Below are 72,089 nucleotides of genomic sequence, written 5' to 3'. Positions count from 1 at the left end.
GCTAGCGGCCACTTTCTTCCCCCGAGCCCAAAGCCGCTACCGCCCGCACTGGCCAGCCATCTTGGTGCACCCAAGTGAAGCCACAGGGAGTACACCTGCTGGAGGCTCCTACTAAGGCTGCGGAACAAGTTGAAACTCCCTATCTCTACAATGGTGGATTCGTGAGGTAATACGGTAACTTTCTCATTTACCTAAACCCCAAAAGCACCTACTCTGGAACTAAAGCTATTTAATAAAACAAACCCAAGTCTAAATTCACCCCCTACCCTGAGTTATGCCTTCCCGAAAATTCCCCATAGAGAATAGCAGAAAAGTGGTCCTAATTAAGAGTTTTAAAAAAAAACTGACATTTGGGAATTTAGGTCACTTCAAAATCCCTATTTTTATGTTTTTGCCCTGAAATTTTGAATGCAGCACCGAGCGACAGTTCTACCCACCCATGCCAAATTTCAGCACAGTACCTCCAATAGCTTTTGAGGTGTAGCCCCTTAAACACCATGCCCTCCCTCGGTTCCATTTTTTGAAATTCAGCCTTAATATAAGGGCATGACTGTGCCCTTATAATATACATAGTGACATAGAAACTTATACACAGACAGATATATACAGTTACAAAGACATATATAGGTACATAGAACATATATAGTTAAACAGACACATGTATGCAGTTACAGACAGATATAGTTACAGTGATACATACAGTATATACAGACACATTTATATATATGCAGTAACTCAGACATATATTGTTACAGACACATAACTACAGTTACACAGATACATATAAACAGTTACATAGATACATATATATAAATACACCAGTTTGTGGAGGGTAGCCTCCACTCTTCTGATTCTGCTGCCCTCAGCCAGACTGCTGCTGCATAATCACACTCAGGTGAAGGTTTAGCATGTGTTCCTGGCATACCTTTACTCAGTCTGTCTCAGTCTCTGGTCTATGACTACCTGTACAATTACCTGCCTCAGGTTACTATACTGCCCGTTGCTACTCCAGCTTAACTCTCTGCGGCCACCTTGTTTCTTACTTAAGCTCCTACTATCTTGAGTTTAAGTCTTGGGGGGCATCTAAGTACTTGTGAGAATATAAATCTCTATGGGAATGGCAGCTGCTATAGGTGAAGACCTCTAGCTTGATTCTAGGAGTTCATGTGGTTTCCTAGGTGAGCCCTAACAGTATGAATGTATAGCAGTAACATATTATCACACCTCTGCAGGTCTAGAACAAGGGTCCAGCCTGGGAGTTACCAGTAATTAATAAAAATTAATTACCTGTCCTGTGTCTTCTACTCTTGTGCTTCTCATTCAGGTCCAAGCTTTGCTCCTGTGGTGTCAGCAGAGGCAGGTGACTCAACTTGTTTCTTTAGTATATGTTTTGTTGTAAAGATGACCTCACAGCTGTCCCAAGTAGACGTTTGGACTGAAGGTGACCTTCTAATAGTCCAGCAATGTAGTATGCTTGGCTGTTGACCTCACATTTTGTTTCATGGAGAAGGCCCACCTGGAAAAAGTTAGAGGTGTGATAATATGTTCCTGCTATACACTATACATGCACATATACAGGTAGTTTTGCCTAAGTAAAAATGTCCATACCTAACATAAATATTTTACTTCACCCTATCTTGAGTAACCATTTTGTGGTAAAGACAACTTCACAGTTGTCCTAAAGTGAAATTATGGGTGAATAATCCATAAATGAATATTGCTGGGCTGTTGACCTCACATATTAATGGATGGAATGGTCCCACTTGGAGAAACCTAGAGTTTTAATAATGTTCCTGCGATGCAGTAAAATGCATATATATCACATTACACCTCTCTCTGTTTGCAGGTTGATTTAATACCGATACTGGAAGTAGACAAAATAGATTTTGTACTATAAGATTGGGGACAAACCGCCAAATTACAAATAGCCACATTTCCCACCTCAATCCACAAGTGTCTTTAAACACCCACAGGTCTCATGGTTGGGAAATGTGAGTGCAATGCTGTTTAGTACTTTGACACCCAAGCCCAATATCTACATAAAAACAGGGAGAGTGAACCCATTAAATATCCTGCACAGAAAAAAAGAGACAGAAAGGAACTAATGACACTAAAAAATAAAGGCAAATCACTGCTGCCCACTAGAAAAAAACATGGTATTTCAAAAAAAGAAAGTTACACACACATATGGAATTATACAGACATATACACAGACACAAATATACAGTTACAGAAACCTATATACACATACACATTTGTACAGTTACACAGAAACAAATATATGTACACAGACATACAGTATATACAGTTACATAAAAACATGTACAAACACATATACAGTTACACAAAAACATATACAGACAGATATTTACAGTTACACAGACACATATAAACTGTAGGTACACAGAAACATTTATCCAGTGACAGGCACATACAAAGATATATATATACTGTATATATATATAATCCTTAGACAAAAAACCTTACTGTTTCACATGTCCCATTAAGGCTTCCTAGATATGATCTGAAATTTCACAAAACCTACTGAATTTGTGCCACTCAAACTAAAAAAATGGAATGACATTCCGATCACCTTAATAGAAGTGTTCCTTGCACAAAAAAAACATGGTATGCCATCACACTCTGTGGTTAACTGCAGATTCAGCACTCTCACAGAGTGAAATTGCTGTCACTCACAAAATGGTGGAGCTGCTAATTCACAAAATTGTGTGCTCATTGGAATACACACATGCAGTCTATGCAGCGAATTTAGACTTGGGGTTTGTTTTATTAGGTAGCTATTGTTCAGGGTATGCCCCCCCCCAAAAAAAACAACAACTAGCACTGGGCTTTGGAGACCCAGTACTGGTTGTGCTAAATACAGGGGACAAACGACTTAAGGGTCCCCCATATTAAGCACAACCAGCACCAGGCTTTTCAGAACCAGTCCTGGTTGCCAAAATACAGGGGACAATTGATGTAGGGGTCCCCATGTTGAGCGTAACCAGCACTGGGCTTTGAGCCGGTCCTGGAAATACAGGGGAAAAACATGCGCAGGGTGCCCTAGTATTTACCAGAACCAGCACTGGAATTTTTGTAGTGGGGGGTTAATGCCACAGCCAGGAAAGCCCTTTCACTGGGCTCCCCGGCCAAAGGATCAACCCTGACCGCTAGTCAGCCCAGGCTGGGTATTCCTGTGGACTCCCCCCAATAAAGCGGTCCCCCTCTCCAGAGCACCCCAAGCCCAGGCTGGTGGGTGCCGAGTTGATTATGTAATGTTTAGTGCATAATAAAGACCTAATTTATTGTCTTTTGCAGAAGCACTACAGGCCCCAGCAAGCCTTCCCCACATGCTGGTACTTGGAGAACCACAAGTACCAACAAGCAAGGCATAAAGTGCTCTGCTGATAGCTATAGTACTTCTGTAAAAGAAATTTATAGAAAAAACACAGACACTGATTGTTTTAAAATTTAATTTTTCAGTACCATCACCAGTGGGACAGCAGCCTTTAAGCTCTTTTTCATGGCTGCAGCTTCCCCCAGGACTTCTCCGGCATCATCACCTGGAGGGTGGCGGCTGTAAAGCTCTTTTTCATGGCCGCCACCCATCCAGGACTTCCCTGGCATCTTCTTTCTTTGGCAGGTCTTCTCTGCTGCCAAAGGGCTCCCCTGGCTATGGCATTAGCCCCCTCTAGAAAGGGTCCAGTGCTAGTTCTTGTAAATAAAGCAGGACCCTACGCATTTTCCACCCCCAGTATTTACAGAACCAGAACCGACTCAGGACCCTGTGCTGGTTACTGGTTACGCTGAATATGAGGGACCCCTTCATCATTTGTCCCCTGTACTTTGGCAACCAGGACTGGTTCTGGAAAAGCATGGTGCTGGTTGTGCTTAATATGGAGGACCCCTACATTGTTTGTCCCCTGTATTGATTAGCACAACCAGTAGTGGGTTTCCAAAGACTGGTGCTGGTTGTTTTTGTTTTTTTGGAGGGGGGGAAGGGGGCATGCCATATTTTTTTTTACATAGGTTTTCTTTTTTCTTTTTAAACAAAGAAAAACAGACAAGTCTCACGGATCCCGTCTGTGCTTCTGTGTTTGTTTATTTATACACAAATGCAGGTATCATGGATCTTTCAGATCCGAGCCTGCATCTGTCTGCTGCTAGCTCCCCCAGGTCCTGCCGCATGCACCACCGCAGCCCGCACTGCCGCTGCACTTCTGCCACTAATACCCGCTACCGTCCCTGGGTCCCAACCGCAGCTAACGACTGCTACTCCGCCTTCCCCAAATCCAGGCTGCAGCTAGCGGCCACTTTCTTCCCCCGAGCCCAAAGCCGCTACCGCCCGCACTGGCCAGCCATCTTGGTGCACCCAAGTGAAGCCACAGGGAGTACACCTGCTGGAGGCTCCTACTAAGGCTGCGGAACAAGTTGAAACTCCCTATCTCTACAATGGTGGATTCGTGAGGTAATACGGTAACTTTCTCATTTACCTAAACCCCAAAAGCACCTACTCTGGAACTAAAGCTATTTAATAAAACAAACCCAAGTCTAAATTCACCCCCTACCCTGAGTTATGCCTTCCCGAAAATTCCCCATAGAGAATAGCAGAAAAGTGGTCCTAATTAAGAGTGTCAGATAAAACTGACAATTGGGAATTTAGGTCACTTCAAAATCCCTATTTTTATGTTTTTACCCTGAAATTTTGAATGCAGCACCGAGCGACAGTTCTACCCGCCCATGCCAAATTTCAGCACAGTACCTCCAATAGCTTTTGAGGTGTAGCCCCTTAAACACCATGCCCTCCCTCGGTTCCATTTTTTGAAATTCAGCCTTAATATAAGGGCATGACTGTGCCCTTATAATATACATAGTGACATAGAAACTTATACACAGACAGATATATACAGTTACAAAGACATATATAGGTACATAGAACATATATAGTTAAACAGACACATGTATGCAGTTACAGACAGATATAGTTACAGTGATACATACAGTATATACAGACATATTTATATATATGCAGTAACTCAGACATATATTGTTACAGACACATAACTACAGTTACACAGATACATATAAACAGTTACATAGATACATATATATAAATACACCAGTTTGTGGAGGGTAGCCTCCACTCTTCTGATTCTGCTGCCCTCAGCCAGACTGCTGCTGCATAATCACACTCAGGTGAAGGTTTAGCATGTGTTCCTGGCATACCTTTACTCAGTCTGTCTCAGTCTCTGGTCTATGACTACCTGTACAATTACCTGCCTCAGGTTACTATACTGCCCGTTGCTACTCCAGCTTAACTCTCTGCGGCCACCTTGTTTCTTACTTAAGCTCCTACTATCTTGAGTTTAAGTCTTGGGGGGCATCTAAGTACTTGAGAGAATATAAATATCTATGGGAATGGCAGCTGCTATAGGTGAAGACCTCTAGCTTGATTCTAAGAGTTCATGTGGTTTCCTAGGTGAGCCCTAACAGTATGAATGTATAGCAGTAACATATTATCACACCTCTGCAGGTCTAGAACAAGGGTCCAGCCTGGGAGTTACCAGTAATTAATAAAAATTAATTACCTGTCCTGTGTCTTCTACTCTTGTGCTTCTCATTCAGGTCCAAGCTTTGCTCCTGTGGTGTCAGCAGAGGCAGGTGACTCAACTTGTTTCTTTAGTATATGTTTTGTTGTAAAGATGACCTCACAGCTGTCCCAAGTAGACGTTTGGACTGAAGGTGACCTTCTAATAGTCCAGCAATGTAGTATGCTTGGCTGTTGACCTCACATTTTGTTTCATGGAGAAGGCCCACCTGGAAAAAGTTAGAGGTGTGATAATATGTTCCTGCTATACACTATACATGCACATATACAGGTAGTTTTGCCTAAGTAAAAATGTCCATACCTAACATAAATATTTTACTTCACCCTATCTTGAGTAACCATTTTGTGGTAAAGACAACTTCACAGTTGTCCTAAAGTGAAATTATGGGTGAATAATCCATAAATGAATATTGCTGGGCTGTTGACCTCACATATTAATGGATGGAATGGTCCCACTTGGAGAAACCTAGAGTTTTAATAATGTTCCTGCGATGCAGTAAAATGCATATATATCACATTACACCTCTCTCTGTTTGCAGGTTGATTTAATACCGATACTGGAAGTAGACAAAATAGATTTTGTACTATAAGATTGGGGACAAACCGCCAAATTACAAATAGCCACATTTCCCACCTCAATCCACAAGTGTCTTTAAACACCCACAGGTCTCATGGTTGGGAAATGTGAGTGCAATGCTGTTTAGTACTTTGACACCCAAGCCCAATATCTACATAAAAACAGGGAGAGTGAACAAATTAAATATCCTGCACAGAAAAAAAGAGACAGAAAGGAACTAATGACACTAAAAAATAAAGGCAAATCACTGCTGCCCACTAGAAAAAAACATGGTATTTCAAAAAAAGAAAGTTACACACACATATGTAATTATACAGACATATACACAGACACATATATACAGTTACAGAAACCTATATACACAAACACATTTGTACAGTTACACAGAAACAAATATAGGTACACAGATATACAGTATATACAGTTACATAAAAACATGTACAAACACATATACAGTTACACAAAAACATATACAGACAGATATTTACAGTTACACAGACACATATAAACTGTAGGTACACAGAAACATTTATCCAGTGACAGGCACATACACAGATATATATATACTGTATATATATATAATCCTTAGACAAAAAACCTTACTGTTTCACATGTCCCATTAAGGCTTCCTAGATATGATCTGAAATTTCACAAAACCTACTGAATTTGTGCCACTCAAACTAAAAAAATGGAATGACATTCCGATCACCTTAATAGAAGTGTTCCTTGCACAAAAAAAACATGGTATGCCATCACACCCTGTGGTTAACTGCAGATTCAGCACTCTCACAGAGTGAAATTGCTGTCACTCACAAAATGGTGGAGCTGCTAATTCACAAAATTGTGTGCTCATTGGAATACACACATGCAGTCTATGCAGTGAATTTAGACTTGGGGTTTGTTTTATTAGGTAGCTATTGTTCAGGGTATGCCCCCCCAAAAAAAAACAACAACTAGCACTGGGCTTTGGAGACCCAGTACTGGTTGTGCTAAATACAGGGGACAAACGACTTAAGGGTCCCCCATATTAAGCACAACCAGCACCAGGCTTTTCAGAACCAGTCCTGGTTGCCAAAATACAGGGGACAATTGATGTAGGGGTCCCCATGTTGAGCGTAACCAGCACTGGGCTTTGAGCCGGTCCTGGAAATACAGGGGAAAAACATGCGCAGGGTGCCCTAATATTTACCAGAACCAGCACTGGAATTTTTGTAGCGGGGGGTTAATGCCACAGCCAGGAAAGCCCTTTCACTGGGCTCCCCGGCCAAAGCATCAACCCTGACCGCTAGTCAGCCCAGGCTGGGTATTCCTGGGGACTCCCCCCAATAAAGCGGTCCCCCTCTCCAGAGCACCCCAAGCCCAGGCTGGTGGGTGCCGAGTTGATTATGTAATGTTTAGTGCATAATAAAGACCTAATTTATTGTCTTTTGCAGAAGCACTACAGGCCCCAGCAAGCCTTCCCCACATGCTGGTACTTGGAGAACCACAAGTACCAACAAGCAAGGCATAAAGTGCTCTGCTGATAGCTATAGTACTTCTGTAAAAGAAATTTATAGAAAAAACACAGACACTGATTGTTTTAAAATTTAATTTTTCAGTACCATCACCAGTGGGACAGCAACCTTTAAGCTCTTTTTCATGGCTGCAGCTTCCCCCAGGACTTCTCCGGCATCATCACCTGGAGGGTGGCGGCTGTAAAGCTCTTTTTCATGGCCGCCACCCATCCAGGACTTCCCTGGCATCTTCTTTCTTTGGCAGGTCTTCTCTGCTGCCAAAGGGCTCCCCTGGCTATGGCATTAGCCCCCTCTAGAAAGGGTCCAGTGCTAGTTCTGGTAAATAAAGCAGGACCCTACGCATTTTCCACCCCCAGTATTTACAGAACCAGAACCGACTCAGGACCCTGTGCTGGTTACTGGTTACGCTGAATATGAGGGACCCCTTCATCATTTGTCCCCTGTACTTTGGCAACCAGGACTGGTTCTGGAAAAGCATGGTGCTGGTTGTGCTTAATATGGAGGACCCCTACATTGTTTGTCCCCTGTATTGATTAGCACAACCAGTAGTGGGTTTCCAAAGACTGGTGCTGGTTGTTTTTGTTTTTTTGGAGGGGGGGAAGGGGGCATGCCATATTTTTTTTTACATAGGTTTTCTTTTTTCTTTTTAAACAAAGAAGCACAGACAGGTCTCACGGATCCCGTCTGTGCTTCTGTGTTTGTTTATTTATACACAAATGCAGGTATCATGGATCTTTCAGATCCGAGCCTGCATCTGTCTGCTGCTAGCTCCCCCAGGTCCTGCCGCATGCACCACCGCAGCCCGCACTGCCGCTGCACTTCTGCCACTAATACCCGCTACCGTCCCTGGGTCCCAACCGCAGCTAACGACTGCTACTCCGCCTTCCCCAAATCCAGGCTGCAGCTAGCGGCCACTTTCTTCCCCCGAGCCCAAAGCCGCTACCGCCCGCACTGGCCAGCCATCTTGGTGCACCCAAGTGAAGCCACAGGGAGTACACCTGCTGGAGGCTCCTACTAAGGCTGCGGAACAAGTTGAAACTCCCTATATCTACAATGGTGGATTCGTGAGGTAATACATTAACTTTCTCATTTACCTAAACCCCAAAAGCACCTACTCTGGAACTAAAGCTATTTAATAAAACAAACCCAAGCCTAAATTCACCCCCTACCCTGAGTTATGCCTTCCCGAAAATTCCCCATAGAGAATATAAGAAAAGTGGTCCTAATTAAGAGTGTCAGAAAAAAACTGACATTTGGGAATTTAGGTCACTTCAAAATCCCTATTTTTATGTTTTTGCCCTGAAATTTTGAATGCAGCACCGAGCGACAGTTCTACCCGCCCATGCCAAATTTCAGCACAGTACCTCCAATAGCTTTTGAGGTGTAGCCCCTTAAACACCATGCCCTCCCTCGGTTCCATTTTTTGAAATTCAGCCTTAATATAAGGGCATGACTGTGCCCTTATAATATACATAGTGACATAGAAACTTATACACAGACAGATATATACAGTTACAAAGACATATATAGGTACATAGAACATATATAGTTAAACAGACACATGTATGCAGTTACAGACAGATATAGTTACAGTGATACATACAGTATATACAGACACATTTATATATATGCAGTAACTCAGACATATATTGTTACAGACACATAACTACAGTTACACAGATACATATAAACAGTTACATAGATACATATATATAAATACACCAGTTTGTGGAGGGTAGCCTCCACTCTTCTGATTCTGCTGCCCTCAGCCAGACTGCTGCTGCATAATCACACTCAGGTGAAGGTTTAGCATGTGTTCCTGGCATACCTTTACTCAGTCTGTCTCAGTCTCTGGTCTATGACTACCTGTACAATTACCTGCCTCAGGTTACTATACTGCCCGTTGCTACTCCAGCTTAACTCTCTGCGGCCACCTTGTTTCTTACTTAAGCTCCTACTATCTTGAGTTTAAGTCTTGGGGGGCATCTAAGTACTTGTGAGAATATAAATCTCTATGGGAATGGCAGCTGCTATAGGTGAAGACCTCTAGCTTGATTCTAGGAGTTCATGTGGTTTCCTAGGTGAGCCCTAACAGTATGAATGTATAGCAGTAACATATTATCACACCTCTGCAGGTCTAGAACAAGGGTCCAGCCTGGGAGTTACCAGTAATTAATAAAAATTAATTACCTGTCCTGTGTCTTCTACTCTTGTGCTTCTCATTCAGGTCCAAGCTTTGCTCCTGTGGTGTCAGCAGAGGCAGGTGACTCAACTTGTTTCTTTAGTATATGTTTTGTTGTAAAGATGACCTCACAGCTGTCCCAAGTAGACGTTTGGACTGAAGGTGACCTTCTAATAGTCCAGCAATGTAGTATGCTTGGCTGTTGACCTCACATTTTGTTTCATGGAGAAGGCCCACCTGGAAAAAGTTAGAGGTGTGATAATATGTTCCTGCTATACACTATACATGCACATATACAGGTAGTTTTGCCTAAGTAAAAATGTCCATACCTAACATAAATATTTTACTTCACCCTATCTTGAGTAACCATTTTGTGGTAAAGACAACTTCACAGTTGTCCTAAAGTGAAATTATGGGTGAATAATCCATAAATGAATATTGCTGGGCTGTTGACCTCACATATTAATGGATGGAATGGTCCCACTTGGAGAAACCTAGAGTTTTAATAATGTTCCTGCGATGCAGTAAAATGCATATATATCACATTACACCTCTCTCTGTTTGCAGGTTGATTTAATACCGATACTGGAAGTAGACAAAATAGATTTTGTACTATAAGATTGGGGACAAACCGCCAAATTACAAATAGCCACATTTCCCACCTCAATCCACAAGTGTCTTTAAACACCCACAGGTCTCATGGTTGGGAAATGTGAGTGCAATGCTGTTTAGTACTTTGACACCCAAGCCCAATATCTACATAAAAACAGGGAGAGTGAACCCATTAAATATCCTGCACAGAAAAAAAGAGACAGAAAGGAACTAATGACACTAAAAAATAAAGGCAAATCACTGCTGCCCACTAGAAAAAAACATGGTATTTCAAAAAAAGAAAGTTACACACACATATGGAATTATACAGACATATACACAGACACAAATATACAGTTACAGAAACCTATATACACATACACATTTGTACAGTTACACAGAAACAAATATAGGTACACAGACATACAGTATATACAGTTACATAAAAACATGTACAAACACATATACAGTTACACAAAAACATATACAGACAGATATTTACAGTTACACAGACACATATAAACTGTAGGTACACAGAAACATTTATCCAGTGACAGGCACATACAAAGATATATATATACTGTATATATATATATATAATCCTTAGACAAAAAACCTTACTGTTTCACATGTCCCATTAAGGCTTCCTAGATATGATCTGAAATTTCACAAAACCTACTGAATTTGTGCCACTCAAACTAAAAAAATGGAATGACATTCCGATCACCTTAATAGAAGTGTTCCTTGCACAAAAAAAACATGGTATGCCATCACACCCTGTGGTTAACTGCAGATTCAGCACTCTCACAGAGTGAAATTGCTGTCACTCACAAAATGGTGGAGCTGCTAATTCACAAAATTGTGTGCTCATTGGAATACACACATGCAGTCTATGCAGCGAATTTAGACTTGGGGTTTGTTTTATTAGGTAGCTATTGTTCAGGGTATGCCCCCCCCAAAAAAAACAACAACTAGCACTGGGCTTTGGAGACCCAGTACTGGTTGTGCTAAATACAGGGGACAAACGACTTAAGGGTCCCCCATATTAAGCACAACCAGCACCAGGCTTTTCAGAACCAGTCCTGGTTGCCAAAATACAGGGGACAATTGATGTAGGGGTCCCCATGTTGAGCGTAACCAGCACTGGGCTTTGAGCCGGTCCTGGAAATACAGGGGAAAAACATGCGCAGGGTGCCCTAGTATTTACCAGAACCAGCACTGGAATTTTTGTAGCGGGGGGTTAATGCCACAGCCAGGAAAGCCCTTTCACTGGGCTCCCCGGCCAAAGCATCAACCTTGACCGCTAGTCAGCCCAGGCTGGGTATTCCTGGGGACTCCCCCCAATAAAGCGGTCCCCCTCTCCAGAGCACCCCAAGCCCAGGCTGGTGGGTGCCGAGTTGATTATGTAATGTTTAGTGCATAATAAAGACCTAATTTATTGTCTTTTGCAGAAGCACTACAGGCCCCAGCAAGCCTTCCCCACATGCTGGTACTTGGAGAACCACAAGTACCAACAAGCAAGGCATAAAGTGCTCTGCTGATAGCTATAGTACTTCTGTAAAAGAAATTTATAGAAAAAACACAGACACTGATTGTTTTAAAATTTAATTTTTCAGTACCATCACCAGTGGGACAGCAGCCTTTAAGCTCTTTTTCATGGCTGCAGCTTCCCCCAGGACTTCTCCGGCATCATCACCTGGAGGGTGGCGGCTGTAAAGCTCTTTTTCATGGCCGCCACCCATCCAGGACTTCCCTGGCATCTTCTTTCTTTGGCAGGTCTTCTCTGCTGCCAAAGGGCTCCCCTGGCTATGGCATTAGCCCCCTCTAGAAAGGGTCCAGTGCTAGTTCTGGTAAATAAAGCAGGACCCTACGCATTTTCCACCCCCAGTATTTACAGAACCAGAACCGACTCAGGACCCTGTGCTGGTTACTGGTTACGCTGAATATGAGGGACCCCTTCATCATTTGTCCCCTGTACTTTGGCAACCAGGACTGGTTCTGGAAAAGCATGGTGCTGGTTGTGCTTAATATGGAGGACCCCTACATTGTTTGTCCCCTGTATTGATTAGCACAACCAGTAGTGGGTTTCCAAAGACTGGTGCTGGTTGTTTTTGTTTTTTTGGAGGGCGGGAAGGGGGCATGCCATATTTTTTTTACATAGGTTTTCTTTTTTCTTTTTAAACAAAGAAGCACAGACAGGTCTCACGGATCCCGTCTGTGCTTCTGTGTTTGTTTATTTATACACAAATGCAGGTATCATGGATCTTTCAGATCCGAGTCTGCATCTGTCTGCTGCTAGCTCCCCCAGGTCCTGCCGCATGCACCACTGCAGCCCACACTGCCGCTGCACTTCTGCCACTAATACCCGCTACCGTCCCTGGGTCCCAACCGCAGCTAACGACTGCTACTCCGCCTTCCCCAAATCCAGGCTGCAGCTAGCGGCCACTTTCTTCCCCCGAGCCCAAAGCCGCTACCGCCCGCACTGGCCAGCCATCTTGGTGCACCCAAGTGAAGCCACAGGGAGTACACCTGCTGGAGGCTCCTACTAAGGCTGCGGAACAAGTTGAAACTCCCTATCTCTACAATGGTGGATTCGTGAGGTAATACGGTAACTTTCTCATTTACCTAAACCCCATAAGCACCTACTCTGGAACTAAAGCTATTTAATAAAACAAACCCAAGTCTAAATTCACCCCCTACACTGAGTTATGCCTTCCCGAAAATTCCCCATAGAGAATAGCAGAAAAGTGGTCCTAATTAAGAGTGTCAGAAAAAACTGACAATTGGGAATTTAGGTCACTTCAAAATCCCTATTTTTATGTTTTTGCCCTGAAATTTTGAATGCAGCACCGAGCGACAGTTCTACCCGCCCATGCCAAATTTCAGCACAGTACCTCCAATAGCTTTTGAGGTGTAGCCCCTTAAACACCATGCCCTCCCTCGGTTCCATTTTTTGAAATTCAGCCTTAATATAAGGGCATGACTGTGCCCTTATAATATACATAGTGACATAGAAACTTATACACAGACAGATATATACAGTTACAAAGACATATATAGGTACATAGAACATATATAGTTAAACAGACACATGTATGCAGTTACAGACAGATATAGTTACAGTGATACATACAGTATATACAGACACATTTATATATATGCAGTAACTCAGACATATATTGTTACAGACACATAACTACAGTTACACAGATACATATAAACAGTTACATAGATACATATATATAAATACACCAGTTTGTGGAGGGTAGCCTCCACTCTTCTGATTCTGCTGCCCTCAGCCAGACTGCTGCTGCATAATCACACTTAGGTGAAGGTTTAGCATGTGTTCCTGGCATACCTTTACTCAGTCTGTCTCAGTCTCTGGTCTATGACTACCTGTACAATTACCTGCCTCAGGTTACTATACTGCCCGTTGCTACTCCAGCTTAACTCTCTGCGGCCACCTTGTTTCTTACTTAAGCTCCTACTATCTTGAGTTTAAGTCTTGGGGGGCATCTAAGTACTTGTGAGAATATAAATATCTATGGGAATGGCAGCTGCTATAGGTGAAGACCTCTAGCTTGATTCTAAGAGTTCATGTGGTTTCCTAGGTGAGCCCTAACAGTATGAATGTATAGCAGTAACATATTATCACACCTCTGCAGGTCTAGAACAAGGGTCCAGCCTGGGAGTTACCAGTAATTAATAAAAATTAATTACCTGTCCTGTGTCTTCTACTCTTGTGCTTCTCATTCAGGTCCAAGCTTTGCTCCTGTGGTGTCAGCAGAGGCAGGTGACTCAACTTGTTTCTTTAGTATATGTTTTGTTGTAAAGATGACCTCACAGCTGTCCCAAGTAGACGTTTGGACTGAAGGTGACCTTCTAATAGTCCAGCAATGTAGTATGCTTGGCTGTTGACCTCACATTTTGTTTCATGGAGAAGGCCCACCTGGAAAAAGTTAGAGGTGTGATAATATGTTCCTGCTATACACTATACATGCACATATACAGGTAGTTTTGCCTAAGTAAAAATGTCCATACCTAACATAAATATTTTACTTCACCCTATCTTGAGTAACCATTTTGTGGTAAAGACAACTTCACAGTTGTCCTAAAGTGAAATTATGGGTGAATAATCCATAAATGAATATTGCTGGGCTATTGACCTCACATATTAATGGATGGAATGGTCCCACTTGGAGAAACCTAGAGTTTTAATAATGTTCCTGCGATGCAGTAAAATGCATATATATCACATTACACCTCTCTCTGTTTGCAGGTTGATTTAATACCGATACTGGAAGTAGACAAAATAGATTTTGTACTATAAGATTGGGGACAAACCGCCAAATTACAAATAGCCACATTTCCCACCTCAATCCACAAGTGTCTTTAAACACCCACAGGTCTCATGGTTGGGAAATGTGAGTGCAATGCTGTTTAGTACTTTGACACCCAAGCCCAATATCTACATAAAAACAGGGAGAGTGAACCCATTAAATATCCTGCACAGAAAAAAAGAGACAGAAAGGAACTAATGACACTAAAAAATAAAGGCAAATCACTGCTGCCCACTAGAAAAAAACATGGTATTTCAAAAAAAGAAAGTTACACACACATATGTAATTATACAGACATATACACAGACACAAATATACAGTTACAGAAACCTATATACACATACACATTTGTACAGTTACACAGAAACAAATATAGGTACACAGACATACAGTATATACAGTTACATAAAAACATGTACAAACACATATACAGTTACACAAAAACATATACAGACAGATATTTATAGTTACACAGACACATATAAACTGTAGGTACACAGAAACATTTATCCAGTGACAGGCACATACACAGATATATATATACTGTATATATATATAATCCTTAGACAAAAAACCTTACTGTTTCACATGTCCCATTAAGGCTTCCTAGATATGATCTGAAATTTCACAAAACCTACTGAATTTGTGCCACTCAAACTAAAAAAATGGAATGACATTCCGATCACCTTAATAGAAGTGTTCCTTGCACAAAAAAAACATGGTATGCCATCACACCCTGTGGTTAACTGCAGATTCAGCACTCTCACAGAGTGAAATTGCTGTCACTCACAAAATGGTGGAGCTGCTAATTCACAAAATTGTGTGCTCACTGGAATACACACATGCAGTCTATGCAGTGAATTTAGACTTGGGGTTTGTTTTATTAGGTAGCTATTGTTCAGGGTATGCAACCCCCCCAAAAAAACAACAACTAGCACTGGGCTTTGGAGACCCAGTACTGGTTGTGCTAAATACAGGGGACAAACGACTTAAGGGTCCCCCATATTAAGTACAACCAGCACCAGGCTTTTCAGAACCAGTCCTGGTTGCCAAAATACAGGGGACAATTGATGTAGGGGTCCCCATGTTGAGCGTAACCAGCACTGGGCTTTGAGCCGGTCCTGGAAATACAGGGGAAAAACATGCGCAGGGTGCCCTAGTATTTACCAGAACCAGCACTGGAATTTTTGTAGTGGGGGGTCAATGCCACAGCCAGGAAAGCCCTTTCACTGGGCTCCCTGGCCAAAGCATCAACCCTGACCGCTAGTCAGCCCAGGCTGGGTATTCCTGGGGACTCCCCCCAATAAAGCGGTCCCCCTCTCCAGAGCACCCCAAGCCCAGGCTGGTGGGTGCCGAGTTGATTATGTAATGTTTAGTGCATAATAAAGACCTAATTTATTGTCTTTTGCAGAAGCACTACAGGCCCCAGCAAGCCTTCCCCACATGCTGGTACTTGGAGAACCACAAGTACCAACAAGCAAGGCATAAAGTGCTCTGCTGATAGCTATAGTACTTCTGTAAAAGAAATTTATAGAAAAAACACAGACACTGATTGTTTTAAAATTTAATTTTTCAGTACCATCACCAGTGGGACAGCAGCCTTTAAGCTCTTTTTCATGGCTGCAGCTTCCCCCAGGACTTCTCCGGCATCATCACCTGGAGGGTGGCGGCTGTAAAGCTCTTTTTCATGGCCGCCACCCATCCAGGACTTCCCTGGCATCTTCTTTCTTTGACAGGTCTTCTCTGCTGCCAAAGGGCTCCCCTGGCTATGGCATTAGCCCCCTCTAGAAAGGGTCCAGTGCTAGTTCTGGTAAATAAAGCAGGACCCTACGCATTTTCCACCCCCAGTATTTACAGAACCAGAACCGACTCAGGACCCTGTGCTGGTTACTGGTTACGCTGAATATGAGGGACCCCTTCATCATTTGTCCCCTGTACTTTGGCAACCAGGACTGGTTCTGGAAAAGCATGGTGCTGGTTGTGCTTAATATGGAGGACCCCTACATTGTTTGTCCCCTGTATTGATTAGCACAACCAGTAGTGGGTTTCCAAAGACTGGTGCTGGTTGTTTTTGTTTTTTTGGAGGGGGGGAAGGGGGCATGCCATATTTTTTTTTACATAGATTTTCTTTTTTCTTTTTAAACAAAGAAGCACAGACAGGTCTCACGGATCCCGTCTGTGCTTCTGTGTTTGTTTATTTATACACAAATGCAGGTATCATGGATCTTTCAGATCCGAGCCTGCATCTGTCTGCTGCTAGCTCCCCCAGGTCCTGCCGCATGCACCACCGCAGCCCGCACTGCCGCTGCACTTCTGCCACTAATACCCACTACCGTCCCTGGGTCCCAACCGCAGCTAACGACTGCTACTCCGCCTTCCCCAAATCCAGGCTGCAGCTAGCGGCCACTTTCTTCCCCCGAGCCCAAAGCCGCTACCGCCCGCACTGGCCAGCCATCTTGGTGCACCCAAGTGAAGCCACAGGGAGTACACCTGCTGGAGGCTCCTACTAAGGCTGCAGAACAAGTTGAAACTCCCTATCTCTACAATGGTGGATTCGTGAGGTAATACGGTAACTTTTTCATTTACCTAAACCCCAAAAGCACCTACTCTGGAACTAAAGCTATTTAATAAAACAAACCCAAGTCTAAATTCACCCCCTACCCTGAGTTATGCCTTCCCGAAAATTCCCCATAGAGAATAGCAGAAAAGTGGTCCAAATTAAGAGTTTTAAAAAAAAACTGACATTTGGGAATTTAGGTCACTTCAAAATCCCTATTTTTATGTTTTTGCCCTGAAATTTTGAATGCAGCACCGAGCGACAGTTCTACCCGCCCATGCCAAATTTCAGCACAGTACCTCCAATAGCTTTTGAGGTGTAGCCCCTTAAACACCATGCCCTCCCTCGGTTCCATTTTTTGAAATTCAGCCTTAATATAAGGGCATGACTGTGCCCTTATAATATACATAGTGACATAGAAACTTATACACAGACAGATATATACAGTTACAAAGACATATATAGGTACATAGAACATATATAGTTACACAGACACATGTATGCAGTTACAGACAGATATAGTTACAGTGATACATACAGTATATACAGACACATTTATATATATGCAGTAACTCAGACATATATTGTTACAGACACATAACTACAGTTACACAGATACATATAAACAGTTACATAGATACATATATATAAATACACCAGTTTGTGGAGGGTAGCCTCCACTCTTCTGATTCTGCTGCCCTCAGCCAGACTGCTGCTGCATAATCACACTCAGGTGAAGGTTTAGCATGTGTTCCTGGCATACCTTTACTCAGTCTGTCTCAGTCTCTGGTCTATGACTACCTGTACAATTACCTGCCTCAGGTTACTATACTGCCCGTTGCTACTCCAGCTTAACTCTCTGCGGCCACCTTGTTTCTTACTTAAGCTCCTACTATCTTGAGTTTAAGTCTTGGGGGGCATCTAAGTACTTGTGAGAATATAAATCTCTATGGGAATGGCAGCTGCTATAGGTGAAGACCTCTAGCTTGATTCTAGGAGTTCATGTGGTTTCCTAGGTGAGCCCTAACAGTATGAATGTATAGCAGTAACATATTGTCACACCTCTGCAGGTCTAGAACAAGGGTCCAGCCTGGGAGTTACCAGTAATTAATAAAAATTAATTACCTGTCCTGTGTCTTCTACTCTTGTGCTTCTCATTCAGGTCCAAGCTTTGCTCCTGTGGTGTCAGCAGAGGCAGGTGACTCAACTTGTTTCTTTAGTATATGTTTTGTTGTAAAGATGACCTCACAGCTGTCCCAAGTAGACATTTGGACTGAAGGTGACCTTCTAATAGTCCAGCAATGTAGTATGCTTGGCTGTTGACCTCACATTTTGTTTCATGGAGAAGGCCCACCTGGAAAAAGTTAGAGGTGTGATAATATGTTCCTGCTATACACTATACATGCACATATACAGGTAGTTTTGCCTAAGTAAAAATGTCCATACCTAACATAAATATTTTACTTCACCCTATCTTGAGTAACCATTTTGTGGTAAAGACAACTTCACAGTTGTCCTAAAGTGAAATTATGGGTGAATAATCCATAAATGAATATTGCTGGGCTGTTGACCTCACATATTAATGGATGGAATGGTCCCACTTGGAGAAACCTAGAGTTTTAATAATGTTCCTGCGATGCAGTAAAATGCATATATATCACATTACACCTCTCTCTGTTTGCAGGTTGATTTAATACCGATACTGGAAGTAGACAAAATAGATTTTGTACTATAAGATTGGGGACAAACCGCCAAATTACAAATAGCCACATTTCCCACCTCAATCCACAAGTGTCTTTAAACACCCACAGGTCTCATGGTTGGGAAATGTGAGTGCAATGCTGTTTAGTACTTTGACACCCAAGCCCAATATCTACATAAAAACAGGGAGAGTGAACCCATTAAATATCCTGCACAGAAAAAAAGAGACAGAAAGGAACTAATGACACTAAAAAATAAAGGCAAATCACTGCTGCCCACTAGAAAAAAACATGGTATTTCAAAAAAAGAAAGTTACACACACATATGGAATTATACAGACATATACACAGACACAAATATACAGTTACAGAAACCTATATACACATACACATTTGTACAGTTACACAGAAACAAATATAGGTACACAGACATACAGTATATACAGTTACATAAAAACATGTACAAACACATATACAGTTACACAAAAACATATACAGACAGATATTTACAGTTACACAGACACATATAAACTGTAGGTACACAGAAACATTTATCCAGTGACAGGCACATACATAGATATATATATACTGTATATATATATAATCCTTAGACAAAAAACCTTACTGTTTCACATGTCCCATTAAGGCTTCCTAGATATGATCTGAAATTTCACAAAACCTACTGAATTTGTGCCACTCAAACTAAAAAAATGGAATGACATTCCGATCACCTTAATAGAAGTGTTCCTTGCACAAAAAAAACATGGTATGCCATCACACCCTGTGGTTAACTGCAGATTCAGCACTCTCACAGAGTGAAATTGCTGTCACTCACAAAATGGTGGAGCTGCTAATTCACAAAATTGTGTGCTCATTGGAATACACACATGCAGTCTATGCAGCGAATTTAGACTTGGGGTTTGTTTTATTAGGTAGCTATTGTTCAGGGTATGCCCCCCCCCAAAAAAACAACAACTAGCACTGGGCTTTGGAGACCCAGTACTGGTTGTGCTAAATACAGGGGACAAACGACTTAAGGGTCCCCCATATTAAGCACAACCAGCACCAGGCTTTTCAGAACCAGTCCTGGTTGCCAAAATACAGGGGACAATTGATGTAGGGGTCCCCATGTTGAGCGTAACCAGCACTGGGCTTTGAGCCGGTCCTGGAAATACAGGGGAAAAACATGCGCAGGGTGCCCTAGTATTTACCAGAACCAGCACTGGAATTTTTGTAGCGGGGGGTTAATGCCACAGCCAGGAAAGCCCTTTCACTGGGCTCCCCGGCCAAAGCATCAACCCTGACCGCTAGTCAGCCCAGGCTGGGTATTCCTGGGGACTCCCCCCAATAAAGCGGTCCCCCTCTCCAGAGCACCCCAAGCCCAGGCTGGTGGGTGCCGAGTTGATTATGTAATGTTTAGTGCATAATAAAGACCTAATTTATTGTCTTTTGCAGAAGCACTACAGGCCCCAGCAAGCCTTCCCCACATGCTGGTACTTGGAGAACCACAAGTACCAACAAGCAAGGCATAAAGTGCTCTGCTGATAGCTATAGTACTTCTGTAAAAGAAATTTATAGAAAAAACACAGACACTGATTGTTTTAAAATTTAATTTTTCAGTACCATCACCAGTGGGACAGCAGCCTTTAAGCTCTTTTTCATGGCTGCAGCTTCCCCCAGGACTTCTCCGGCATCATCACCTGGAGGGTGGCGGCTGTAAAGCTCTTTTTCATGGCCGCCACCCATCCAGGACTTCCCTGGCATCTTCTTTCTTTGGCAGGTCTTCTCTGCTGCCAAAGGGCTCCCCTGGCTATGGCATTAGCCCCCTCTAGAAAGGGTCCAGTGCTAGTTCTTGTAAATAAAGCAGGACCCTACGCATTTTCCACCCCCAGTATTTACAGAACCAGAACCGACTCAGGACCCTGTGCTGGTTACTGGTTACGCTGAATATGAGGGACCCCTTCATCATTTGTCCCCTGTACTTTGCCAACCAGGACTGGTTCTGGAAAAGCATGGTGCTGGTTGTGCTTAATATGGAGGACCCCTACATTGTTTGTCCCCTGTATTGATTAGCACAACCAGTAGTGGGTTTCCAAAGACTGGTGCTGGTTGTTTTTGTTTTTTTGGAGGGGGGGAAGGGGGCATGCCATATTTTTTTTTACATAGGTTTTCTTTTTTCTTTTTAAACAAAGAAGCACAGACAGGTCTCACGGATCCCGTCTGTGCTTCTGTGTTTGTTTATTTATACACAAATGCAGGTATCATGGATCTTTCAGATCCGAGCCTGCATCTGTCTGCTGCTAGCTCCCCCAGGTCCTGCCGCATGCACCACCGCAGCCCGCACTGCCGCTGCACTTCTGCCACTAATACCCGCTACCGTCCCTGGGTCCCAACTGCAGCTAACGACTGCTACTCCGCCTTCCCCAAATCCAGGCTGCAGCTAGCGGCCACTTTCTTCCCCCGAGCCCAAAGCCGCTACCGCCTGCACTGGCCAGCCATCTTGGTGCACCCAAGTGAAGCCACAGGGAGTACACCTGCTGGAGGCTCCTACTAAGGCTGCGGAACAAGTTGAAACTCCCTATCTCTACAATGGTGTATTCGTGAGGTAATACGGTAACTTTCTCATTTACCTAAACCCCAAAAGCACCTACTCTGGAACTAAAGCTATTTAATAAAACAAACCCAAGTCTAAATTCACCCCCTACCCTGAGTTATGCCTTCCCGAAAATTCCCCATAGAGAATAGCAGAAAAGTGGTCCTAACTAAGAGTGTCAGAAAAAACTGACAATTGGGAATTTAGGTCACTTCAAAATCCCTATTTTTATGTTTTTGCCCTGAAATTTTGAATGCATCACCGAGCGACAGTTCTACCCGCCCATGCCAAATTTCAGCACAGTACCTCCAATAGCTTTTGAGGTGTAGCCCCTTAAACACCATGCCCTCCCTCGGTTCCATTTTTTGAAATTCAGCCTTAATATAAGGGCATGACTGTGCCCTTATAATATACATAGTGACATAGAAACTTATACACAGACAGATATATACAGTTACAAAGACATATATAGGTACATAGAACATATATAGTTAAACAGACACATGTATGCAGTTACAGACAGATATAGTTACAGTGATACATACAGTATATACAGACACATTTATATATATGCAGTAACTCAGACATATATTGTTACAGACACATAACTACAGTTACACAGATACATATAAACAGTTACATAGATACATATATATAAATACACCAGTTTGTGGAGGGTAGCCTCCACTCTTCTGATTCTGCTGCCCTCAGCCAGACTGCTGCTGCATAATCACACTCAGGTGAAGGTTTAGCATGTGTTCCTGGCATACCTTTACTCAGTCTGTCTCAGTCTCTGGTCTATGACTACCTGTACAATTACCTGCCTCAGGTTACTATACTGCCTGTTGCTACTCCAGCTTAACTCTCTGTGGCCACCTTGTTTCTTACTTAAGCTCCTACTATCTTGAGTTTAAGTCTTGGGGGGCATCTAAGTACTTGTGAGAATATAAATCTCTATGGGAATGGCAGCTGCTATAGGTGAAGACCTCTAGCTTGATTCTAAGAGTTCATGTGGTTTCCTAGGTGAGCCCTAACAGTATGAATGTATAGCAGTAACATATTATCACACCTCTGCAGGTCTAGAACAAGGGTCCAGCCTGGGAGTTACCAGTAATTAATAAAAATTAATTACCTGTCCTGTGTCTTCTACTCTTGTGCTTCTCATTCAGGTCCAAGCTTTGCTCCTGTGGTGTCAGCAGAGGCAGGTGACTCAACTTGTTTCTTTAGTATATGTTTTGTTGTAAAGATGACCTCACAGCTGTCCCAAGTAGACGTTTGGACTGAAGGTGACCTTCTAATAGTCCAGCAATGTAGTATGCTTGGCTGTTGACCTCACATTTTGTTTCATGGAGAAGGCCCACCTGGAAAAAGTTAGAGGTGTGATAATATGTTCCTGCTATACACTATACATGCACATATACAGGTAGTTTTGCCTAAGTAAAAATGTCCATACCTAACATAAATATTTTACTTCACCCTATCTTGAGTAACCATTTTGTGGTAAAGACAACTTCACAGTTGTCCTAAAGTGAAATTATGGGTGAATAATCCATAAATGAATATTGCTGGGCTGTTGACCTCACATATTAATGGATGGAATGGTCCCACTTGGAGAAACCTAGAGTTTTAATAATGTTCCTGCGATGCAGTAAAATGCATATATATCACATTACACCTCTCTCTGTTTGCAGGTTGATTTAATACCGATACTGGAAGTAGACAAAATAGATTTTGTACTATAAGATTGGGGACAAACCGCCAAATTACAAATAGCCACATTTCCCACCTCAATCCACAAGTGTCTTTAAACACCCACAGGTCTCATGGTTGGGAAATGTGAGTGCAATGCTGTTTAGTACTTTGACACCCAAGCCCAATATCTACATAAAAACAGGGAGAGTGAACCCATTAAATATCCTGCACAGAAAAAAAGAGACAGAAAGGAACTAATGACACTAAAAAATAAAGGCAAATCACTGCTGCCCACTAGAAAAAAACATGGTATTTCAAAAAAAGAAAGTTACACACACATATGGAATTATACAGACATATACACAGACACAAATATACAGTTACAGAAACCTATATACACATACACATTTGTACAGTTACACAGAAACAAATATAGGTACACAGACATACAGTATATACAGTTACATAAAAACATGTACAAACACATATACAGTTACACAAAAACATATACAGACAGATATTTACAGTTACACAGACACATATAAACTGTAGGTACACAGAAACATTTATCCAGTGACAGGCACATACACAGATATATATATACTGTATATATATATAATCCTTAGACAAAAAACCTTACTGTTTCACATGTCCCATTAAGGCTTCCTAGATATGATCTGAAATTTCACAAAACCTACTGAATTTGTGCCACTCAAACTAAAAAAATGGAATGACATTCCGATCACCTTAATAGAAGTGTTCCTTGCACAAAAAAAACATGGTATGCCATCACACCCTGTGGTTAACTGCAGATTCAGCACTCTCACAGAGTGAAATTGCTGTCACTCACAAAATGGTGGAGCTGCTAATTCACAAAATTGTGTGCTCATTGGAATACACACATGCAGTCTATGCAGTGAATTTAGACTTGGGGTTTGTTTTATTAGGTAGCTATTGTTCAGGGTATGCCCCCCCCAAAAAAAAAACAACAACTAGCACTGGGCTTTGGAGACCCAGTACTGGTTGTGCTAAATACAGGGGACAAACGACTTAAGGGTCCCCCATATTAAGCACAACCAGCACCAGGCTTTTCAGAACCAGTCCTGGTTGCCAAAATACAGGGGACAATTGATGTAGGGGTCCCCATGTTGAGCGTAACCAGCACTGGGCTTTGAGCCGGTCCTGGAAATACAGGGGAAAAACATGCGCAGGGTGCCCAAGTATTTACCAGAACCAGCACCAGAATTTTTGTAGCTGGGGGTTAATGCCACAGCCAGGAAAGCCCTTTCACTGGGCTCCCCGGCCAAAGCATCAACCCTGACCGCTAGTCAGCCCAGGCTGGGTATTCCTGGGGACTCCCCCCAATAAAGCGGTCCCCCTCTCCAGAGCACCCCAAGCCCAGGCTGGTGGGTGCCGAGTTGATTATGTAATGTTTAGTGCATAATAAAGACCTAATTTATTGTCTTTTGCAGAAGCACTACAGGCCCCAGCAAGCCTTCCCAAAATGCTGGTACTTGGAGAACCACAAGTACCAACAAGCAAGGCATAAAGTGCTCTGCTGATAGCTATAGTACTTCTGTAAAAGAAATTTATAGAAAAAACACAGACACTGATTGTTTTAAAATTTAATTTTTCAGTACCTTCACCAGTGGGACAGCTGCCTTTAAGCTCTTTTTCATGGCTGCAGCTTCCCCCAGGACTTCTCCGGCGTCATCAACTGGAGGGCGGTTGCTGTAAAGCTCTTTTTCATGGCCGCCGCCCATCCAGGACTTCCCTGGCATCTTCTTTCTTTGGCAGGTCTTCTCTGCTGCCAAAGGGCTCCCATGGCTATGGCATTAGCCCCCTCTAGAAAGGGTCCAGTGCTAGTTCTGGTAAATAAAGCAGGACCCTACGCATTTTCCACCCCCAGTATTTACAGAACCAGAACCGACTCAGGACCCTGTGCTGGTTACGCTGAATATGAGGGACCCCTTCATCATTTGTCCCCTGTACTTTGGCAACCAGTACTGGTTCTGGAAAAGCATGGTGCTGGTTGTGCTTAATATGGAGGACCCCTACATTGTTTGTCCCCTGTATTGATTAGCACAACCAGTAGTGCGTTTCCAAAGCCTGGTGCTGGTTGTTGTTTTTTTTGGAGGGGGGGAAGGGGGCATGCCATATTTTTTTTTACATAGGTTTTCTTTTTTCTTTTTAAACAAAGAAGCACAGACAGGTCTCACGGATCCCGTCTGTGCTTCTGTGTTTGTTTATTTATACACAAAAGCAGGTATCATGGATCTTTCAGTTCCGAGCCTGCATCTGTCTGCTGCTAGCTCCCCCAGGTCCTGCCGCATGCACCACCGCAGCCCGCACTGCCGCTGCACTTCTGCCACTAATACCCGCTACCGTCCCTGGGTCCCAACCGCAGCTAACGACTGCTACTCCGCCTCCCCCAAGTCCAGGCTGCAGCTAGCGGCCACTTTCTTCCCCCGAGCCCACAGCCGCTACCGCCCTCACTGGCCAGCCATCTTGGTGCACCCAAGTGAAGCCACAGGGAGTACACCTGCTGGAGGCTCCTTCTAAGGCTGCGGAACAAGTTGAAACTCCCTATCTCTACAATGGCGGATTCGTGAGGTAATACGGTAACTTTCTCATTTACCTAAACCCCAAAAGCACCTACTCTGGAACTAAAGCTATTTAATAAAACAAACCCAAGTCTAAATTCACCCCCTACCCTGAGTTATTCCTTCCCGAAAATTCCCCATAGAGAATAGCAGAAAAGTGGTCCTAATTAAGAGTGTCAGAAAAAACTGAAATTTGGGAATTTAGGTCACTTCAAAATCCCTATTTTTATGTTTTTGCCCTGAAATTTTGAATGCAGCACCGAGCAACAGTTCTACCCGCCCATGCCAAATTTCAGCACAGTACCTCCAATAGCTTTTGAGGTGTAGCCCCTTAAACACCATGCCCTCCCTCGGTTCCATTTTTTGAAATTCAGCCTTAATATAAGGGCATGACTGTGCCCTTATAATATACATAGTGACATGGAAACTTATACACAGACAGATATATACAGTTACAAAGACATATATAGGTACATAAAACATATATAGTTACACAGACACATGTATGCAGTTACAGACAGATATAGTTACAGTGATACATACAGTATATACAGACACATTTATATATATACAGTAACTCAGACATATATTGTTACAGACACATAACTACAGTTACACAGATACATATAAACAGTTACATAGATACATATATATAAATACACCAGTTTGTGGAGGGTAGCCTCCACTCTTCTGATTCTGCTGCCCTCAGCCAGACTGCTGCTGCATAATCACACTCAGGTGAAGGTTTAGCATGTGTTCCTAGCATACCTTTACTCAGTCTGTCTCAGTCTCTGGTCTATGACTACCTGTACAATTACCTGCCTCAGGTTCTATACTGCCCATTGCTACTCCAGCTTAACTCTCTGCGGCCACCTTGTTTCTTACTTAAGCTCCTACTATCTTGAGTTTAAGTCTTGGGGGGCATCTAAGTACTTGTGAGAATATAAATCTCTATGGGAATGGCAGCTGCTATAGGTGAAGACCTCTAGCTTGATTCTAGGAGTTCATGTGGTTTCCTAGGTGAGCCCTAACAGTATGAATGTATAGCAGTAACATATTATCACACCTCTGCAGGTCTAGAACAAGGGTCCAGCCTGGGAGTTACCAGTAATTAATAAAAATTAATTACCTGTCCTGTGTCTTCTACTCTTGTGCTTCTCATTCAGGTCCAAGCTTTGCTCCTGTGGTGTCAGCAGAGGCAGGTGACTCAACTTGTTTCTTTAGTATATGTTTTGTGGTAAAGATGACCTCACAGTTGTCCAAAGTAGACGTTTGGACTGAAGGTGACCTTCTAATAGTCCAGCAATGTAGTATGCTTGGCTGTTGACCTCACATTTTGTTTCATGGAGAAGGCCCACCTGGAAAAAGTTAGAGGTGTGATAATATGTTCCTGCTATACACTATACATGCACATATACAGGTAGTTTTGCCTAAGTAAAAATGTCCATACCTAACATAAATATTTTACTTCACCCTATCTTGAGTAACCATTTTGTGGTAAAGACAACTTCATAGTTGTCCTAAAGTGAAATTATGGGTGAATAATCCATAAATGAATATTGCTGGGCTAATGACCTCACATATTAATGGATGGAATGGTCCCACTTGGAGAAACCTAGAGTTTTAATAATGTTCCTGCGATGCAGTAAAATGCATATATATCACATTACACCTCTCTCTGTTTGCAGGTTGATTTAATACCGATACTGGAAGTAGACAAAATAGATTTTGTACTATAAGATTGGGGACAAACCGCCAAATCACAAATAGCCACATTTCCCACCTCAATCCACAAGTGTCTTTAAACACCCACAGGTCTCATGGTTGGGAAATGTGAGTGCAATGCTGTTTAGTACTTTGACACCCAAGCCCAATATCTACATAAAAACAGGGAGAGTGAACCCATTAAATATCCTGCACAGAAAAAAAGAGACAGAAAGGAACTAATGACACTAAAAAATAAAGGCAAATCACTGCTGCCCACTAGAAAAAAACATGGTATTTCAAAAAAAGAAAGTTACACACACATATGTAATTATACAGACATATACACAGACACAAATATACAGTTACAGAAACCTATATACACATACACATTTGTACAGTTACACAGAAACAAATATAGGTACACAGATATACAGTATATACAGTTACATAAAAACATGTACAAACACATATACAGTTACACAAAAACATATACAGACAGATATTTACAGTTACACAGACACATATAAACTGTAGGTACACAGAAACATTTATCCAGTGACAGGCACATACACAGATATATATACTGTATATATATATATAATCCTTAGACAAAAAACCTTACTGTTTCACATGTCCCATTAAGGCTTCCTAGATATGATCTGAAATTTCACAAAACCTACTGAATTTGTGCCACTCAAACTAAAAAAAAGGAATGACATTCCGATCACCTTAATAGAAGTGTTCCTTGCACAAAAAAAACATGGTATGCCATCACACCCTGTGGTTAACTGCAGATTCAGCACTCTCACAGAGTGAAATTGCTGTCACTCACAAAATGGTGGAGCTGCTAATTCACAAAATTGTGTGCTAATTGGAATACACACATGCAGTCTATGCAGCGAATTTAGACTTGGGGTTTGTTTTATTAGGTAGCTATTGTTCAGGATATGCCCCCCCCCCAAAACAAACAACAACTAGCACTGGGCTTTGGAGACCCAGTACTGGTTGTGCTAAATACAGGGGACAAACGACTTAAGGGTCCCCCATATTAAGCACAACCAGCACCAGGCTTTTCAGAACCAGTCCTGGATGCCAAAATCCGGTGGACAATTGATGTAGGGGTCCCCCATGTTGAGCGTAACCAGCACTGGGCTTTGAGCCGGTCCTGGGAATACAGGGGAAAAACATGCGCAGGGTGCCCAAGTATTTACCAGAACCAGCACCGGAATTTTTGTAGTGGGGGGTTATTGCCACAGCCAGGAAAGCCCTTTCACTGGGTTCCCTGGCCGAAGCATCAACCCTGACCGCTAGTCAGCCCAGGCTGGGTATTCCAGGGCTTTATTGGGGACTCCCCCCAATAAAGCGGTCCCCCTCCCCCCAATAAAGCGGTCCCCCTGTCCAGAGCACCCCAAGCCCAGGCTGGTGGGTGCCGAGTTGATTATGTAATGTTTAGTGCATAATAAAGACCTAATTTATTGTCTTTTGCAGAAGCACTACAGGCCACAGCAAGCCTTCCCCACATGCTGGTACTTGGAGAACCACAAGTACCAACAAGCAAGGCATAAAGTGCTCTGCTGATAGCTATAGTACTTCTGTAAAAGAAATTTATAGAAAAAACACAGACACTGATTGTTTTAAAATTTAATTTTTCAGTACCATCACCAGTGGGACAGCAGCCTTTAAGCTCTTTTTCATGGCTGCAGCTTCCCCCAGGACTTCTCCGGCATCATCACCTGGAGGGCGGCGGCTGTAAAGCTCTTTGTCATGTCGCCGCCCATCCAGGACTTCCCTGGCATCTTCTTTCTTTGGCAGGTCTTCTCTGCTGCCAAAGGGCTCCCCTGGCTATGGCATTAGCCCCCTCTGGAAAGGGTCCAGTGCTAGTTCTGGTAAGTAAAGCAGGACCCTACGCATTTTCCACCCCCAGTATTTACAGAACCAGAACCAACTCAGAGCCCTGTGCTGGTTACGCTGAATATGAGGGACCCCTTCATCATTTGTCCCCTGTACTTTGGCAACCAGGACTGGTTCTGGAAAAGCATGGTGCTGGTTGTGCTTAATATGGAGGACCCCTACATTGTTTGTCCCCTGTATTGATTAGAACAACCAGTAGTGGGTTTCCAAAGCCCGGTGCTGGTTGTTTTTGTTTTTTTGGAGGGGGGGGAAGGGGGCATGCCATATTTTTTTTTACATAGGTTTTCTTTTTTCTTTTTAAACAAAGAAGCACAGACAGGTCTCACGGATCCCGTCTGTGCTTGTGTTTGTTTATTTATACACAAATGGAGGTATCATAGATCTTTCAGATCTGAGCCTGCACCTGTCTGCTGCTAGCTCCCCCAGGTCCTGCCGCATGCACCACCGCAGCCCGCACTGCCTCTGCACTTCTGCCACTAACACCCGCTACTGTCCCTGGGTCCCAACCGCAGCTAATGACTGCTACTCCACCTCCCCGAGTCCAGGCTGCAGCTAGCGGCCACTTTCTTCCCCCAAGCCTACCGCCGCTACTGCCCGCACTGGCCAGCCATCTTGGTGCACCCAAGTGAAGCCACAGGGAGTACACCTGCTGGAGGCTCCTACTAAGGCTGCGGAACAAGTTGAAACTCCCTATCTCTACAATGGCGGATTCGTGAGGTAATACGATAACTTTCTCATTTACCTAAACCCCAAAAGCACCTACTCTGGAACTAAAGCTATTTAATAAAACAAACCCAAGTCTAAATTCACCCCCTACCCTGAGTTATGCCTTCCCGAAAATTCCCCATAGAGAATAGCAGAAAAGTGGTCCTAATTAAGAGTGTCAGAAAAAACTGACATTTGGGAATTTAGGTCACTTCAAAATCCCTATTTTTATGTTTTTGCCCTGCAATTTTGAATGCAGCACCGAGCGACAGTTCTACCCGCCCATGCCAAATTTCAGCACAGTACCTCCAATAGCTTTTGAGGTGTAGCCCCTTAAACACCATGCCCTCCCTCGGTTCCATTTTTTGAAATTCAGCCTTAATATAAGGGCATGACTGTGCCCTTATAATATACATAGTGACATGGAAACTTATACACAGACAGATATATACAGTTACAAAGACATATATAGGTACATAGAACATATATAGTTAAACAGACACATGTATGCAGTTACAGACAGATATAGTTACAGTGATACATACAGTATATACAGACACATTTATATATATGCAGTAACTCAGACATATATTGTTACAGACACATAACTACAGTTACACAGATACATATAAACAGTTACATAGATACATATATATAAATACACCAGTTTGTGGAGGGTAGCCTCCACTCTTCTGATTCTGCTGCCCTCAGCCAGACTGCTGCTGCATAATCACACTCAGGTGAAGGTTTAGCATGTGTTCCTGGCATACCTTTACTCAGTCTGTCTCAGTCTCTGGTCTATGACTACCTGTACAATTACCTGCCTCAGGTTACTATACTGCCCGTTGCTACTCCAGCTTAACTCTCTGCGGCCACCTTGTTTCTTACTTAAGCTCCTACTATCTTGAGTTTAAGTCTTGGGGGGCATCTAAGTACTTGTGAGAATATAAATCTCTATGGGAATGGCAGCTGCTATAGGTGAAGACCTCTAGCTTGATTCTAGGAGTTCATGTGGTTTCCTAGGTGAGCCCTAACAGTATGAATGTATAGCAGTAACATATTATCACACCTCTGCAGGTCTAGAACAAGGGTCCAGCCTGGGAGTTACCAGTAATTAATAAAAATTAATTACCTGTCCTGTGTCTTCTACTCTTGTGCTTCTCATTCAGGTCCAAGCTTTGCTCCTGTGGTGTCAGCAGAGGCAGGTGACTCAACTTGTTTCTTTAGTATATGTTTTGTTGTAAAGATGACCTCACAGCTATCCCAAGTAGACATTTGGACTGAAGGTGACCTTCTAATAGTCCAGCAATGTAGTATGCTTGGCTGTTGACCTCACATTTTGTTTCATGGAGAAGGCCCACCTGGAAAAAGTTAGAGGTGTGATAATATGTTCCTGCTATACACTATACATGGACATATACAGGTAGTTTTGCCTAAGTAAAAATGTCCATACCTAACATAAATATTTTACTTCACCCTATCTTGAGTAACCATTTTGTGGTAAAGACAACTTCACAGTTGTCCTAAAGTGAAATTATGGGTGAATAATCCATAAATGAATATTGCTGGGCTGTTGACCTCACATATTAATGGATGGAATGGTCCCACTTGGAGAAACCTAGAGTTTTAATAATGTTCCTGCGATGCAGTAAAATGCATATATATCACATTACACCTCTCTCTGTTTGCAGGTTGATTTAATACCGATACTGGAAGTAGACAAAATAGATTTTGTACTATAAGATTGGGGACAAACTGCCAAATTACAAATAGCCACATTTCCCACCTCAATCCACAAGTGTCTTTAAACACCCACAGGTCTCATGGTTGGGAAATGTGAGTGCAATGCTGTTTAGTACTTTGACACCCAAGCCCAATATCTACATAAAAACAGGGAGAGTGAACCCATTAAATATCCTGCACAGAAAAAAAGAGACAGAAAGGAACTAATGACACTAAAAAATAAAGGCAAATCACTGCTGCCCACTAGAAAAAAACATGGTATTTCAAAAAAAGAAAGTTACACACACATATGTAATTATACAGACATATACACAGACACAAATATACAGTTACAGAAACCTATATACACATACACATTTGTACAGTTACACAGAAACAAATATAGGTACACAGACATACAGTATATACAGTTACATAAAAACATGTACAAACACATATACAGTTACACAAAAACATATACAGACAGATATTTATAGTTACACAGACACATATAAACTGTAGGTACACAGAAACATTTATCCAGTGACAGGCACATACACAGATATATATATACTGTATATATATATAATCCTTAGACAAAAAACCTTACTGTTTCACATGTCCCATTAAGGCTTCCTAGATATGATCTGAAATTTCACAAAACCTACTGAATTTGTGCCACTCAAACTAAAAAAATGGAATGACATTCCGATCACCTTAATAGAAGTGTTCCTTGCACAAAAAAAACATGGTATGCCATCACACCCTGTGGTTAACTGCAGATTCAGCACTCTCACAGAGTGAAATTGCTGTCACTCACAAAATGGTGGAGCTGCTAATTCACAAAATTGTGTGCTCATTGGAATACACACATGCAGTCTATGCAGCGAATTTAGACTTGGGGTTTGTTTTATTAGGTAGCTATTGTTCAGGATATGCCCCCCCCCCAAAACAAACAACAACTAGCACTGGGCTTTGGAGACCCAGTACTGGTTGTGCTAAATACAGGGGACAAACGACTTAAGGGTCCCCCATATTAAGCACAACCAGCACCAGGCTTTTCAGAACCAGTCCTGGATGCCAAAATCCGGTGGACAATTGATGTAGGGGTCCCCCATGTTGAGCGTAACCAGCACTGGGCTTTGAGCCGGTCCTGGGAATACAGGGGAAAAACATGCGCAGGGTGCCCAAGTATTTACCAGAACCAGCACCGGAATTTTTGTAGCGGGGGGTTATTGCCACAGCCAGGAAAGCCCTTTCACTGGGTTCCCTGGCCGAAGCATCAACCCTGACCGCTAGTCAGCCCAGGCTGGGTATTCCAGGGCTTTATTGGGGACTCCCCCCAATAAAGCGGTCCCCCTCCCCCCAATAAAGCGGTCCCCCTGTCCAGAGCACCCCAAGCCCAGGCTGGTGGGTGCCGAGTTGATTATGTAATGTTTAGTGCATAATAAAGACCTAATTTATTGTCTTTTGCAGAAGCACTACAGGCCACAGCAAGCCTTCCCCACATGCTGGTACTTGGAGAACCACAAGTACCAACAAGCAAGGCATAAAGTGCTCTGCTGATAGCTATAGTACTTCTGTAAAAGAAATTTATAGAAAAAACACAGACACTGATTGTTTTAAAATTTAATTTTTCAGTACCATCACCAGTGGGACAGCAGCCTTTAAGCTCTTTTTCATGGCTGCAGCTTCCCCCAGGACTTCTCCGGCATCATCACCTGGAGGGCGGCGGCTGTAAAGCTCTTTGTCATGTCGCCGCCCATCCAGGACTTCCCTGGCATCTTCTTTCTTTGGCAGGTCTTCTCTGCTGCCAAAGGGCTCCCCTGGCTATGGCATTAGCCCCCTCTAGAAAGGGTCCAGTGCTAGTTCTGGTAAATAAAGCAGGACCCTACGCATTTTCCACCCCCAGTATTTACAGAACCAGAACCAACTCAGAGCCCTGTGCTGGTTACGCTGAATATGAGGGACCCCTTCATCATTTGTCCCCTGTACTTTGGCAACCAGGACTGGTTCTGGAAAAGCATGGTGCTGGTTGTGCTTAATATGGAGGACCCCTACATTGTTTGTCCCCTGTATTGATTAGAACAACCAGTAGTGGGTTTCCAAAGCCCGGTGCTGGTTGTTTTTGTTTTTTTGGAGGGGGGGGAAGGGGGCATGCCATATTTTTTTTTACATAGGTTTTCTTTTTTCTTTTTAAACAAAGAAGCACAGACAGGTCTCACGGATCCCGTCTGTGCTTGTGTTTGTTTATTTATACACAAATGGAGGTATCATAGATCTTTCAGATCTGAGCCTGCACCTGTCTGCTGCTAGCTCCCCCAGGTCCTGCCGCATGCACCACCGCAGCCCGCACTGCCTCTGCACTTCTGCCACTAACACCCGCTACTGTCCCTGGGTCCCAACCGCAGCTAATGACTGCTACTCCACCTCCCCGAGTCCAGGCTGCAGCTAGCGGCCACTTTCTTCCCCCAAGCCTACCGCCGCTACTGCCCGCACTGGCCAGCCATCTTGGTGCACCCAAGTGAAGCCACAGGGAGTACACCTGCTGGAGGCTCCTACTAAGGCTGCGGAACAAGTTGAAACTCCCTATCTCTACAATGGCGGATTCGTGAGGTAATACGATAACTTTCTCATTTACCTAAACCCCAAAAGCACCTACTCTGGAACTAAAGCTATTTAATAAAACAAACCCAAGTCTAAATTCACCCCCTACCCTGAGTTATGCCTTCCCGAAAATTCCCCATAGAGAATAGCAGAAAAGTGGTCCTAATTAAGAGTGTCAGAAAAAACTGACATTTGGGAATTTAGGTCACTTCAAAATCCCTATTTTTATGTTTTTGCCCTGCAATTTTGAATGCAGCACCGAGCGACAGTTCTACCCGCCCATGCCAAATTTCAGCACAGTACCTCCAATAGCTTTTGAGGTGTAGCCCCTTAAACACCATGCCCTCCCTCGGTTCCATTTTTTGAAATTCAGCCTTAATATAAGGGCATGACTGTGCCCTTATAATATACATAGTGACATAGAAACTTATACACAGACAGATATATACAGTTACAAAGACATATATAGGTACATAGAACATATATAGTTAAACAGACACATGTATGCAGTTACAGACAGATATAGTTACAGTGATACATACAGTATATACAGACACATTTATATATATGCAGTAACTCAGACATATATTGTTACAGACACATAACTACAGTTACACAGATACATATAAACAGTTACATAGATACATATATATAAATACACCAGTTTGTGGAGGGTAGCCTCCACTCTTCTGATTCTGCTGCCCTCAGCCAGACTGCTGCTGCATAATCACACTCAGGTGAAGGTTTAGCATGTGTTCCTGGCATACCTTTACTCAGTCTGTCTCAGTCTCTGGTCTATGACTACCTGTACAATTACCTGCCTCAGGTTACTATACTGCCCGTTGCTACTCCAGCTTAACTCTCTGCGGCCACCTTGTTTCTTACTTAAGCTCCTACTATCTTGAGTTTAAGTCTTGGGGGGCATCTAAGTACTTGTGAGAATATAAATCTCTATGGGAATGGCAGCTGCTATAGGTGAAGACCTCTAGCTTGATTCTAGGAGTTCATGTGGTTTCCTAGGTGAGCCCTAACAGTATGAATGTATAGCAGTAACATATTATCACACCTCTGCAGGTCTAGAACAAGGGTCCAGCCTGGGAGTTACCAGTAATTAATAAAAATTAATTACCTGTCCTGTGTCTTCTACTCTTGTGCTTCTCATTCAGGTCCAAGCTTTGCTCCTGTGGTGTCAGCAGAGGCAGGTGACTCAACTTGTTTCTTTAGTATATGTTTTGTTGTAAAGATGACCTCACAGCTGTCCCAAGTAGACATTTGGACTGAAGGTGACCTTCTAATAGTCCAGCAATGTAGTATGCTTGGCTGTTGACCTCACATTTTGTTTCATGGAGAAGGCCCACCTGGAAAAAGTTAGAGGTGTGATAATATGTTCCTGCTATACACTATACATGCACATATACAGGTAGTTTTGCCTAAGTAAAAATGTCCATACCTAACATAAATATTTTACTTCACCCTATCTTGAGTAACCATTTTGTGGTAAAGACAACTTCACAGTTGTCCTAAAGTGAAATTATGGGTGAATAATCCATAAATGAATATTGCTGGGCTGTTGACCTCACATATTAATGGATGGAATGGTCCCACTTGGAGAAACCTAGAGTTTTAATAATGTTCCTGCGATGCAGTAAAATGCATATATATCACATTACACCTCTCTCTGTTTGCAGGTTGATTTAATACCGATACTGGAAGTAGACAAAATAGATTTTGTACTATAAGATTGGGGACAAACCGCCAAATTACAAATAGCCACATTTCCCACCTCAATCCACAAGTGTCTTTAAACACCCACAGGTCTCATGGTTGGGAAATGTGAGTGCAATGCTGTTTAGTACTTTGACACCCAAGCCCAATATCTACATAAAAACAGGGAGAGTGAACCCATTAAATATCCTGCACAGAAAAAAAGAGACAGAAAGGAACTAATGACACTAAAAAATAAAGGCAAATCACTGCTGCCCACTAGAAAAAAACATGGTATTTCAAAAAAAGAAAGTTACACACACATATGTAATTATACAGACATATACACAGACACAAATATACAGTTACAGAAACCTATATACACATACACATTTGTACAGTTACACAGAAACAAATATAGGTACACAGACATACAGTATATACAGTTACATAAAAACATGTACAAACACATATACAGTTACACAAAAACATATACAGACAGATATTTATAGTTACACAGACACATATAAACTGTAGGTACACAGAAACATTTATCCAGTGACAGGCACATACACAGATATATATATACTGTATATATATATAATCCTTAGACAAAAAACCTTACTGTTTCACATGTCCCATTAAGGCTTCCTAGATATGATCTGAAATTTCACAAAACCTACTGAATTTGTGCCACTCAAACTAAAAAAATGGAATGACATTCCGATCACCTTAATAGAAGTGTTCCTTGCACAAAAAAAACATGGTATGCCATCACACCCTGTGGTTAACTGCAGATTCAGCACTCTCACAGAGTGAAATTGCTGTCACTCACAAAATGGTGGAGCTGCTAATTCACAAAATTGTGTGCTCACTGGAATACACACATGCAGTCTATGCAGTGAATTTAGACTTGGGGTTTGTTTTATTAGGTAGCTATTGTTCAGGGTATGCAACCCCCCAAAAAAAACAACAACTAGCACTGGGCTTTGGAGACCCAGTACTGGTTGTGCTAAATACAGGGGACAAACGACTTAAGGGTCCCCCATATTAAGTACAACCAGCACCAGGCTTTTCAGAACCAGTCCTGGTTGCCAAAATACAGGGGACAATTGATGTAGGGGTCCCCATGTTGAGCGTAACCAGCACTGGGCTTTGAGCCGGTCCTGGAAATACAGGGGAAAAACATGCGCAGGGTGCCCTAGTATTTACCAGAACCAGCACTGGAATTTTTGTAGCGGGGGGTTAATGCCACAGCCAGGAAAGCCCTTTCACTGGGCTCCCCGGCCAAAGCATCAACCCTGACCGCTAGTCAGCCCAGGCTGGGTATTCCTGGGGACTCCCCCCAATAAAGCGGTCCCCCTCTCCAGAGCACCCCAAGCCCAGGCTGGTGGGTGCCGAGTTGATTATGTAATGTTTAGTGCATAATAAAGACCTAATTTATTGTCTTTTGCAGAAGCACTACAGGCCCCAGCAAGCCTTCCCCACATGCTGGTACTTGGAGAACCACAAGTACCAACAAGCAAGGCATAAAGTGCTCTGCTGATAGCTATAGTACTTCTGTAAAAGAAATTTATAGAAAAAACACAGACACTGATTGTTTTAAAATTTAATTTTTCAGTACCATCACCAGTGGGACAGCAGCCTTTAAGCTCTTTTTCATGGCTGCAGCTTCCCCCAGGACTTCTCCGGCATCATCACCTGGAGGGTGGCGGCTGTAAAGCTCTTTTTCATGGCCGCCACCCATCCAGGACTTCCCTGGCATCTTCTTTCTTTGACAGGTCTTCTCTGCTGCCAAAGGGCTCCCCTGGCTATGGCATTAGCCCCCTCTAGAAAGGGTCCAGTGCTAGTTCTGGTAAATAAAGCAGGACCCTACGCATTTTCCACCCCCAGTATTTACAGAACCAGAACCGACTCAGGACCCTGTGCTGGTTACTGGTTACGCTGAATATGAGGGACCCCTTCATCATTTGTCCCCTGTACTTTGGCAACCAGGACTGGTTCTGGAAAAGCATGGTGCTGGTTGTGCTTAATATGGAGGACCCCTACATTGTTTGTCCCCTGTATTGATTAGCACAACCAGTAGTGGGTTTCCAAAGACTGGTGCTGGTTGTTTTTGTTTTTTTGGAGGGGGGGAAGGGGGCATGCCATATTTTTTTTTACATAGGTTTTCTTTTTTCTTTTTAAACAAAGAAGCACAGACAGGTCTCACGGATCCCGTCTGTGCTTCTGTGTTTGTTTATTTATACACAAATGCAGGTATCATGGATCTTTCAGATCCGAGCCTGCATCTGTCTGCTGCTAGCTCCCCCAGGTCCTGCCACATGCACCACCGCAGCCCGCACTGCCGCTGCACTTCTGCCACTAATACCCACTACCGTCCCTGGGTCCCAACCGCAGCTAACGACTGCTACTCCGCCTTCCCCAAATCCAGGCTGCAGCTAGCGGCCACTTTCTTCCCCCGAGCCCAAAGCCGCTACCGCCCGCACTGGCCAGCCATCTTGGTGCACCCAAGTGAAGCCACAGGGAGTACACCTGCTGGAGGCTCCTACTAAGGCTGCGGAACAAGTTGAAACTCCCTATCTCTACAATGGTGGATTCGTGAGGTAATACGGTAACTTTCTCATTTACCTAAACCCCAAAAGCACCTACTCTGGAACTAAAGCTATTTAATAAAACAAACCCAAGTCTAAATTCACCCCCTACCCTGAGTTATGCCTTCCCGAAAATTCCCCATAGAGAATAGCAGAAAAGTGGTCCAAATTAAGAGTTTTAAAAAAAAACTGACATTTGGGAATTTAGGTCACTTCAAAATCCCTATTTTTATGTTTTTGCCCTGAAATTTTGAATGCAGCACCGAGCGACAGTTCTACCCGCCCATGCCAAATTTCAGCACAGTACCTCCAATAGCTTTTGAGGTGTAGCCCCTTAAACACCATGCCCTCCCTCGGTTCCATTTTTTGAAATTCAGCCTTAATATAAGGGCATGACTGTGCCCTTATAATATACATAGTGACATAGAAACTTATACACAGACAGATATATACAGTTACAAAGACATATATAGGTACATAGAACATATATAGTTAAACAGACACATGTATGCAGTTACAGACAGATATAGTTACAGTGATACATACAGTATATACAGACACATTTATATATATGCAGTAACTCAGACATATATTGTTACAGACACATAACTACAGTTACACAGATACATATAAACAGTTACATAGATACATATATATAAATACACCAGTTTGTGGAGGGTAGCCTCCACTCTTCTGATTCTGCTGCCCTCAGCCAGACTGCTGCTGCATAATCACACTCAGGTGAAGGTTTAGCATGTGTTCCTGGCATACCTTTACTCAGTCTGTCTCAGTCTCTGGTCTATGACTACCTGTACAATTACCTGCCTCAGGTTACTATACTGCCCGTTGCTACTCCAGCTTAACTCTCTGCGGCCACCTTGTTTCTTACTTAAGCTCCTACTATCTTGAGTTTAAGTCTTGGGGGGCATCTAAGTACTTGTGAGAATATAAATCTCTATGGGAATGGCAGCTGCTATAGGTGAAGACCTCTAGCTTGATTCTAGGAGTTCATGTGGTTTCCTAGGTGAGCCCTAACAGTATGAATGTATAGCAGTAACATATTATCACACCTCTGCAGGTCTAGAACAAGGGTCCAGCCTGGGAGTTACCAGTAATTAATAAAAATTAATTACCTGTCCTGTGTCTTCTACTCTTGTGCTTCTCATTCAGGTCCAAGCTTTGCTCCTGTGGTGTCAGCAGAGGCAGGTGACTCAACTTGTTTCTTTAGTATATGTTTTGTTGTAAAGATGACCTCACAGCTGTCCCAAGTAGACATTTGGACTGAAGGTGACCTTCTAATAGTCCAGCAATGTAGTATGCTTGGCTGTTGACCTCACATTTTGTTTCATGGAGAAGGCCCACCTGGAAAAAGTTAGAGGTGTGATAATATGTTCCTGCTATACACTATACATGCACATATACAGGTAGTTTTGCCTAAGTAAAAATGTCCATACCTAACATAAATATTTTACTTCACCCTATCTTGAGTAACCATTTTGTGGTAAAGACAACTTCACAGTTGTCCTAAAGTGAAATTATGGGTGAATAATCCATAAATGAATATTGCTGGGCTGTTGACCTCACATATTAATGGATGGAATGGTCCCACTTGGAGAAACCTAGAGTTTTAATAATGTTCCTGCGATGCAGTAAAATGCATATATATCACATTACACCTCTCTCTGTTTGCAGGTTGATTTAATACCGATACTGGAAGTAGACAAAATAGATTTTGTACTATAAGATTGGGGACAAACCGCCAAATTACAAATAGCCACATTTCCCACCTCAATCCACAAGTGTCTTTAAACACCCACAGGTCTCATGGTTGGGAAATGTGAGTGCAATGCTGTTTAGTACTTTGACACCCAAGCCCAATATCTACATAAAAACAGGGAGAGTGAACCCATTAAATATCCTGCACAGAAAAAAAGAGACAGAAAGGAACTAATGACACTAAAAAATAAAGGCAAATCACTGCTGCCCACTAGAAAAAAACATGGTATTTCAAAAAAAGAAAGTTACACACACATATGGAATTATACAGACATATACACAGACACAAATATACAGTTACAGAAACCTATATACACATACACATTTGTACAGTTACACAGAAACAAATATAGGTACACAGACATACAGTATATACAGTTACATAAAAACATGTACAAACACATATACAGTTACACAAAAACATATACAGACAGATATTTACAGTTACACAGACACATATAAACTGTAGGTACACAGAAACATTTATCCAGTGACAGGCACATACACAGATATATATATACTGTATATATATATAATCCTTAGACAAAAAACCTTACTGTTTCACATGTCCCATTAAGGCTTCCTAGATATGATCTGAAATTTCACAAAACCTACTGAATTTGTGCCACTCAAACTAAAAAAATGGAATGACATTCCGATCACCTTAATAGAAGTGTTCCTTGCACAAAAAAAACATGGTATGCCATCACACCCTGTGGTTAACTGCAGATTCAGCACTCTCACAGAGTGAAATTGCTGTCACTCACAAAATGGTGGAGCTGCTAATTCACAAAATTGTGTGCTCATTGGAATACACACATGCAGTCTATGCAGCGAATTTAGACTTGGGGTTTGTTTTATTAGGTAGCTATTGTTCAGGGTATGCCCCCCCAAAAAAAAACAACAACTAGCACTGGGCTTTGGAGACCCAGTACTGGTTGTGCTAAATACAGGGGACAAACGACTTAAGGGTCCCCCATATTAAGCACAACCAGCACCAGGCTTTTCAGAACCAGTCCTGGTTGCCAAAATACAGGGGACAATTGATGTAGGGGTCCCCATGTTGAGCGTAACCAGCACTGGGCTTTGAGCCGGTCCTGGAAATACAGGGGAAAAACATGCGCAGGGTGCCCTAGTATTTACCAGAACCAGCACTGGAATTTTTGTAGCGGGGGGTTAATGCCACAGCCAGGAAAGCCCTTTCACTGGGCTCCCCGGCCAAAGCATCAACCCTGACCGCTAGTCAGCCCAGGCTGGGTATTCCTGGGGACTCCCCCCAATAAAGCGGTCCCCCTCTCCAGAGCACCCCAAGCCCAGGCTGGTGGGTGCCGAGTTGATTATGTAATGTTTAGTGCATAATAAAGACCTAATTTATTGTCTTTTGCAGAAGCACTACAGGCCCCAGCAAGCCTTCCCCACATGCTGGTATTTGGAGAACCACAAGTACCAACAAGCAAGGCATAAAGTGCTCTGCTGATAGCTATAGTACTTCTGTAAAAGAAATTTATAGAAAAAACACAGACACTGATTGTTTTAAAATTAAATTTTTCAGTACCATCACCAGTGGGACAGCAGCCTTTAAGCTCTTTTTCATGGCTGCAGCTTCCCCCAGGACTTCTCCGGCATCATCACCTGGAGGGTGGCGGCTGTAAAGCTCTTTTTCATGGCCGCCACCCATCCAGGACTTCCCTGGCATCTTCTTTCTTTGGCAGGTCTTCTCTGCTGCCAAAGGGCTCCCCTGGCTATGGCATTAGGCCCCTCTAGAAAGGATCCAGTGCTAGTTCTGGTAAATAAAGCAGGACCCTACGCATTTTCCACCCCCAGTATTTACAGAACCAGAACCGACTCAGGACCCTGTGCTGGTTACTGGTTACGCTGAATATGAGGGACCCCTTCATCATTTGTCCCCTGTACTTTGGCAACCAGGACTAGTTCTGGAAAAGCATGGTGCTGGTTGTGCTTAATATGGAGGACCCCTACATTGTTTGTCCCCTGTATTGATTAGCACAACCAGTAGTGGGTTTCCAAAGACTGGTGCTGGTTGTTTTTGTTTTTTTGGAGGGGGGGAAGGGGGCATGCCATATTTTTTTTTACATAGGTTTTCTTTTTTCTTTTTAAACAAAGAAGCACAGACAGGTCTCACGGATCCCGTCTGTGCTTCTGTGTTTGTTTATTTATACACAAATGCAGGTATCATGGATCTTTCAGATCCGAGCCTGCATCTGTCTGCTGCTAGCTCCCCCAGGTCCTGCCGCATGCACCACCGCAGCCCGCACTGCCGCTGCACTTCTGCCACTAATACCCGCTACCGTCCCTGGGTCCCAACTGCAGCTAACGACTGCTACTCCGCCTTCCCCAAATCCAGGCTGCAGCTAGCGGCCACTTTCTTCCCCCGAGCCCAAAGCCGCTACCGCCCGCACTGGCCAGCCATCTTGGTGCACCCAAGTGAAGCCACAGGGAGTACACCTGCTGGAGGCTCCTACTAAGGCTGCGGAACAAGTTGAAACTCCCTATCTCTACAATGGTGGATTCGTGAGGTAATACGGTAACTTTCTCATTTACCTAAACCCCAAAAGCACCTACTCTGGAACTAAAGCTATTTAATAAAACAAACCCAAGTCTAAATTCACCCCCTACCCTGAGTTATGCCTTCCCGAAAATTCCCCATAGAGAATAGCAGAAAAGTGGTCCTAATTAAGAGTGTCAGAAAAAACTGACAATTGTGAATTTAGGTCACTTCAAAATCCCTATTTTTATGTTTTTGCCCTGAAATTTTGAATGCAGCACCGAGCGACAGTTCTACCCGCCCATGCCAAATTTCAGCACAGTACCTCCAATAGCTTTTGAGGTGTAGCCCCTTAAACACCATGCCCTCCCTCGGTTCCATTTTTTGAAATTCAGCCTTAATATAAGGGCATGACTGTGCCCTTATAATATACATAGTGACATAGAAACTTATACACAGACAGATATATACAGTTACAAAGACATATATAGGTACATAGAACATATATAGTTAAACAGACACATGTATGCAGTTACAGACAGATATAGTTACAGTGATACATACAGTATATACAGACACATTTATATATATGCAGTAACTCAGACATATATTGTTACAGACACATAACTACAGTTACACAGATACATATAAACAGTTACATAGATACATATATATAAATACACCAGTTTGTGGAGGGTAGCCTCCACTCTTCTGATTCTGCTGCCCTCAGCCAGACTGCTGCTGCATAATCACACTCAGGTGAAGGTTTAGCATGTGTTCCTGGCATACCTTTACTCAGTCTGTCTCAGTCTCTGGTCTATGACTACCTGTACAATTACCTGCCTCAGGTTACTATACTGCCCGTTGCTACTCCAGCTTAACTCTCTGTGGCCACCTTGTTTCTTACTTAAGCTCCTACTATCTTGAGTTTAAGTCTTGGGGGGCATCTAAGTACTTGTGAGAATATAAATCTCTATGGGAATGGCAGCTGCTATAGGTGAAGACCTCTAGCTTGATTCTAAGAGTTCATGTGGTTTCCTAGGTGAGCCCTAACAGTATGAATGTATAGCAGTAACATATTATCACACCTCTGCAGGTCTAGAACAAGGGTCCAGCCTGGGAGTTACCAGTAATTAATAAAAATTAATTACCTGTCCTGTGTCTTCTACTCTTGTGCTTCTCATTCAGGTCCAAGCTTTGCTCCTGTGGTGTCAGCAGAGGCAGGTGACTCAACTTGTTTCTTTAGTATATGTTTTGTTGTAAAGATGACCTCACAGCTGTCCCAAGTAGACGTTTGGACTGAAGGTGACCTTCTAATAGTCCAGCAATGTAGTATGCTTGGCTGTTGACCTCACATTTTGTTTCATGGAGAAGGCCCACCTGGAAAAAGTTAGAGGTGTGATAATATGTTCCTGCTATACACTATACATGGACATATACAGGTAGTTTTGCCTAAGTAAAAATGTCCATACCTAACATAAATATTTTACTTCACCCTATCTTGAGTAACCATTTTGTGGTAAAGACAACTTCACAGTTGTCCTAAAGTGAAATTATGGGTGAATAATCCATAAATGAATATTGCTGGGCTGTTGACCTCACATATTAATGGATGGAATGGTCCCACTTGGAGAAACCTAGAGTTTTAATAATGTTCCTGCGATGCAGTAAAATGCATATATATCACATTACACCTCTCTCTGTTTGCAGGTTGATTTAATACCGATACTGGAAGTAGACAAAATAGATTTTGTACTATAAGATTGGGGACAAACCGCCAAATTACAAATAGCCACATTTCCCACCTCAATCCACAAGTGTCTTTAAACACCCACAGGTCTCATGGTTGGGAAATGTGAGTGCAATGCTGTTTAGTACTTTGACACCCAAGCCCAATATCTACATAAAAACAGGGAGAGTGAACCCATTAAATATCCTGCACAGAAAAAAAGAGACAGAAAGGAACTAATGACACTAAAAAATAAAGGCAAATCACTGCTGCCCACTAGAAAAAAATATGGTATTTCAAAAAAAGAAAGTTACACACACATATGGAATTATACAGACATATACACAGACACAAATATACAGTTACAGAAACCTATATACACATACACATTTGTACAGTTACACAGAAACAAATATAGGTACACAGACATACAGTATATACAGTTACATAAAAACATGTACAAACACATATACAGTTACACAAAAACATATACAGACAGATATTTACAGTTACACAGACACATATAAACTGTAGGTACACAGAAACATTTATCCAGTGACAGGCACATACAAAGATATATATATACTGTATATATATATAATCCTTAGACAAAAAACCTTACTGTTTCACATGTCCCATTAAGGCTTCCTAGATATGATCTGAAATTTCACAAAACCTACTGAATTTGTGCCACTCAAACTAAAAAAATGGAATGACATTCCGATCACCTTAATAGAAGTGTTCCTTGCACAAAAAAAACATGGTATGCCATCACACCCTGTGGTTAACTGCAGATTCAGCACTCTCACAGAGTGAAATTGCTGTCACTCACAAAATGGTGGAGCTGCTAATTCACAAAATTGTGTGCTCATTGGAATACACACATGCAGTCTATGCAGCGAATTTAGACTTGGGGTTTGTTTTATTAGGTAGCTATTGTTCAGGGTATGCCCCCCCAAAAAAAAACAACAACTAGCACTGGGCTTTGGAGACCCAGTACTGGTTGTGCTAAATACAGGGGACAAACGACTTAAGGGTCCCCCATATTAAGCACAACCAGCACCAGGCTTTTCAGAACCAGTCCTGGTTGCCAAAATACAGGGGACAATTGATGTAGGGGTCCCCATGTTGAGCGTAACCAGCACTGGGCTTTGAGCCGGTCCTGGAAATACAGGGGAAAAACATGCGCAGGGTGCCCTAGTATTTACCAGAACCAGCACTGGAATTTTTGTAGCGGGGGGTTAATGCCACAGCCAGGAAAGCCCTTTCACTGGGCTCCCCGGCCAAAGCATCAACCCTGACCGCTAGTCAGCCCAGGCTGGGTATTCCTGGGGACTCCCCCCAATAAAGCGGTCCCCCTCTCCAGAGCACCCCAAGCCCAGGCTGGTGGGTGCCGAGTTGATTATGTAATGTTTAGTGCATAATAAAGACCTAATTTATTGTCTTTTGCAGAAGCACTACAGGCCCCAGCAAGCCTTCCCCACATGCTGGTACTTGGAGAACCACAAGTACCAACAAGCAAGGCATAAAGTGCTCTGCTGATAGCTATAGTACTTCTGTAAAAGAAATTTATAGAAAAAACACAGACACTGATTGTTTTAAAATTTAATTTTTCAGTACCATCACCAGTGGGACAGCAGCCTTTAAGCTCTTTTTCATGGCTGCAGCTTCCCCCAGGACTTCTCCGGCATCATCACCTGGAGGGTGGCGGCTGTAAAGCTCTTTTTCATGGCCGCCACCCATCCAGGACTTCCCTGGCATCTTCTTTCTTTGGCAGGTCTTCTCTGCTGCCAAAGGGCTCCCATGGCTATGGCATTAGCCCCCTCTAGAAAGGGTCCAGTGCTAGTTCTGGTAAATAAAGCAGGACCCTACGCATTTTCCACCCCCAGTATTTACAGAACCAGAACCGACTCAGGACCCTGTGCTGGTTACTGGTTACGCTGAATATGAGGGACCCCTTCATCATTTGTCCCCTGTACTTTGGCAACCAGGACTAGTTCTGGAAAAGCATGGTGCTGGTTGTGCTTAATATGGAGGACCCCTACATTGTTTGTCCCCTGTATTGATTAGCACAACCAGTAGTGGGTTTCCAAAGACTGGTGCTGGTTGTTTTTGTTTTTTTGGAGGGGGGGAAGGGGGCATGCCATATTTTTTTTTACATAGGTTTTCTTTTTTCTTTTTAAACAAAGAAGCACAGACAGGTCTCACGGATCCCGTCTGTGCTTCTGTGTTTGTTTATTTATACACAAATGCAGGTATCATGGATCTTTCAGATCCGAGCCTGCATCTGTCTGCTGCTAGCTCCCCCAGGTCCTGCCGCATGCACCACCGCAGCCCGCACTGCCGCTGCACTTCTGCCACTAATACCCGCTACCGTCCCTGGGTCCCAACTGCAGCTAACGACTGCTACTCCGCCTTCCCCAAATCCAGGCTGCAGCTAGCGGCCACTTTCTTCCCCCGAGCCCAAAGCCGCTACCGCCCGCACTGGCCAGCCATCTTGGTGCACCCAAGTGAAGCCACAGGGAGTACACCTGCTGGAGGCTCCTACTAAGGCTGCGGAACAAGTTGAAACTCCCTATCTCTACAATGGTGGATTCGTGAGGTAATACGGTAACTTTCTCATTTACCTAAACCCCAAAAGCACCTACTCTGGAACTAAAGCTATTTAATAAAACAAACCCAAGTCTAAATTCACCCCCTACCCTGAGTTATGCCTTCCCGAAAATTCCCCATAGAGAATAGCAGAAAAGTGGTCCTAATTAAGAGTGTCAGAAAAAACTGACAATTGGGAATTTAGGTCACTTCAAAATCCCTATTTTTATGTTTTTGCCCTGAAATTTTGAATGCAGCACCGAGCGACAGTTCTACCCGCCCATGCCAAATTTCAGCACAGTACCTCCAATAGCTTTTGAGGTGTAGCCCCTTAAACACCATGCCCTCCCTCGGTTCCATTTTTTGAAATTCAGCCTTAATATAAGGGCATGACTGTGCCCTTATAATATACATAGTGACATAGAAACTTATACACAGACAGATATATACAGTTACAAAGACATATATAGGTACATAGAACATATATAGTTAAACAGACACATGTATGCAGTTACAGACAGATATAGTTACAGTGATACATACAGTATATACAGACACATTTATATATATGCAGTAACTCAGACATATATTGTTACAGACACATAACTACAGTTACACAGATACATATAAACAGTTACATAGATACATATATATAAATACACCAGTTTGTGGAGGGTAGCCTCCACTCTTCTGATTCTGCTGCCCTCAGCCAGACTGCTGCTGCATAATCACACTCAGGTGAAGGTTTAGCATGTGTTCCTGGCATACCTTTACTCAGTCTGTCTCAGTCTCTGGTCTATGACTACCTGTACAATTACCTGCCTCAGGTTACTATACTGCCCGTTGCTACTCCAGCTTAACTCTCTGTGGCCACCTTGTTTCTTACTTAAGCTCCTACTATCTTGAGTTTAAGTCTTGGGGGGCATCTAAGTACTTGTGAGAATATAAATCTCTATGGGAATGGCAGCTGCTATAGGTGAAGACCTCTAGCTTGATTCTAAGAGTTCATGTGGTTTCCTAGGTGAGCCCTAACAGTATGAATGTATAGCAGTAACATATTATCACACCTCTGCAGGTCTAGAACAAGGGTCCAGCCTGGGAGTTACCAGTAATTAATAAAAATTAATTACCTGTCCTGTGTCTTCTACTCTTGTGCTTCTCATTCAGGTCCAAGCTTTGCTCCTGTGGTGTCAGCAGAGGCAGGTGACTCAACTTGTTTCTTTAGTATATGTTTTGTGGTAAAGATGACCTCACAGCTGTCCCAAGTAGACGTTTGGACTGAAGGTGACCTTCTAATAGTCCAGCAATGTAGTATGCTTGGCTGTTGACCTCACATTTTGTTTCATGGAGAAGGCCCACCTGGAAAAAGTTAGAGGTGTGATAATATGTTCCTGCTATACACTATACATGCACATATACAGGTAGTTTTGCCTAAGTAAAAATGTCCATACCTAACATAAATATTTTACTTCACCCTATCTTGAGTAACCATTTTGTGGTAAAGACAACTTCACAGTTGTCCTAAAGTGAAATTATGGGTGAATAATCCATAAATGAATATTGCTGGGCTGTTGACCTCACATATTAATGGATGGAATGGTCCCACTTGGAGAAACCTAGAGTTTTAATAATGTTCCTGCGATGCAGTAAAATGCATATATATCACATTACACCTCTCTCTGTTTGCAGGTTGATTTAATACCGATACTGGAAGTAGACAAAATAGATTTTGTACTATAAGATTGGGGACAAACCGCCAAATTACAAATAGCCACATTTCCCACCTCAATCCACAAGTGTCTTTAAACACCCACAGGTCTCATGGTTGGGAAATGTGAGTGCAATGCTGTTTAGTACTTTGACACCCAAGCCCAATATCTACATAAAAACAGGGAGAGTGAACCCATTAAATATCCTGCACAGAAAAAAAGAGACAGAAAGGAACTAATGACACTAAAAAATAAAGGCAAATCACTGCTGCCCACTAGAAAAAAACATGGTATTTCAAAAAAAGAAAGTTACACACACATATGGAATTATACAGACATATACACAGACACAAATATACAGTTACAGAAACCTATATACACATACACATTTGTACAGTTACACAGAAACAAATATAGGTACACAGACATACAGTATATACAGTTACATAAAAACATGTACAAACACATATACAGTTACACAAAAACATATACAGACAGATATTTACAGTTACACAGACACATATAAACTGTAGGTACACAGAAACATTTATCCAGTGACAGGCACATACACAGATATATATATACTGTATATATATATAATCCTTAGACAAAAAACCTTACTGTTTCACATGTCCCATTAAGGCTTCCTAGATATGATCTGAAATTTCACAAAACCTACTGAATTTGTGCCACTCAAACTAAAAAAATGGAATGACATTCCGATCACCTTAATAGAAGTGTTCCTTGCACAAAAAAAACATGGTATGCCATCACACCCTGTGGTTAACTGCAGATTCAGCACTCTCACAGAGTGAAATTGCTGTAACTCACAAAATGGTGGAGCTGCTAATTCACAAAATTGTGTGCTCATTGGAATACACACATGCAGTCTATGCAGTGAATTTAGACTTGGGGTTTGTTTTATTAGGTAGCTATTGTTCAGGGTATGCCCCCCCCCAAAAAAAACAACAACTAGCACTGGGCTTTGGAGACCCAGTACTGGTTGTGCTAAATACAGGGGACAAACGACTTAAGGGTCCCCCATATTAAGCACAACCAGCACCAGGCTTTTCAGAACCAGTCCTGGTTGCCAAAATACAGGGGACAATTGATGTAGGGGTCCCCATGTTGAGCGTAACCAGCACTGGGCTTTGAGCCGGTCCTGGAAATACAGGGGAAAAACATGCGCAGGGTGCCCAAGTATTTACCAGAACCAGCACCAGAATTTTTGTAGCGGGGGGTTAATGCCACAGCCAGGAAAGCCCTTTCACTGGGCTCCCCGGCCAAAGCATCAACCCTGACCGCTAGTCAGCCCAGGCTGGGTATTCCTGGGGACTCCCCCCAATAAAGCGGTCCCCCTCTCCAGAGCACCCCAAGCCCAGGCTGGTGGGTGCCGAGTTGATTATGTAATGTTTAGTGCATAATAAAGACCTAATTTATTGTCTTTTGCAGAAGCACTACAGGCCCCAGCAAGCCTTCCCAAAATGCTGGTACTTGGAGAACCACAAGTACCAACAAGCAAGGCATAAAGTGCTCTGCTGATAGCTATAGTACTTCTGTAAAAGAAATTTATAGAAAAAACACAGACACTGATTGTTTTAAAATTTAATTTTTCAGTACCTTCACCAGTGGGACAGCTGCCTTTAAGCTCTTTTTCATGGCTGCAGCTTCCCCCAGGACTTCTCCGGCGTCATCACCTGGAGGGCGGTTGCTGTAAAGCTCTTTTTCATGGCCGCCGCCCATCCAGGACTTCCCTGGCATCTTCTTTCTTTGGCAGGTCTTCTCTGCTGCCAAAGGGCTCCCATGGCTATGGCATTAGCCCCCTCTAGAAAGGGTCCAGTGCTAGTTCTGGTAAATAAAGCAGGACCCTACGCATTTTCCACCCCCAGTATTTACAGAACCAGAACCGACTCAGGACCCTGTGCTGGTTACGCTGAATATGAGGGACCCCTTCATCATTTGTCCCCTGTACTTTGGCAACCAGTACTGGTTCTGGAAAAGCATGGTGCTGGTTGTGCTTAATATGGAGGACCCCTACATTGTTTGTCCCCTGTATTGATTAGCACAACCAGTAGTGGGTTTCCAAAGCCTGGTGCTGGTTGTTGTTTTTTTTTGGAGGGGGGGAAGGGGGCATGCCATATTTTTTTTTACATAGGTTTTCTTTTTTCTTTTTAAACAAAGAAGCACAGACAGGTCTCACGGATCCCGTCTGTGCTTCTGTGTTTGTTTATTTATACACAAAAGCAGGTATCATGGATCTTTCAGATCCGAGCCTGCATCTGTCTGCTGCTAGCTCCCCCAGGTCCTGCCGCATGCACCACCGCAGCCCGCACTGCCGCTGCACTTCTGCCACTAATACCCGCTACCGTCCCTGGGTCCCAACTGCAGCTAACGACTGCTACTCCGCCTTCCCCAAATCCAGGCTGCAGCTAGCGGCCACTTTCTTCCCCCGAGCCCAAAGCCGCTACCGCCCGCACTGGCCAGCCATCTTGGTGCACCCAAGTGAAGCCACAGGGAGTACACCTGCTGGAGGCTCCTACTAAGGCTGCGGAACAAGTTGAAACTCCCTATCTCTACAATGGTGGATTCGTGAGGTAATACGGTAACTTTCTCATTTACCTAAACCCCAAAAGCACCTACTCTGGAACTAAAGCTATTTAATAAAACAAACCCAAGTCTAAATTCACCCCCTACCCTGAGTTATGCCTTCCCGAAAATTCCCCATAGAGAATAGCAGAAAAGTGGTCCTAATTAAGAGTGTCAGAAAAAACTGACAATTGGGAATTTAGGTCACTTCAAAATCCCTATTTTTATGTTTTTGCCCTGAAATTTTGAATGCAGCACCGAGCGACAGTTCTACCCGCCCATGCCAAATTTCAGCACAGTACCTCCAATAGCTTTTGAGGTGTAGCCCCTTAAACACCATGCCCTCCCTCGGTTCCATTTTTTGAAATTCAGCCTTAATATAAGGGCATGACTGTGCCCTTATAATATACATAGTGACATAGAAACTTATACACAGACAGATATATACAGTTACAAAGACATATATAGGTACATAGAACATATATAGTTAAACAGACACATGTATGCAGTTACAGACAGATATAGTTACAGTGATACATACAGTATATACAGACACATTTATATATATGCAGTAACTCAGACATATATTGTTACAGACACATAACTACAGTTACACAGATACATATAAACAGTTACATAGATACATATATATAAATACACCAGTTTGTGGAGGGTAGCCTCCACTCTTCTGATTCTGCTGCCCTCAGCCAGACTGCTGCTGCATAATCACACTCAGGTGAAGGTTTAGCATGTGTTCCTGGCATACCTTTACTCAGTCTGTCTCAGTCTCTGGTCTATGACTACCTGTACAATTACCTGCCTCAGGTTACTATACTGCCCGTTGCTACTCCAGCTTAACTCTCTGTGGCCACCTTGTTTCTTACTTAAGCTCCTACTATCTTGAGTTTAAGTCTTGGGGGGCATCTAAGTACTTGTGAGAATATAAATCTCTATGGGAATGGCAGCTGCTATAGGTGAAGACCTCTAGCTTGATTCTAAGAGTTCATGTGGTTTCCTAGGTGAGCCCTAACAGTATGAATGTATAGCAGTAACATATTATCACACCTCTGCAGGTCTAGAACAAGGGTCCAGCCTGGGAGTTACCAGTAATTAATAAAAATTAATTACCTGTCCTGTGTCTTCTACTCTTGTGCTTCTCATTCAGGTCCAAGCTTTGCTCCTGTGGTGTCAGCAGAGGCAGGTGACTCAACTTGTTTCTTTAGTATATGTTTTGTTGTAAAGATGACCTCACAGCTGTCCCAAGTAGACGTTTGGACTGAAGGTGACCTTCTAATAGTCCAGCAATGTAGTATGCTTGGCTGTTGACCTCACATTTTGTTTCATGGAGAAGGCCCACCTGGAAAAAGTTAGAGGTGTGATAATATGTTCCTGCTATACACTATACATGCACATATACAGGTAGTTTTGCCTAAGTAAAAATGTCCATACCTAACATAAATATTTTACTTCACCCTATCTTGAGTAACCATTTTGTGGTAAAGACAACTTCACAGTTGTCCTAAAGTGAAATTATGGGTGAATAATCCATAAATGAATATTGCTGGGCTGTTGACCTCACATATTAATGGATGGAATGGTCCCACTTGGAGAAACCTAGAGTTTTAATAATGTTCCTGCGATGCAGTAAAATGCATATATATCACATTACACCTCTCTCTGTTTGCAGGTTGATTTAATACCGATACTGGAAGTAGACAAAATAGATTTTGTACTATAAGATTGGGGACAAACCGCCAAATTACAAATAGCCACATTTCCCACCTCAATCCACAAGTGTCTTTAAACACCCACAGGTCTCATGGTTGGGAAATGTGAGTGCAATGCTGTTTAGTACTTTGACACCCAAGCCCAATATCTACATAAAAACAGGGAGAGTGAACCCATTAAATATCCTGCACAGAAAAAAAGAGACAGAAAGGAACTAATGACACTAAAAAATAAAGGCAAATCACTGCTGCCCACTAGAAAAAAACATGGTATTTCAAAAAAAGAAAGTTACACACACATATGGAATTATACAGACATATACACAGACACAAATATACAGTTACAGAAACCTATATACACATACACATTTGTACAGTTACACAGAAACAAATATAGGTACACAGACATACAGTATATACAGTTACATAAAAACATGTACAAACACATATACAGTTACACAAAAACATATACAGACAGATATTTACAGTTACACAGACACATATAAACTGTAGGTACACAGAAACATTTATCCAGTGACAGGCACATACACAGATATATATACTGTATATATATATATATAATCCTTAGACAAAAAACCTTACTGTTTCACATGTCCCATTAAGGCTTCCTAGATATGATCTGAAATTTCACAAAACCTACTGAATTTGTGCCACTCAAACTAAAAAAAAGGAATGACATTCCGATCACCTTAATAGAAGTGTTCCTTGCACAAAAAAAACATGGTATGCCATCACACCCTGTGGTTAACTGCAGATTCAGCACTCTCACAGAGTGAAATTGCTGTCACTCACAAAATGGTGGAGCTGCTAATTCACAAAATTGTGTGCTCATTGGAATACACACATGCAGTCTATGCAGCGAATTTAGACTTGGGGTTTGTTTTATTAGGTAGCTATTGTTCAGGATATGCCCCCCCCCCAAAACAAACAACAACTAGCACTGGGCTTTGGAGACCCAGTACTGGTTGTGCTAAATACAGGGGACAAACGACTTAAGGGTCCCCCATATTAAGCACAACCAGCACCAGGCTTTTCAGAACCAGTCCTGGATGCCAAAATCCGGTGGACAATTGATGTAGGGGTCCCCCATGTTGAGCGTAACCAGCACTGGGCTTTGAGCCGGTCCTGGGAATACAGGGGAAAAACATGCGCAGGGTGCCCAAGTATTTACCAGAACCAGCACCGGAATTTTTGTAGCGGGGGGTTATTGCCACAGCCAGGAAAGCCCTTTCACTGGGTTCCCTGGCCGAAGCATCAACCCTGACCGCTAGTCAGCCCAGGCTGGGTATTCCAGGGCTTTATTGGGGACTCCCCCCAATAAAGCGGTCCCCCTCCCCCCAATAAAGCGGTCCCCCTGTCCAGAGCACCCCAAGCCCAGGCTGGTGGGTGCCGAGTTGATTATGTAATGTTTAGTGCATAATAAAGACCTAATTTATTGTCTTTTGCAGAAGCACTACAGGCCACAGCAAGCCTTCCCCACATGCTGGTACTTGGAGAACCACAAGTACCAACAAGCAAGGCATAAAGTGCTCTGCTGATAGCTATAGTACTTCTGTAAAAGAAATTTATAGAAAAAACACAGACACTGATTGTTTTAAAATTTAATTTTTCAGTACCATCACCAGTGGGACAGCAGCCTTTAAGCTCTTTTTCATGGCTGCAGCTTCCCCCAGGACTTCTCCGGCATCATCACCTGGAGGGCGGCGGCTGTAAAGCTCTTTGTCATGTCGCCGCCCATCCAGGACTTCCCTGGCATCTTCTTTCTTTGGCAGGTCTTCTCTGCTGCCAAAGGGCTCCCCTGGCTATGGCATTAGCCCCCTCTAGAAAGGGTCCAGTGCTAGTTCTGGTAAATAAAGCAGGACCCTACGCATTTTCCACCCCCAGTATTTACAGAACCAGAACCAACTCAGAGCCCTGTGCTGGTTACGCTGAATATGAGGGACCCCTTCATCATTTGTCCCCTGTACTTTGGCAACCAGGACTGGTTCTGGAAAAGCATGGTGCTGGTTGTGCTTAATATGGAGGACCCCTACATTGTTTGTCCCCTGTATTGATTAGAACAACCAGTAGTGGGTTTCCAAAGCCCGGTGCTGGTTGTTTTTGTTTTTTTGGAGGGGGGGGAAGGGGGCATGCCATATTTTTTTTTACATAGGTTTTCTTTTTTCTTTTTAAACAAAGAAGCACAGACAGGTCTCACGGATCCCGTCTGTGCTTGTGTTTGTTTATTTATACACAAATGGAGGTATCATAGATCTTTCAGATCTGAGCCTGCACCTGTCTGCTGCTAGCTCCCCCAGGTCCTGCCGCATGCACCACCGCAGCCCGCACTGCCTCTGCACTTCTGCCACTAACACCCGCTACTGTCCCTGGGTCCCAACCGCAGCTAATGACTGCTACTCCACCTCCCCGAGTCCAGGCTGCAGCTAGCGGCCACTTTCTTCCCCCAAGCCTACCGCCGCTACTGCCCGCACTGGCCAGCCATCTTGGTGCACCCAAGTGAAGCCACAGGGAGTACACCTGCTGGAGGCTCCTACTAAGGCTGCGGAACAAGTTGAAACTCCCTATCTCTACAATGGCGGATTCGTGAGGTAATACGATAACTTTCTCATTTACCTAAACCCCAAAAGCACCTACTCTGGAACTAAAGCTATTTAATAAAACAAACCCAAGTCTAAATTCACCCCCTACCCTGAGTTATGCCTTCCCGAAAATTCCCCATAGAGAATAGCAGAAAAGTGGTCCTAATTAAGAGTGTCAGAAAAAACTGACATTTGGGAATTTAGGTCACTTCAAAATCCCTATTTTTATGTTTTTGCCCTGCAATTTTGAATGCAGCACCGAGCGACAGTTCTACCCGCCCATGCCAAATTTCAGCACAGTACCTCCAATAGCTTTTGAGGTGTAGCCCCTTAAACACCATGCCCTCCCTCGGTTCCATTTTTTGAAATTCAGCCTTAATATAAGGGCATGACTGTGCCCTTATAATATACATAGTGACATAGAAACTTATACACAGACAGATATATACAGTTACAAAGACATATATAGGTACATAGAACATATATAGTTAAACAGACACATGTATGCAGTTACAGACAGATATAGTTACAGTGATACATACAGTATATACAGACACATTTATATATATGCAGTAACTCAGACATATATTGTTACAGACACATAACTACAGTTACACAGATACATATAAACAGTTACATAGATACATATATATAAATATACCAGTTTGTGGAGGGTAGCCTCCACTCTTCTGATTCTGCTGCCCTCAGCCAGACTGCTGCTGCATAATCACACTCAGGTGAAGGTTTAGCATGTGTTCCTGGCATACCTTTACTCAGTCTGTCTCAGTCTCTGGTCTATGACTACCTGTACAATTACCTGCCTCAGGTTACTATACTGCCCGTTGCTACTCCAGCTTAACTCTCTGCGGCCACCTTGTTTCTTACTTAAGCTCCTACTATCTTGAGTTTAAGTCTTGGGGGGCATCTAAGTACTTGTGAGAATATAAATCTCTATGGGAATGGCAGCTGCTATAGGTGAAGACCTCTAGCTTGATTCTAGGAGTTCATGTGGTTTCCTAGGTGAGCCCTAACAGTATGAATGTATAGCAGTAACATATTATCACACCTCTGCAGGTCTAGAACAAGGGTCCAGCCTGGGAGTTACCAGTAATTAATAAAAATTAATTACCTGTCCTGTGTCTTCAACTCTTGTGCTTCTCATTCAGGTCCAAGCTTTGCTCCTGTGGTGTCAGCAGAGGCAGGTGACTCAACTTGTTTCTTTAGTATATGTTTTGTTGTAAAGATGACCTCACAGCTGTCCCAAGTAGACATTTGGACTGAAGGTGACCTTCTAATAGTCCAGCAATGTAGTATGCTTGGCTGTTGACCTCACATTTTGTTTCATGGAGAAGGCCCACCTGGAAAAAGTTAGAGGTGTGATAATATGTTCCTGCTATACACTATACATGCACATATACAGGTAGTTTTGCCTAAGTAAAAATGTCCATACCTAACATAAATATTTTACTTCACCCTATCTTGAGTAACCATTTTGTGGTAAAGACAACTTCACAGTTGTCCTAAAGTGAAATTATGGGTGAATAATCCATAAATGAATATTGCTGGGCTGTTGACCTCACATATTAATGGATGGAATGGTCCCACTTGGAGAAACCTAGAGTTTTAATAATGTTCCTGCGATGCAGTAAAATGCATATATATCACATTACACCTCTCTCTGTTTGCAGGTTGATTTAATACCGATACTGGAAGTAGACAAAATAGATTTTGTACTATAAGATTGGGGACAAACCGCCAAATTACAAATAGCCACATTTCCCACCTCAATCCACAAGTGTCTTTAAACACCCACAGGTCTCATGGTTGGGAAATGTGAGTGCAATGCTGTTTAGTACTTTGACACCCAAGCCCAATATCTACATAAAAACAGGGAGAGTGAACCCATTAAATATCCTGCACAGAAAAAAAGAGACAGAAAGGAACTAATGACACTAAAAAATAAAGGCAAATCACTGCTGCCCACTAGAAAAAAACATGGTATTTCAAAAAAAGAAAGTTACACACACATATGGAATTATACAGACATATACACAGACACAAATATACAGTTACAGAAACCTATATACACATACACATTTGTACAGTTACACAGAAACAAATATAGGTACACAGACATACAGTATATACAGTTACATAAAAACATGTACAAACACATATACATTTACACAAAAACATATACAGACAGATATTTACAGTTACACAGACACATATAAACTGTAGGTACACAGAAACATTTATCCAGTGACAGGCACATACAAAGATATATATATACTGTATATATATATAATCCTTAGACAAAAAACCTTACTGTTTCACATGTCCCATTAAGGCTTCCTAGATATGATCTGAAATTTCACAAAACCTACTGAATTTGTGCCACTCAAACTAAAAAAATGGAATGACATTCCGATCACCTTAATAGAAGTGTTCCTTGCACAAAAAAAACATGGTATGCCATCACACCCTGTGGTTAACTGCAGATTCAGCACTCTCACAGAGTGAAATTGCTGTCACTCACAAAATGGTGGAGCTGCTAATTCACAAAATTGTGTGCTCATTGGAATACACACATGCAGTCTATGCAGCGAATTTAGACTTGGGGTTTGTTTTATTAGGTAGCTATTGTTCAGGGTATGCCCCCCCAAAAAAAAACAACAACTAGCACTGGGCTTTGGAGACCCAGTACTGGTTGTGCTAAATACAGGGGACAAACGACTTAAGGGTCCCCCATATTAAGCACAACCAGCACCAGGCTTTTCAGAACCAGTCCTGGTTGCCAAAATACAGGGGACAATTGATGTAGGGGTCCCCATGTTGAGCGTAACCAGCACTGGGCTTTGAGCCGGTCCTGGAAATACAGGGGAAAAACATGCGCAGGGTGCCCTAGTATTTACCAGAACCAGCACTGGAATTTTTGTAGCGGGGGGTTAATGCCACAGCCAGGAAAGCCCTTTCACTGGGCTCCCCGGCCAAAGCATCAACCCTGACCGCTAGTCAGCCCAGGCTGGGTATTCCTGGGGACTCCCCCCAATAAAGCGGTCCCCCTCTCCAGAGCACCCCAAGCCCAGGCTGGTGGGTGCCGAGTTGATTATGTAATGTTTAGTGCATAATAAAGACCTAATTTATTGTCTTTTGCAGAAGCACTACAGGCCCCAGCAAGCCTTCCCCACATGCTGGTACTTGGAGAACCACAAGTACCAACAAGCAAGGCATAAAGTGCTCTGCTGATAGCTATAGTACTTCTGTAAAAGAAATTTATAGAAAAAACACAGACACTGATTGTTTTAAAATTTAATTTTTCAGTACCATCACCAGTGGGACAGCAGCCTTTAAGCTCTTTTTCATGGCTGCAGCTTCCCCCAGGACTTCTCCGGCATCATCACCTGGAGGGTGGCGGCTGTAAAGCTCTTTTTCATGGCCGCCACCCATCCAGGACTTCCCTGGCATCTTCTTTCTTTGGCAGGTCTTCTCTGCTGCCAAAGGGCTCCCCTGGCTATGGCATTAGCCCCCTCTAGAAAGGGTCCAGTGCTAGTTCTTGTAAATAAAGCAGGACCCTACGCATTTTCCACCCCCAGTATTTACAGAACCAGAACCGACTCAGGATCCTGTGCTGGTTACTGGTTACGCTGAATATGAGGGACCCCTTCATCATTTGTCCCCTGTACTTTGGCAACCAGGACTAGTTCTGGAAAAGCATGGTGCTGGTTGTGCTTAATATGGAGGACCCCTACATTGTTTGTCCCCTGTATTGATTAGCACAACCAGTAGTGGGTTTCCAAAGACTGGTGCTGGTTGTTTTTGTTTTTTTGGAGGGGGGGAAGGGGGCATGCCATATTTTTTTTTACATAGGTTTTCTTTTTTCTTTTTAAACAAAGAAGCACAGACAGGTCTCACGGATCCCGTCTGTGCTTCTGTGTTTGTTTATTTATACACAAATGCAGGTATCATGGATCTTTCAGATCCGAGCCTGCATCTGTCTGCTGCTAGCTCCCCCAGGTCCTGCCGCATGCACCACCGCAGCCCGCACTGCCGCTGCACTTCTGCCACTAATACCCGCTACCGTCCCTGGGTCCCAACTGCAGCTAACGACTGCTACTCCGCCTTCCCCAAATCCAGGCTGCAGCTAGCGGCCACTTTCTTCCCCCGAGCCCAAAGCCGCTACCGCCCGCACTGGCCAGCCATCTTGGTGCACCCAAGTGAAGCCACAGGGAGTACACCTGCTGGAGGCTCCTACTAAGGCTGCGGAACAAGTTGAAACTCCCTATCTCTACAATGGTGGATTCGTGAGGTAATACGGTAACTTTCTCATTTACCTAAACCCCAAAAGCACCTACTCTGGAACTAAAGCTATTTAATAAAACAAACCGAAGTCTAAATTCACCCCCTACCCTGAGTTATGCCTTCCCGAAAATTCCCCATAGAGAATAGCAGAAAAGTGGTCCTAATTAAGAGTGTCAGAAAAAACTGACAATTGGGAATTTAGGTCACTTCAAAATCCCTATTTTTATGTTTTTGCCCTGAAATTTTGAATGCAGCACCGAGCGACAGTTCTACCCGCCCATGCCAAATTTCAGCACAGTACCTCCAATAGCTTTTGAGGTGTAGCCCCTTAAACACCATGCCCTCCCTCGGTTCCATTTTTTGAAATTCAGCCTTAATATAAGGGCATGACTGTGCCCTTATAATATACATAGTGACATAGAAACTTATACACAGACAGATATATACAGTTACAAAGACATATATAGGTACATAGAACATATATAGTTAAACAGACACATGTATGCAGTTACAGACAGATATAGTTACAGTGATACATACAGTATATACAGACACATTTATATATATGCAGTAACTCAGACATATATTGTTACAGACACATAACTACAGTTACACAGATACATATAAACAGTTACATAGATACATATATATAAATACACCAGTTTGTGGAGGGTAGCCTCCACTCTTCTGATTCTGCTGCCCTCAGCCAGACTGCTGCTGCATAATCACACTCAGGTGAAGGTTTAGCATGTGTTCCTGGCATACCTTTACTCAGTCTGTCTCAGTCTCTGGTCTATGACTACCTGTACAATTACCTGCCTCAGGTTACTATACTGCCCGTTGCTACTCCAGCTTAACTCTCTGCGGCCACCTTGTTTCTTACTTAAGCTCCTACTATCTTGAGTTTAAGTCTTGGGGGGCATCTAAGTACTTGTGAGAATATAAATCTCTATGGGAATGGCAGCTGCTATAGGTGAAGACCTCTAGCTTGATTCTAAGAGTTCATGTGGTTTCCTAGGTGAGCCCTAACAGTATGAATGTATAGCAGTAACATATTATCACACCTCTGCAGGTCTAGAACAAGGGTCCAGCCTGGGAGTTACCAGTAATTAATAAAAATTAATTACCTGTCCTGTGTCTTCTACTCTTGTGCTTCTCATTCAGGTCCAAGCTTTGCTCCTGTGGTGTCAGCAGAGGCAGGTGACTCAACTTGTTTCTTTAGTATATGTTTTGTTGTAAAGATGACCTCACAGCTGTCCCAAGTAGACATTTGGACTGAAGGTGACCTTCTAATAGTCCAGCAATGTAGTATGCTTGGCTGTTGACCTCACATTTTGTTTCATGGAGAAGGCCCACCTGGAAAAAGTTAGAGGTGTGATAATATGTTCCTGCTATACACTATACATGCACATATACAGGTAGTTTTGCCTAAGTAAAAATGTCCATACCTAACATAAATATTTTACTTCACCCTATCTTGAGTAACCATTTTGTGGTAAAGACAACTTCATAGTTGTCCTAAAGTGAAATTATGGGTGAATAATCCATAAATGAATATTGCTGGGCTAATGACCTCACATATTAATGGATGGAATGGTCCCACTTGGAGAAACCTAGAGTTTTAATAATGTTCCTGCGATGCAGTAAAATGCATATATATCACATTACACCTCTCTCTGTTTGCAGGTTGATTTAATACCGATACTGGAAGTAGACAAAATAGATTTTGTACTATAAGATTGGGGACAAACCGCCAAATCACAAATAGCCACATTTCCCACCTCAATCCACAAGTGTCTTTAAACACCCACAGGTCTCATGGTTGGGAAATTTGAGTGCAATGCTGTTTAGTACTTTGACACCCAAGCCCAATATCTACATAAAAACAGGGAGAGTGAACCCATTAAATATCCTGCACAGAAAAAAAGAGACAGAAAGGAACTAATGACACTAAAAAATAAAGGCAAATCACTGCTGCCCACTAGAAAAAAACATGGTATTTCAAAAAAAGAAAGTTACACACACATATGTAATTATACAGACATATACACAGACACAAATATACAGTTACAGAAACCTATATACACATACACATTTGTATAGTTACACAGAAACAAATATAGGTACACAGATATACAGTATATACAGTTACATAAAAACATGTACAAACACATATACAGTTACACAAAAACATATACAGACAGATATTTACAGTTACACAGACACATATAAATTGTAGGTACACAGAAACATTTATCCAGTGACAGGCACATACACAGATATATATACTGTATATATATATATAATCCTTAGACAAAAAACCTTACTGTTTCACATGTCCCATTAAGGCTTCCTAGATATGATCTGAAATTTCACAAAACCTACTGAATTTGTGCCACTCAAACTAAAAAAAAGGAATGACATTCCGATCACCTTAATAGAAGTGTTCCTTGCACAAAAAAAACATGGTATGCCATCACACCCTGTGGTTAACTGCAGATTCAGCACTCTCACAGAGTGAAATTGCTGTCACTCACAAAATGGTGGAGCTGCTAATTCACAAAATTGTGTGCTCATTGGAATACACACATGCAGTCTATGCAGCGAATTTAGACTTGGGGTTTGTTTTATTAGGTAGCTATTGTTCAGGATATGCCCCCCCCCAAAACAAACAACAACTAGCACTGGGCTTTGGAGACCCAGTACTGGTTGTGCTAAATACAGGGGACAAACGACTTAAGGGTCCCCCATATTAAGCACAACCAGCACCAGGCTTTTCAGAACCAGTCCTGGATGCCAAAATCCGGTGGACAATTGATGTAGGGGTCCCCCATGTTGAGCGTAACCAGCACTGGGCTTTGAGCCGGTCCTGGGAATACAGGGGAAAAACATGCGCAGGGTGCCCAAGTATTTACCAGAACCAGCACCGGAATTTTTGTAGTGGGGGGTTATTGCCACAGCCAGGAAAGCCCTTTCACTGGGTTCCCTGGCCGAAGCATCAACCCTGACCGCTAGTCAGCCCAGGCTGGGTATTCCAGGGCTTTATTGGGGACTCCCCCCAATAAAGCGGTCCCCCTCCCCCCAATAAAGCGGTCCCCCTGTCCAGAGCACCCCAAGCCCAGGCTGGTGGGTGCCGAGTTGATTATGTAATGTTTAGTGCATAATAAAGACCTAATTTATTGTCTTTTGCAGAAGCACTACAGGCCACAGCAAGCCTTCCCCACATGCTGGTACTTGGAGAACCACAAGTACCAACAAGCAAGGCATAAAGTGCTCTGCTGATAGCTATAGTACTTCTGTAAAAGAAATTTATAGAAAAAACACAGACACTGATTGTTTTAAAATTTAATTTTTCAGTACCATCACCAGTGGGACAGCAGCCTTTAAGCTCTTTTTCATGGCTGCAGCTTCCCCCAGGACTTCTCCGGCATCATCACCTGGAGGGCGGCGGCTGTAAAGCTCTTTGTCATGTCGCCGCCCATCCAGGACTTCCCTGGCATCTTCTTTCTTTGGCAGGTCTTCTCTGCTGCCAAAGGGCTCCCCTGGCTATGGCATTAGCCCCCTCTAGAAAGGGTCCAGTGCTAGTTCTGGTAAATAAAGCAGGACCCTACGCATTTTCCACCCCCAGTATTTACAGAACCAGAACCAACTCAGAGCCCTGTGCTGGTTACGCTGAATATGAGGGACCCCTTCATCATTTGTCCCCTGTACTTTGGCAACCAGGACTGGTTCTGGAAAAGCATGGTGCTGGTTGTGCTTAATATGGAGGACCCCTACATTGTTTGTCCCCTGTATTGATTAGAACAACCAGTAGTGGGTTTCCAAAGCCCGGTGCTGGTTGTTTTTGTTTTTTTGGAGGGGGGGGAAGGGGGCATGCCATATTTTTTTTTACATAGGTTTTCTTTTTTCTTTTTAAACAAAGAAGCACAGACAGGTCTCACGGATCCCGTCTGTGCTTGTGTTTGTTTATTTATACACAAATGGAGGTATCATAGATCTTTCAGATCTGAGCCTGCACCTGTCTGCTGCTAGCTCCCCCAGGTCCTGCCGCATGCACCACCGCAGCCCGCACTGCCTCTGCACTTCTGCCACTAACACCCGCTACTGTCCCTGGGTCCCAACCGCAGCTAATGACTGCTACTCCACCTCCCCGAGTCCAGGCTGCAGCTAGCGGCCACTTTCTTCCCTCAAGCCTACCGCCGCTACTGCCCACACTGGCCAGCCATCTTGGTGCACCCAAGTGAAGCCACAGGGAGTACACCTGCTGGAGGCTCCTACTAAGGCTGCGGAACAAGTTGAAACTCCCTATCTCTACAATGGCGGATTCGTGAGGTAATACGATAACTTTCTCATTTACCTAAACCCCAAAAGCACCTACTCTGGAACTAAAGCTATTTAATAAAACAAACCCAAGTCTAAATTCACCCCCTACCCTGAGTTATGCCTTCCCGAAAATTCCCCATAGAGAATAGCAGAAAAGTGGTCCTAATTAAGAGTGTCAGAAAAAACTGACATTTGGGAATTTAGGTCACTTCAAAATCCCTATTTTTATGTTTTTGCCCTGCAATTTTGAATGCAGCACCGAGCGACAGTTCTACCCGCCCATGCCAAATTTCAGCACAGTACCTCCAATAGCTTTTGAGGTGTAGCCCCTTAAACACCATGCCCTCCCTCGGTTCCATTTTTTGAAATTCAGCCTTAATATAAGGGCATGACTGTGCCCTTATAATATACATAGTGACATAGAAACTTATACACAGACAGATATATACAGTTACAAAGACATATATAGGTACATAGAACATATATAGTTAAACAGACACATGTATGCAGTTACAGACAGATATAGTTACAGTGATACATACAGTATATACAGACACATTTATATATATGCAGTAACTCAGACATATATTGTTACAGACACATAACTACAGTTACACAGATACATATAAACAGTTACATAGATACATATATATAAATACACCAGTTTGTGGAGGGTAGCCTCCACTCTTCTGATTCTGCTGCCCTCAGCCAGACTGCTGCTGCATAATCACACTCAGGTGAAGGTTTAGCATGTGTTCCTGGCATACCTTTACTCAGTCTGTCTCAGTCTCTGGTCTATGACTACCTGTACAATTACCTGCCTCAGGTTACTATACTGCCCGTTGCTACTCCAGCTTAACTCTCTGCGGCCACCTTGTTTCTTACTTAAGCTCCTACTATCTTGAGTTTAAGTCTTGGGGGCATCTAAGTACTTGTGAGAATATAAATCTCTATGGGAATGGCAGCTGCTATAGGTGAAGACCTCTAGCTTGATTCTAGGAGTTCATGTGGTTTCCTAGGTGAGCCCTAACAGTATGAATGTATAGCAGTAACATATTATCACACCTCTGCAGGTCTAGAACAAGGGTCCAGCCTGGGAGTTACCAGTAATTAATAAAAATTAATTACCTGTCCTGTGTCTTCTACTCTTGTGCTTCTCATTCAGGTCCAAGCTTTGCTCCTGTGGTGTCAGCAGAGGCAGGTGACTCAACTTGTTTCTTTAGTATATGTTTTGTTGTAAAGATGACCTCACAGCTGTCCCAAGTAGACATTTGGACTGAAGGTGACCTTCTAATAGTCCAGCAATGTAGTATGCTTGGCTGTTGACCTCACATTTTGTTTCATGGAGAAGGCCCACCTGGAAAAAGTTAGAGGTGTGATAATATGTTCCTGCTATACACTATACATGCACATATACAGGTAGTTTTGCCTAAGTAAAAATGTCCATACCTAACATAAATATTTTACTTCACCCTATCTTGAGTAACCATTTTGTGGTAAAGACAACTTCACAGTTGTCCTAAAGTGAAATTATGGGTGAATAATCCATAAATGAATATTGCTGGGCTGTTGACCTCACATATTAATGGATGGAATGGTCCCACTTGGAGAAACCTAGAGTTTTAATAATGTTCCTGCGATGCAGTAAAATGCATATATATCACATTACACCTCTCTCTGTTTGCAGGTTGATTTAATACCGATACTGGAAGTAGACAAAATAGATTTTGTACTATAAGATTGGGGACAAACCGCCAAATTACAAATAGCCACATTTCCCACCTCAATCCACAAGTGTTTTTAAACACCCACAGGTCTCATGGTTGGGAAATGTGAGTGCAATGCTGTTTAGTACTTTGACACCCAAGCCCAATATCTACATAAAAACAGGGAGAGTGAACCCATTAAATATCCTGCACAGAAAAAAAGAGACAGAAAGGAACTAATGACACTAAAAATAAAGGCAAATCACTGCTGCCCACTAGAAAAAAACATGGTATTTCAAAAAAATAAAGTTACACACACATATGGAATTATACAGACATATACACAGACACAAATATACAGTTACAGAAACCTATATACACATACACATTTGTACAGTTACACAGAAACAAATATAGGTACACAGACATACAGTATATACAGTTACATAAAAACATGTACAAACACATATACAGTTACACAAAAACATATACAGACAGATATTTACAGTTACACAGACACATATAAACTGTAGGTACACAGAAACATTTATCCAGTGACAGGCACATACAAAGATATATATATACTGTATATATATATAATCCTTAGACAAAAAACCTTACTGTTTCACATGTCCCATTAAGGCTTCCTAGATATGATCTGAAATTTCACAAAACCTACTGAATTTGTGCCACTCAAACTAAAAAAATGGAATGACATTCCGATCACCTTAATAGAAGTGTTCCTTGCACAAAAAAAACATGGTATGCCATCACACCCTGTGGTTAACTGCAGATTCAGCACTCTCACAGAGTGAAATTGCTGTCACTCACAAAATGGTGGAGCTGCTAATTCACAAAATTGTGTGCTCATTGGAATACACACATGCAGTCTATGCAGCGAATTTAGACTTGGGGTTTGTTTTATTAGGTAGCTATTGTTCAGGGTATGCCCCCCAAAAAAAAACAACAACTAGCACTGGGCTTTGGAGACCCAGTACTGGTTGTGCTAAATACAGGGGACAAACGACTTAAGGGTCCCCCATATTAAGCACAACCAGCACCAGGCTTTTCAGAACCAGTCCTGGTTGCCAAAATACAGGGGACAATTGATGTAGGGGTCCCCATGTTGAGCGTAACCAGCACTGGGCTTTGAGCCGGTCCTGGAAATACAGGGGAAAAACATGCGCAGGGTGCCCTAGTATTTACCAGAACCAGCACTGGAATTTTTGTAGCGGGGGGTTAATGCCACAGCCAGGAAAGCCCTTTCACTGGGCTCCCCGGCCAAAGCATCAACCCTGACCGCTAGTCAGCCCAGGCTGGGTATTCCTGGGGACTCCCCCCAATAAAGCGGTCCCCCTCTCCAGAGCACCCCAAGCCCAGGCTGGTGGGTGCTGAGTTGATTATGTAATGTTTAGTGCATAATAAAGACCTAATTTATTGTCTTTTGCAGAAGCACTACAGGCCCCAGCAAGCCTTCCCCACATGCTGGTACTTGGAGAACCACAAGTACCAACAAGCAAGGCATAAAGTGCTCTGCTGATAGCTATAGTACTTCTGTAAAAGAAATTTATAGAAAAAACACAGACACTGATTGTTTTAAAATTTAATTTTTCAGTACCATCACCAGTGGGACAGCAGCCTTTAAGCTCTTTTTCATGGCTGCAGCTTCCCCCAGGACTTCTCCGGCATCATCACCTGGAGGGTGGCGGCTGTAAAGCTCTTTTTCATGGCCGCCACCCATCCAGGACTTCCCTGGCATCTTCTTTCTTTGGCAGGTCTTCTCTGCTGCCAAAGGGCTCCCCTGGCTATGGCATTAGCCCCCTCTAGAAAGGGTCCAGTGCTAGTTCTGGTAAATAAAGCAGGACCCTACGCATTTTCCACCCCCAGTATTTACAGAACCAGAACCGACTCAGGACCCTGTGCTGGTTACTGGTTACGCTGAATATGAGGGACCCCTTCATCATTTGTCCCCTGTACTTTGGCAACCAGGACTAGTTCTGGAAAAGCATGGTGCTGGTTGTGCTTAATATGGAGGACCCCTACATTGTTTGTCCCCTGTATTGATTAGCACAACCAGTAGTGGGTTTCCAAAGACTGGTGCTGGTTGTTTTTGTTTTTTTGGAGGGGGGGAAGGGGGCATGCCATATTTTTTTTTACATAGGTTTTCTTTTTTCTTTTTAAACAAAGAAGCACAGACAGGTCTCACGGATCCCGTCTGTGCTTCTGTGTTTGTTTATTTATACACAAATGCAGGTATCATGGATCTTTCAGATCCGAGCCTGCATCTGTCTGCTGCTAGCTCCCCCAGGTCCTGCCGCATGCACCACCGCAGCCCGCACTGCCGCTGCACTTCTGCCACTAATACCCGCTACCGTCCCTGGGTCCCAACTGCAGCTAACGACTGCTACTCCGCCTTCCCCAAATCCAGGCTGCAGCTAGCGGCCACTTTCTTCCCCCGAGCCCAAAGCCGCTACCGCCCGCACTGGCCAGCCATCTTGGTGCACCCAAGTGAAGCCACAGGGAGTACACCTGCTGGAGGCTCCTACTAAGGCTGCGGAACAAGTTGAAACTCCCTATCTCTACAATGGTGGATTCGTGAGGTAATACGGTAACTTTCTCATTTACCTAAACCCCAAAAGCACCTACTCTGGAACTAAAGCTATTTAATAAAACAAACCCAAGTCTAAATTCACCCCCTACCCTGAGTTATGCCTTCCCGAAAATTCCCCATAGAGAATAGCAGAAAAGTGGTCCTAATTAAGAGTGTCAGAAAAAACTGACAATTGGGAATTTAGGTCACTTCAAAATCCCTATTTTTATGTTTTTGCCCTGAAATTTTGAATGCAGCACCGAGCGACAGTTCTACCCGCCCATGCCAAATTTCAGCACAGTACCTCCAATAGCTTTTGAGGTGTAGCCCCTTAAACACCATGCCCTCCCTCGGTTCCATTTTTTGAAATTCAGCCTTAATATAAGGGCATGACTGTGCCCTTATAATATACATAGTGACATAGAAACTTATACACAGACAGATATATACAGTTACAAAGACATATATAGGTACATAGAACATATATAGTTAAACAGACACATGTATGCAGTTACAGACAGATATAGTTACAGTGATACATACAGTATATACAGACACATTTATATATATGCAGTAACTCAGACATATATTGTTACAGACACATAACTACAGTTACACAGATACATATAAACAGTTACATAGATACATATATATAAATACACCAGTTTGTGGAGGGTAGCCTCCACTCTTCTGATTCTGCTGCCCTCAGCCAGACTGCTGCTGCATAATCACACTCAGGTGAAGGTTTAGCATGTGTTCCTGGCATACCTTTACTCAGTCTGTCTCAGTCTCTGGTCTATGACTACCTGTACAATTACCTGCCTCAGGTTACTATACTGCCCGTTGCTACTCCAGCTTAACTCTCTGCGGCCACCTTGTTTCTTACTTAAGCTCCTACTATCTTGAGTTTAAGTCTTGGGGGGCATCTAAGTACTTGTGAGAATATAAATCTCTATGGGAATGGCAGCTGCTATAGGTGAAGACCTCTAGCTTGATTCTAAGAGTTCATGTGGTTTCCTAGGTGAGCCCTAACAGTATGAATGTATAGCAGTAACATATTATCACACCTCTGCAGGTCTAGAACAAGGGTCCAGCCTGGGAGTTACCAGTAATTAATAAAAATTAATTACCTGTCCTGTGTCTTCTACTCTTGTGCTTCTCATTCAGGTCCAAGCTTTGCTCCTGTGGTGTCAGCAGAGGCAGGTGACTCAACTTGTTTCTTTAGTATATGTTTTGTTGTAAAGATGACCTCACAGCTGTCCCAAGTAGACATTTGGACTGAAGGTGACCTTCTAATAGTCCAGCAATGTAGTATGCTTGGCTGTTGACCTCACATTTTGTTTCATGGAGAAGGCCCACCTGGAAAAAGTTAGAGGTGTGATAATATGTTCCTGCTATACACTATACATGCACATATACAGGTAGTTTTGCCTAAGTAAAAATGTCCATACCTAACATAAATATTTTACTTCACCCTATCTTGAGTAACCATTTTGTGGTAAAGACAACTTCACAGTTGTCCTAAAGTGAAATTATGGGTGAATAATCCATAAATGAATATTGCTGGGCTGTTGACCTCACATATTAATGGATGGAATGGTCCCACTTGGAGAAACCTAGAGTTTTAATAATGTTCCTGCGATGCAGTAAAATGCATATATATCACATTACACCTCTCTCTGTTTGCAGGTTGATTTAATACCGATACTGGAAGTAGACAAAATAGATTTTGTACTATAAGATTGGGGACAAACCGCCAAATTACAAATAGCCACATTTCCCACCTCAATCCACAAGTGTCTTTAAACACCCACAGGTCTCATGGTTGGGAAATGTGAGTGCAATGCTGTTTAGTACTTTGACACCCAAGCCCAATATCTACATAAAAACAGGGAGAGTGAACCCATTAAATATCCTGCACAGAAAAAAAGAGACAGAAAGGAACTAATGACACTAAAAAATAAAGGCAAATCACTGCTGCCCACTAGAAAAAAACATGGTATTTCAAAAAAAGAAAGTTACACACACATATGGAATTATACAGACATATACACAGACACAAATATACAGTTACAGAAACCTATATACACATACACATTTGTACAGTTACACAGAAACAAATATAGGTACACAGACATACAGTGTATACAGTTACATAAAAACATGTACAAACACATATACAGTTACACAAAAACATATACAGACAGATATTTACAGTTACACAGACACATATAAACTGTAGGTACACAGAAACATTTATCCAGTGACAGGCACATACACAGATATATATATACTGTATATATATATAATCCTTAGACAAAAAACCTTACTGTTTCACATGTCCCATTAAGGCTTCCTAGATATGATCTGAAATTTCACAAAACCTACTGAATTTGTGCCACTCAAACTAAAAAAATGGAATGACATTCCGATCACCTTAATAGAAGTGTTCCTTGCACAAAAAAACATGGTATGCCATCACACCCTGTGGTTAACTGCAGATTCAGCACTCTCACAGAGTGAAATTGCTGTCACTCACAAAATGGTGGAGCTGCTAATTCACAAAATTGTGTGCTCATTGGAATACACACATGCAGTCTATGCAGTGAATTTAGACTTGGGGTTTGTTTTATTAGGTAGCTATTGTTCAGGGTATGCCCCCCCCCAAAAAAAAACAACAACTAGCACTGGGCTTTGGAGACCCAGTACTGGTTGTGCTAAATACAGGGGACAAACGACTTAAGGGTCCCCCATATTAAGCACAACCAGCACCAGGCTTTTCAGAACCAGTCCTGGTTGCCAAAATACAGGGGACAATTGATGTAGGGGTCCCCATGTTGAGCGTAACCAGCACTGGGCTTTGAGCCGGTCCTGGAAATACAGGGGAAAAAAATGCGCAGGGTGCCCAAGTATTTACCAGAACCAGCACCAGAATTTTTGTAGCGGGGGGTTAATGCCACAGCCAGGAAAGCCCTTTCACTGGGCTCCCCGGCAAAAGCATCAACCCTGACCGCTAGTCAGCCCAGGCTGGGTATT

This window comes from Taudactylus pleione, unplaced genomic scaffold (assembly GCF_031769625.1).
Source record: "Taudactylus pleione unplaced genomic scaffold, aTauple2 ptg000032l, whole genome shotgun sequence".
In the NCBI taxonomy this organism is placed as follows: Eukaryota; Metazoa; Chordata; class Amphibia; order Anura; family Myobatrachidae; genus Taudactylus; species Taudactylus pleione.
This window is presented reverse-complemented; position numbering follows the sequence as displayed.